The 55,238-nt window shown below is 41.9% G+C and overlaps 2 protein-coding genes across 7 annotated transcripts; one reads left to right on the forward strand and one right to left on the reverse strand.

Moving 5' to 3' along the window:
- Positions 1 to 6,853: 6,853 nt before the first annotated feature.
- Positions 6,854 to 30,095, forward strand: PHC1 (polyhomeotic homolog 1). 5 transcript variants are annotated; one of them, XM_033116657.1, is made up of 16 exons: positions 6,933 to 7,167; positions 8,426 to 8,434; positions 9,958 to 10,115; positions 11,559 to 11,669; positions 12,453 to 12,533; positions 13,058 to 13,207; positions 13,807 to 13,962; positions 20,755 to 21,250; positions 22,683 to 23,461; positions 23,980 to 24,127; positions 24,390 to 24,601; positions 25,169 to 25,283; positions 25,952 to 26,060; positions 26,283 to 26,433; positions 26,865 to 27,096; positions 27,931 to 29,022. In XM_033116657.1, the coding sequence occupies exons 2-16, from the start codon at positions 8,431 to 8,433 to the stop codon at positions 28,083 to 28,085; spliced, it is 3,057 nt and encodes a 1,018-aa protein (XP_032972548.1). In that variant the 5' UTR covers positions 6,933 to 7,167; positions 8,426 to 8,430; the 3' UTR covers positions 28,086 to 29,022. The 5 variants fall into 5 exon arrangements, with proteins under 5 accessions (XP_032972550.1, XP_032972548.1, XP_032972547.1 ...); XM_033116659.1 differs by lacking the exon at positions 8,426 to 8,434 and having other exon boundaries at positions 6,854 to 7,167; positions 27,931 to 30,095; XM_033116656.1 differs by lacking the exons at positions 6,933 to 7,167; positions 8,426 to 8,434 and having other exon boundaries at positions 13,831 to 13,962.
- Positions 29,082 to 39,001, reverse strand: M6PR (mannose-6-phosphate receptor, cation dependent). Of its 2 annotated transcripts, none has more exons than XM_033116661.1 (7): positions 38,814 to 39,001; positions 34,335 to 34,514; positions 33,406 to 33,572; positions 32,100 to 32,209; positions 31,684 to 31,814; positions 31,035 to 31,161; positions 29,082 to 30,566 (listed from the first exon to the last, which is right to left on the reverse strand). In XM_033116661.1, exons 2-7 carry the CDS (start codon positions 34,511 to 34,513, stop codon positions 30,444 to 30,446), a joined length of 837 nt encoding a protein of 278 aa, XP_032972552.1. In that variant the 5' UTR covers position 34,514; positions 38,814 to 39,001; the 3' UTR covers positions 29,082 to 30,443. The 2 variants fall into 2 exon arrangements, with proteins under 2 accessions (XP_032972552.1, XP_032972553.1); XM_033116662.1 differs by having other exon boundaries at positions 38,864 to 38,999.
- Between the last annotated feature and the right edge of the window lie 16,237 nt (positions 39,002 to 55,238).

The following is a 55,238-nucleotide window of genomic DNA, read 5'->3' on the forward strand; positions in this document are numbered from 1 at the left end:
TAGGTGCTGCTTTTTGATATACCGATTAGTTTATATGTTAGTTTTCTTATTGCTGCTATAGTAATTTTTCACAAACTTAGTGCTTTAAAACAACACAAATTTATGGCCTTACAGTTCTATAGATCAGAAGTCTGACATGGATCTCATTGGGTGAAAATCAAGCTGTCATTAGGGCTGTGCTCTTTTCTGGAGGCTCTAGGGGAGAATCCATTTCCTTTTATCCCCCTGCCTCCCCCCGCCCCCAGCTTCTAGAGACTTCCTGCAATGCTCAGCTCATGGCCCCCTTCCGTCTTCAAAGCCAGCAATGGCAGGGTGAGTCCTCACATTGCATGACTCGACCTGTCTCTTCTCCCCGACTTATACCTTTAAGGACCTTTGTGATTACACTGGGCTCATCCATATAATCTAATATAATCTCCCTATTTTCAGGTCAGCTGTTTGGAACCTTAATTCCATCTGCAACTTTAATTTCTCTTTGGCTTAGCATAGCACAGTCATAGGTTTCATGGATGAGGACGTCTTTGGGGCTATTATCTGCTTACCTTAGTTTATAACCAGACAAAGGAAAAAACAGAATTTAGGGAAATAATATATACATCTCTCTTCTTTATTTTTTGCTGAGACATCTCCCCCGTATCTTTGTGGTCTGATAACCAGAGTTATTTCCCGTGTTAACAAAGGCAGAGTGGGCCTTCCATTGCATGTATTTACAATGGCAAATGCCAAGCATCTTTGTGCAAACATTTATGTGTGTGCTAAGCATTTTAAATAGGTCTGCATTACTCTATTTTCACACTGTGGAAGATGTGATGTAGTTAGAGCTTTGGAGTCAGACAGACCTGAATTTAAAATTGACCCTATTACTTACTACTCCCACGAACTTTGAACAATTTACCTAACTTTCCTGAGCTTTAATTTCCTCACCTGTAAATTAAGAATTAATAATAGCAAATAGAAAATGTTATTGAGAGGGTTGAACATAATAACGTATATGAAGCCACCAACAGAGGCTCTAAGTATATTTTGAATCTTTTCTTCCCTTTAGACTTCTTCCCAGGGACTTAGCTCTCTTGGCAAAGAGCATATAACCCCAGAGGATATACATTTAGTGCTTCCTCTCAACATGGATTTGTACCCAAATCCTGGAAAAGTAGACCAGAAGACACACTTGAATGCCAAAAGATGTAAAGTTTGTACATAGGAAGTGGAATACTCTTTTCATATAAAATTATAGTAATGAAGGGGATCAGAATATGCCGCCCCCCCCAGAGGTCATGAAAAGACATTTTTTAAAAGAGGACATACAAATGGCAAACAGACATGAAAAAATGCTCAACTTCACTAATCATTAGAGAAATGCAAATAAAAACCACAGTGAGATACCACCTCACCCCAGTCAAAATGGCTATCATCAATAAATCAACAAACAACAAGTGCTGGCGAGGATGTGGAGAAAAGGGAACGCTTGTGCACTGTTGGTGGGATTGCAGACTGGTGCAGCCGCTATGGAAAACAGTATGGAGGTATCTCAAAAATCTGAAAATGGAACTACCTTGTGACCCAGCAATTCCACTCCTAGGTATCTATCCGGAGAAATCCAAAACTCTTATTCAAAAAAATTTATGCACTCCTATGTTTATTGCAGCACTGTGCACAATAGCTAAGACATGGAAACAACCGAAATGCCCATCGGTAGACGACTGGATTAAGAAACTGTGGTACATTTATACAATGGAGTATTATGCAGCCATAAAGAAGAATGAAATCTTACCATTTGCAACAACATGGATGGACCTAGAGAACATTATGTTAAGTGAAATAAGTCAGAGAGAAAGACAAATACCATATGTGGTATCTCACTTATATGTGGAATCTAAAGAAAAATAAATGAATGAACTAATCAGAAACAGTCTCAGAGACATAGAGGAAAAACTGAGGGTTGCTAAATGGGAGGGGAGATGGGGATAAGGGGGAAGGTGAGGGGATTAGAAAGCACAATCAGTAACCACAAGATTGCCACGGGGATACGAACGTCAATTTGGGGAATGTAATCAATAATGTAAAGATTTTGTAGGTTATCCGATGGACACTTGTCTCATTAGGGAGACCATCTCAGGGATGATGTAGATGACTGATCACTGCAGTGTACACCTGAAGCTGAAGCTGAATAATAATGTCAACTAAAATTACATGTGTATATATATATATATATATATATATATATACACACACACATATATACACACACACACACACACACACACACACATACATACATATATATATGGTTACAAGAAGCAGAGTACAGCATTAGGAATAAAGACAGTGGAATTGTAATAGCTGTGTGCGATGTCAGAGGGGTAGTGGATAGGGGGAGGGGGGTTGTCACTGTGTGAGGGGTATAAATTATAAATGTCTAACTATTACATTGTTTTGTGCACCTGAAACTAATAAAAAAAATGTTAAAAAAATAAAAATAAAAGAATATGCCGCCCCCAAATATACTACTTTGGCATAAGTATTATTTTGTGCTAAAGGCAATTGAGAATTAACAGATGCAGGAAGAATTCTTTGCTTAATAAATTTCCCTTTGAGGAAGGTCCCCTCCAGCCCTCCAACCCGTACCTAGGAAGAAAAGAGAACACTGTTCTCCTATAGTTTAGCAATTTATGTCCCTGGAAGCCCAAACCCTCTTTCATTTGTTAAGAAGCGTATATAAACTCCTGAGTTTAACCACTTCTTTGAGTTTTAATTCTTTTCTGTGAACTCCCATACAAATAAGTATTAATAAAAATTGTCTTTTGTTTAATTTATATGCCCCCATTAATTGAATCTAAGTGAATAGAGGAAAAGTTTTTCTTCCTCAACAATAAATTCATTAACTCATCAACTCATTAACTAAATTGTGAGTTAAAAAAGTTGTGACATCGGCTAAGTAAAAAATCGAGAGTGGTTTAGATACATTTGGTGATGACAAAAATATATTGGGTTACCAAAGGAAGCTAATAGCTTGTACTATGTGTCAGATACTGTATGAAATACTTTATAAACATCTCAGTTATTTCCAACAACTACTAGGTGTTATTCCCATTTTACAGAACTGAGAGGTCACATGGTAACTGTCTAAAATGGCGGTGCCTTTGTTATTGTGGAGCATTTACAGGGACATGAACGTTATCTTAAGTTTCAGTTGGCTGATGGGGCACCCCAGGCATGAGTGGCTCCTTCTTGGGCCTAGAAATTTATTTCAACAAAATTTATTTAGGTTTTATGTGACGTGGGAGCCTTCATAAGGAAGTGAAGAGCCAAAGAAATAGTTAGACTGGTATATTTTTATGCTAGGTTTGTTAAGCGTAGACGGTCGTGGAGGAATATCATAGAAATGTGAGGTATGTGTAGTTAACTGGGGGAAACTGAGCAAGGCCTGTTTGTTAGGACTCTTCTTGGTTTCCTTTTGTCTTCTGGGATAAGGATGCTCCTTTCTTCCTGGGGCACTTCTCACAGGAGGGTTTTATGACCTATTTTGGAAAAGAAGAAAGAGGAGAGGAAATCAGAGCAGTTTTTCTGTTTCTGCCATTTTCTCACATTTCTTCAGCTTAAAACGGTCAATATGCCAAGGTGCTATATTTTGGGTGAGTGTGTCCTGAACTCCATTACGGGTACTAATGGTGAGGAGTGAGAAGTATCTTTATATCTTTGAATTTCATTGTCTTTTGTATTTTTTCCCCCCAGTTCAGAGAAGGGCAAGTATCTAGGCAATTAATTTAATCACCAAATATTTTTTGGACATCTTCTGTTTGTCAGGTATTATGAAATGCTTCTCTTCTACAGTCATCTTTTAGCCTTCAATTTTCACCAGTTAAAATTGAGGGTGTTGGATAATTTTAAAGTTCTTTTTTGTCTTAAAAATCTAACTATAAATCCTTTTAATCTTCATTTCATTTTGTTCCAACTAGATCTTAAGTGGCATAAAGAATTGTGGTGGGATGGGGGTGGGATATGCATCCGATTTCACATCCGAAATTGCTGGTGGTTAAAGGTTTCGATTTCTTCTCCCCCTACTTCATCCTACCCATATTTGCATAAAAATGTGATCACACATGCTTACTTGCTTAGTTACTTGTAAAAAGACACATTCCAACGACACTAACACCTGTATGTGTAAGGACCAATCTCTTCCTTCACAATTCATTGCACAATGCTGGGCTTGGAAGAGAAGTTTGAAGAATGCTTATTCAATGCCAGTTGATGTGCAAAATTATATTAGCCTACTTTCTATTTTATTTGCTTTTGTTGCTTCCAAACAGTGGATTTCCTTTCAAATCCTAATCTTTCCTTATTAAGATAAGTTTGCAGTGGGAGGGCTTCGATTTCTACTTACCAGATGGAATGCATTTCCTTTTCACCTATTTAGGCTAATGACTTGCAGTGTTATGCAGAGTAAAGAAATTATTTAGCCTCCATTCACAAGAACTATTTTGTTTGAAAAAGAAAAGACTAATTCCAGCGGAATCATTAAATGAAAATGAGAAAGTTTAGCAAAAAAAAGTCAGTTGTGGATTTTCTAGGAAGCATAATTGTTTTGCTCTGTTTAGATTGAGTTAAGCTCTTCAGTACCAGTTATCAAGATGATTTCATCTATGGTGATTGTTTTATGAATGGAGGTTTTCTAATACTTCACTTTACTGTTGATATAGTTCATTTTTATCCTGAAATTTTCTTTGAAAAATTCCTTAGACCTATGACCCTGGAAGACTGGTGTGTCATGGAGAGAAGTGAACTTGAAAAGAATTAACTGTGAAACATGGGGTACAAGCTTCTATGAAAGAAGTTTAAACTACTGGCCCATATTCAATAAGGCATGCTCTATGAGAGACTATTCCTAAGCTAGATTTAAATCAGACATTCAACAAAATTATATACACCATCACTTTCTTAGCCCCTACCATCATCTAAACGTGTAACTTTTAGTAGATGTAGGGACTGGTGATCCAGGAAATATAAAAAATCTTTAGAGATGTGATGTAACTATATGCATTGGTAGTGATTCTACTTCACTTCTATTGAGGCTGAAATGGCCAGGTACCCAAAAGGTATGCAAGTTCCATAGGCTTGCAAAAGCAACTATGGCATTTGATTGCTTATCCTTGGACTATATTGCAGGTCTTCTTTAGACACTTAACAGTGATAATTCTCCCATGGGACCTATGGAAGCACATGAGTAATGTTTCTTGACCTGAATATCGTATAATCTGAAAATTATCTATCTACCAATTTCTCATTGGTGCTAGGATATTTATCTTAGCCTCAATACATCCATTCTAAGTCTCCGAACAAAAGCTTTAAACTTAGACATGCCACAAATCTAGGTTTGAATTAGATGACTAATGCTTTACCTAGTTTTTACCACTAGTTCTCTGCCAGAATTTTTTCAATTCATCTTCAGCCAAAGCCTGTCATCCATCCTGGCAACATACCCTTTCACCTCCTCCCACCTCGTGTCTTTGTTTTTCCAGTCCTTTGGCTGCCCTCCGGTTTCTTCCCTCACATACTTGTCCGACTGGTTCCTAGAAGCCTGGCAGATTTTTCTGATATAAATCTGGCTACTGATAATTAAAAGTCCGGAGTCCAAACACTCCTCTCTCAATGCAAATCTAAATGGATCTAATTATAAACAAAGAGAACAGTTCTATTTTTTTTCCCTGTAAAAACAAACCGGTTATGCCTTGGCTTTTAAAGTAGAGAATAAAGAGCCGGTTGACAAATAACTGGATAGAACAGAGGTTAGGAAAAGACGTAAGGTAAAAGTAGTTACTGGGCTATAACAACAGAAAAAGGATCAACTCTAGTTATTAATCCACAAGGCGTTCCCTAGCCCATTCTGTAAAGGTTAATGAGGGCAGTTATCTTTGTTCTGTGCACTGATGTGTAATCCAAGCTTCCAAAATAGTGAGCGGCACATAGTAGGTACTCTATAAATACTTGCTAAATGTTCAAAATCTAAGAGAATTAAAAACTGATAAATGACAAAGGCCACTGCCTTATCAAATGTTTAGTATTCCCAAAGACAGCCCCATTGTTCTACTCTCTTTATACCTCCGCCTTCTCCCTTGTTTTTGTCGTTCTAATTCTCGCTTTTACATACACATTTAAATCCAAGAAGACACAGCACACGAAATCCCTGAAATTACAGACTTAAACATGTTATTCAAAGCAAGTTATATCAGGTTGCTGCTTTTAGATGAATGTCAACTCCTAAGGGTTCACTGTTTCTGTGCAGCTTTCTTTCCCGCCTTCTTGGAGTTGAGGTGAGAGATTAAACAATCTACATACTCCTTTTTCTCAATCTTTTTTTCCTCTGTTCTCTCCTTTCTTCGGCTTTATTTCCTTTCCCAGTTGATTCTTTCTCTGGGGTCGTAGCTTTGCTTTCTCCCTCTCTTCCTGTTGGTCCCTTTGATCCTTTTTTTCTATCCCTTATTCCCAAAAGCTCCAGAAAATACCTTCTTTTCCCCCCTTTTCACGTCACTTCCCTCCCTTCTCCCATATCCCTCTCCTCTATGAGAGGTGACTTCCCCACTAGAGGCCAGCACTTTCTCAGTTTCGTCGCTCCAACCGGCGAGCAGAACTCGGAGGAAAGAAGGGAAAAAAAGAGGAGAAAGAGGGAGAGAGGGGAAAAAACCCCGGGGCCCAGAACGCAGAGGCCCGGGAGCGGCGTCGTCATGGCAACGGGCGCCGGCAGGAAACGAGGGACGCGCGGAGGGAGGGGGAGGAGGGCGCCAAGGGGAGGGGGAGGGCCGGGGGAGGGGTCCGGCTGCCCCGGAAGCACCTCCCCGCTAGCCCCCTCCTCCAGCCCGGCCCGCAGCCCCCAGCCTGCAGCCCCCACCCTCTCGGCCCGGCAGGAAGTGACAGGCCTGGAGCGAGCCCCGGAGGCCTGGCAGAGCCGCGGCCGGGTCCGCACCCGGAGCGGCGGGAGGGGCGGGGTGCCGCGGCCGCGCCGGGTCCCTCCCACCCCGCCCTCAGCGCCCCCGCCCCTCCAGGAAGGGGAGGAGGCGAGGGGAACCCGCCGCGGAGGCCGATTGAGCCCCCCGCCCAGCCCGGCGACCGGGGACCCCCGCACATGAGGTGGACGCCCCTCGGGATCACTTGGGTGCAGAGCCAGGCGCGAAGGTAACCCGGAGACCGCGGGCTGGGGAGGGCAGGACCTCTAGGGGCTTGGCTGCGCGGGGAGGTTGCTCCAGCCACCTCGGTGTGTGGAACGCCCCAGGTACCTCCCCCAGTTTCTTTCCCTGCCTACCTCTAGCGCTGAGCTTTGCGGTCCTTCGGCTCTGCCTGTCCGAGACTTCTTGCTATTCGTGTCTCTGTGTTTAATGCTGTGTGTCCGTTACCCTAGTTGCTTCTGACTGCTCATTTTCTCATTCATTTTCCCTCTCTGACTTTGGTTCTCCCATGGAAGCATGCTGTCTAGTTATCTCCCTGCTTTCATGGTCCGCTGAGTTCCTCAGCCTCCAATTACGCGACTTCTGTCTGTCTTCTGCCTGTCTTACCGCTATCAGTAAGCACATTTCCCTGCTCACTTGGGTTACTTCACTCCTGGTACCCCACTCTGTCTGCCCCCTTCCCCCGGTGTATTTGACTCCCTTTGGAATCTCATTTTCATAAAGGTTCTATATACAACAAGGACTCCTGGGCGTCTACTCTCTATACTCCAGATTACTTCCATTTCTTTGGCACAGCCTTCCCCGAACCACCCCCTTCTCCCGCCTCCCGTCCCCATGCCCCATCCTTTCTACAACACAGAGTTTTATGCTTGGGGAAATTGATTTCCTCCAACTCTTGGCTCAATAGGCCCAGTCCCAGTTCCACTTCAATATCCTTTCCTAGCTCCCTTCCAGGGGTCTGTGCTCCTAACCACGCAACCCATACACACCAAATACTACCTTTCAGGATGAGCGTGGTTTAGCTACTTAAAGGGGACCTGCATGGATCAGCTTCTCTTTCTTCCCATTTAATTCTGAAAACTTAAATTCACTGTGCCTCCTAAACTTTTTGTTGTCTTCATTTTCTGTACTTAATTTTACAATTTCAAACCTGATCCCAAACAAATATATTTATGTGCCTGGGACCTACGAATCCTGGTTTTGATGACAATTTCCCTTGATTTTTTTTTTTTTTAACCTTGTCCCTTTTCATTTCTATATCCATTTCACAATCTGAAAAAAATATTAAGGCTTGCATTTTGGGGGCGATGAGGGGTCATGTAACTTATTATCATTTTCACCTATGAATGTAGGAATTAATGTCCGCTCTAGCTAGTAAAGGGGGTCTCATGTCTCTGAGTCCAGTGAACTAAGTCCAGTGATCTATACAACTATGCGTGCTGCCTCTAATCCTTACCCACTTTTTTTCTTCACATGCTGATAATGAGGATTCATGGGTCTGTATCTGTTTAGTGCTTTGATATTTTGGCAAAAGATGTGGGGCCAAGATAGACTAGAGTTGAAGCTGATATGATTTCTCCTGTGTACTTCTTGGGTTATATCCATGTTTGCAGTGACATTTGCTATTCTTAAGTGAAACTGAAGAGATGGGCAGTTTTTGGGGGATAATGATGCGATCAGATGATACTGGGAATGGAATAACAAGAAGTGTCCCCAACTCTATTTCTAACACCAAGTGGTTTGATTTGATTTACTTTGCTTGTTTTGGATGCAATCATTAAGATAAATCTACCATAATAAAACTGTTGACAGCCTCCAGCAGAAATTCTGGTTTGATGTTTGCATTCCTAAATAGTGTTTTGCTGACCTAAGATTTCTAGTGGCCCCATGCCTCAAAAGTGCAAAATATAGTGTCTAGGTTTAACAAAAGAGAAAAAAAAAAGAATGAACAGAAAAAAAAACGCTTATTGTTATTTAGTGCTGGTTTAGAGGTACCCGTCTTCTTCCTCCTTCTCTCCTATTTCATTGCTTGGTTCTTACCAATGTTTTCATATGTCTTTTTGCAAATGTCTTTTTGCAAATTTTCGCAAATTTTAGACTCCAGAGGGTAAATTGTGACCACTTTACTGGACTAAAAAAATTGAATCTTACTTTCTTGAAGATTTTCATTGCTGTATATTTAATGTCTAATACCTGGGAGTCATTTGTTAAAATACATTCAGTGGTGAAGCGTTTTTTGCAGATGGGGAAATTGAGATATAAGAAGGGAAATTGACATGCCTGATGTGTTATTATTAATAGCCTGAGCTGGAACCAGGCAGCTATTTGGGCTATGTGGGCTGTCGGCCAGCTCTTCTACCTCCTCGTTTTGTGACTTGCCATGGTGCATTTTACATATGTGTATTTTAGGATAGTGAGTACTCAAACTGAGCCACACTGCCTCAATCACAGATTTTTTTTCTGTTTTGAAGAAGCATGTGCTAGTGTAAAGACTTGATACTTACTAGGACAGCTTCTTTAACCTCAGAAAACCTAATAATGGAGATAATATTATTTATCTTAAAGCACTGTGAGAGATAATGGAGGTGAAGAGCTTAACTCAGTGAGAGGAGGCATCTAGTGGCTTCTTAGTAAATAGTACCGGTGGTTAAGACGACGATACTGATAAGGAGGTTGCAGATGCAGATATAAACGAGGTAGCAATAAATTTTAAACAGGAAGATTTAAAACTGTTAAAAAGTGTTATGGGAATGTAAGGTGGTCTTAGTATTATGAGGTACTGTCTTACATTCTCACCATTTTATATTTAATGACAGCTGTGAGGGAATATGGAAAAGTTGTGTAAGACACTGCATAGCTTCAGAAGATGGTATGGGGAAAAGTATATTGCAGATTTGGTAGTTATAAAACCTGAGAAATTGTGATTTATGGAAGAAGATTCTTAGATAACTTGAATAGTGACATGAAATAACATTTTGAGATCAGGTGTAAATTTTAATCCTGTGCTCTTTCCCTCTAGGTCTTGAGTCAGAGCACCAACATTGGGGACCCTGGACCACTATCATGGAGACTGAGAGTGAGCAGAACTCCAACTCCACCAATGGGAGTTCCAGCTCTGGGGGCAGCTCTCGGCCCCAGATAGCTCAAATGTCACTGTATGAACGACAAGCAGTGCAGGTGAGGCTCAGCTCTGAGGGGCTGTGATCTGTGAGTACTGGCTAGGGGTAGGCAAGGATGCTGGAGGATAATCACCCTTAGTTCCTTTCCAGAAAACTGGGGGAGTTGGATTAGGTGATGGGTAAGGTCCCTTCTAGCTCTGAGAATCTTAGGAGTTTACAACAGTTTGAGCAAGCAAACAGAATGAGATTCAGCCTTTAAATGAAGGTTTTTTTTTTTTTTTTATACCATTCAGTTCATGTAGCTAAATTCTAATTAACCATTTCTCTTCAGGGCTTGTCAGGTTTTTAATCGTTGTTGTTGTTGTTGTTTTTCTTTTTTAATCACCCTGAGTAATGGAAGTATAAAACTCTAAATTTAGAGTTTTAGTTTTAGACAAATATAACTTCCATGTTTTTAATAAATATGCTTGAGAATGGGGTCTTAAAGTATTTTGGCTACTAGAATAACTGCACATCATAAGAATAATATGAATCATTAAAGAATAAGAATATAGTAATATCCTAAAGTTAACACTTGAAACTGACTTACCAGTATCATTATAAATATCCATTAGGATTATACTATAGATGCTTGAAAATTCCAGTTATTTGAAAATTTTACCTGATAGAATCTTTCATAAGCCACTGTTTACTTGAGTTTTTCATTATTTTCAACCCCTTAGAGCTTAATCACCTCTGTTGTATCCCTAGAATATGGTCTTTTATTTTCTTCTTCTCTTCACATTAATGGACATCTCATTTATTTTCAACCTTTCTAGTCCCAATTCTTTTCCTTGCAGATTCCATTTTGGGAAATAAGCATTTATGTTATTTACACTGTTTTGCTTTATATACCCTCTTTCCCCAAAAATAAGACCTAGCCGGACAGTCAGCTCTAATGTATCTTTTGCAGCAAAAATTAATATAAGACCCTCTCTTATGTTATATTATATAAGACCCGGTCTTATTTTACTATAAGTAAAATTTTACTTATAGTAAAATAAGACCGGGTCTTATATTAATTTTTGTTCCAAAAGATGCATTAGAGCTGATTGTCTGGCTAGGTCTTATGTTCGGGGAAACACGGTATAAGAATAGAGCATAGCTAAGCTCTATTCTTATACCGTGTTTCCTCGAAAATTAATAAAAGACCATTATTCTAGGGATACAACATTATCCCTAGAATAATGGTCTTTCATTATCCCTAGAATAATGGTCTTTTATTTTCCTCTTCTCTCCACTTCAATTCATTGCCTCTCTACTTTTTGAGGACTATGTGAACTTACTGGTTCTCATATAAACAAACTGGACAAATCAGAAGTTGATGATTTAGCCAGATTCCCATCTTCCTTTGTTTCTCTCCTTGCCATGTGTCCCTTTCACAGGATCACAGTGATTTACATAGTATAGAAGTTAGGAGTGATTCATTCCAAGTGGGTTGATCCTCTCCTTTTCCTCTCAGGCTCTGCAGGCACTGCAGCGTCAGCCTAACGCGGCTCAGTATTTCCACCAGTTCATGCTCCAGCAACAGCTCAGCAATGCCCAGTTGCATAGCCTGGCTGCAGTCCAGCAGGTGAGAGGTCAGCAGCCAGCTGGCCCAAGAGGGAAGGGATAGGTGCTACAGGTGGGTGGGGGCATACTGCATTGTCCACTAAGCCAGGCTGGACACATTCTCCTCTGCCTCCTGTCCTCCTGTAGGATCTTAGCTTCTGGGATTGCAGTAAGAACTGTGGGAGAACTTCCTTTTAGAGGTCAGGTCCTGCACTGTGCAACATGGTATCCATTAGCCACATGGAGCTATTGAGTGCTTAAAATGTGGCCATTCTAAGTTGAGGTGTGCAGTAAGATTTTAGATTTCAAAGACTTAGTAAGAAAAAAAAAAAGGAAAATATCTCAGTAGTTTGTTTACATTAGTTATATGTTGAAATGAGGGATACATTTGCTTAAATAAAATAAATTATTAAAGTGTACTTCTGTATTTTTCCCTTTTAAAAAATGTACATATTCGAAAATTATACATGTGGCTCCCATTATATTTGTATTGGACAGCTCTGGGTTAGACTTATCAGTGATGTGACCTGAGCAAAGGTTCTTTCACTTCAAAGAAAGTGGGAGGAGGAGGACAAGTTGCCTGCCTGCCTGGCCCGGGAGGGTTATGTGGGAGGTACTGGGTTAGCATATGTGGTAAGGTGAGATTATTGCGTAATGAATATACTTTTCCTTGCTCCATAATAGAGTTGCTCGGTTCTTACTGGGAGTCTTTATTACGTTTTGCACCTCTGATTTATTGCCGGAAGATTCAGATCTTTTGCCTTCATCGTCTCCGCTCTTTCTTACTTCCTTTCTTCTCTGACAGGCCACAATTGCTGCCAGTCGGCAGGCTAGCTCCCCAAACAGCAGCACAGCGCAGCAGCAGACTGCCACCACTCAGGCCTCAGTGAGTACTGCTTCGCCCTGCTGAGAGGCTTCTCTCTCTGCGTCTTTGTCTCTGTGCTCAACGTTGTGCAGCTGATCTCAGTGTTTATTGAGCCGCCATCAACGGTATTAACTGCTCTTGCACAGAGAATGTTAGGAAAAGGAAAGGTAACCAGCTTGGATCTATAGAGGAGTCTTAATGAGGAGGTCTAAGAAAGGAGGAAGAAAATCTTGGGAAGAAGAGGAGATAATAAAGAAAAGGGACTAATCTCTGGACCTTTCAGTGAGAAGTAAAATCTGTTCCATTTCGTTCCTTTGCCTTCTCAGCTGTTACACTAGTGGTTAGGGACTGGTTTTTTTACTTTGGTGATACCCCCCAGTAGCCAGGATGACAGTTATGGATAGAAAGATATTACTCATTTCCCCCGGACTCTGTGAAAAGTGAGATATTCTGTTCTGACCGTGTGACTCTGAATATGTCAGTCATTTACATTTCCTTTTACGTCTCCCAAAGCCTTAGCCCTGGTTCCTTTCTATACCACACAGATCAATCTGGCCACCACGTCGGCCGCCCAGCTCATCAGCCGATCCCAGAGTGTGAGCTCTCCCAGTGCTACCACTTTGACCCAATCTGTGCTACTGGGGAATACCACCTCCCCACCCCTCAACCAGTCCCAGGCCCAGATGTATCTACGGGTAAGCCACAGACACAACGGCCATTGTCCCAGAGGCGTAATTGTTCTGACTCCTGGCTAGGACTTGAGTGAAAACTGTTTTATTTAAACCACAGTTACCCAGCTGTTTTAAGAAACGCTGGTCTACTTCCTGTACCTTACGTACCTCTACAAGTACCACTCAGTATTCACAGGTAGCTTGCAAGTTGCATTGAGATACTAAGTTAGAAGATGTTCACCTTAACATTTGACTAAATTAGCATCAGATAGTCTAATCTTTAAACCTGTGGCTCAAGTACACAAATTCTAAGTGTTATCTCTTAGCCTGTCTATACTTACTGTGCATAAATACTTGTCCTAAAATCCTCACTGTCTCAGCTTCTTTGATGTTTGACTCTTTGTTATCAGTCTATAGTTTTATACAGATTCTAGGTTTTCTTCTGGATGATTCATCACTTATGGAGAATAAGGGTCTCCTGGGTTGGTGTGGAAAGGGGCAGGGCTTAGCTGTTTCGTATCTTCTGTTTATTTTGTCTTGTGGTCCTTCCCTTCCATTTCTTCTGTCTTCTTTTCCTCTTGTTCTCTTTCCTTTGCTTTTCCTCTTCCTCCTCTCCTTGCCAGCCACAGCTGGGAAACCTATTGCAGGTAAACCGGACCCTGGGCCGGAATGTGCCTCTAGCCTCCCAACTGATCCTGATGCCTAACGGCGCAGTGGCTGCAGTCCAGCAGGAGGTGCCATCTGCTCAGTCTCCCGGAGTTCATACAGATGCCGATCAGGTCAGTGGCAACCATTGACCTGCGGATGGGCACTGGGGAGGATGAAGGGAACGACCGTAGAGTAAGGCCGCCCTTCTACTCCATTCCCTCTTTTCAGAATGCTTAGTTTTTAAAATTTTTTATTTTTTTTGCCCCTTTCTTAATTTCTATAGAACTTGAATCCCTTACAACTTTTGAGTTGAATTAGGAAGGGAAGTAGATTTGACTGAAAACAGCCCTCTGCGTTTGGGAAGCCTTATTGTTAACAAGGGCAGATTTCCTTACCATTTTTTTAGCCCTCCATGGCTCAGTTTATTCAGGAAGTCTTAATTCTCCTTGTAGTACTGTCTCTGGAAGATGGGGGATGGTTGAGGGAATTCTTCTGTTATATAGATGGAGCTGAGCTGGCTACGTTGCTAGAAGAATGTTTGATTCCTTCTCTTTATGAGTTCCTGTAGCTCTCAACTTTGAGCAGTCTGTTTCTGTTCACTGTATTTCTAGTGAAACCTTCACAATTGCTTCCCACGCCTTGTCCTCATAATATATATAAAAGTGTTAGTATATATACACACACATATATATGTATATATATATGTATCTCCTGAATTTTTTATCTTCTTATGAATGGGATATAAACTGGGATCTCATAATACTTATTTTATTCTTTTTTTTTTTTTAAAGATTTTATTGGGAAGGGGAACAGGACTTTATTGGGGAACACTGTGTACTTCTAGGACTTTTTTCCAAGTCAAGTTGTTGTCCTTTCAGTCTTAGTTGTGGAGGGCCCAGCTCAGCTCCAGGTCCAGTTGCTGTTGCTAGTTGCAGGGGGCAGAGCCCACCATCCCTTGTGGGAGTCGAGGAATCGAACCGGCAATCTTGTGGTTGAGAGGACGTGCTCCAACCAACTGAGCCATCCGGGAGCTCAGCGGCAGCTCAGCTCAAGGTGCCGTGTTCAATTTTAGTTGCAGGGGGCGCAGCCCACCATCCCTTGCGGGACTTGAGGAATTGAACTGGCAACCTTGTGGTTGAGAGCCCACTGGCCCATGTGGGAATCGAACTGGCAGCCTTCGGTGTTAGGAGCATGGAGCTCTAACCGCCTGAGCCACCGGGTTCAGCTTATCAGTTAGCAAATAAATATTGAGCTTTCTATTGATGTGCTCAGATGTGTACTAGAAACTTTGGGGGATTGAAAATAAATATGAGTCAAGTCTTCATAAAAAAGAGCATAGAGAACAAAAAAGTACAAAAGTAAATGGCACTAACTTTGACACTATTTTAGGCAAGGATTGGCTGCACTAATTCTCAATGATTTTTTTGGGATACTTGAGCAAATTCTTGGAGGATGGGTATGATTTGATTTGGAGTAAGAAGAAAACTGGAGAGAGAATACTCTGTGTAAAGGCATAATTTATATGTGACTGTGAGTCGGGGGTGAGTGGATGAAGTGGAGACAGCAGGCCTGATGGTGGAAAAGGTCATTGTTTGGGAAAAATCTGAAAGCCAAGTAACTTCATAGGCAGCAGGGGTCTGCTGGCTACTAAGCAGCAGAGTAACAGGATAAGGCGAGTACTTTAGAAGGAATCACCTAGGAACATTGTCGGGAGACGAAAGAGAAATTAGGGAACTTACTAAGAAACTCTTGGGGTCATTTTAGTTTCAAGGTGAGACCTTTGCTTTCGACTGTGGTAATAGTGGTAGGATCAGAGGATGAGGTTGAGACTGCTTTCATATCCAGTTCTTTCATTCATCTGTCTGTTTGTTGAGCGTGAACATGTGGAGGGACAGAGTAGTGGTTGAAAATATGAATCTGATATTTGGAACAGATACCAACTCTACAACTTACTGTGTGATCGAGGCAAATGATCTAATATCTTTCTGCCACAGTTTCTTCATATACAAAATACCTTTTATAAAATACCTACCTCAGGGTGTGTTGCGAGGACTAAATGAGTTGATGTGTATGAGTGCTTGAATAGTAGCTGGACAAAATGAGTGTTTAAGAGTGTTAACTATCATTATGATATACCAGACATCCCTTAACTTTGAATGCCCAAGAAAGTTATAATCACTAGACTCATGGACATTACAAATCATTGAAGTATCAGACATTAAACAAATAATCACCTGAATGTTTTAATAATTGCTTCATTAGAAAGTATAGAGTGCTGTGAAAACATAGAAAGGGACTCAGTTCAGCCTTGGGATGGGGGTAGAAGGCCTCCCTGCGGAGGTGACAGTTGAACTTGGGCCTGTAGAAATTAGTCAGGTGAAGACGTGGAAGGAGAGTAGTGATGGTAGGGGAACTTTACGTCCAGAGATCCGAGGAGGGAAGGAACTATATATTTGAGGAATTGAAAGAAGACCTGTGTTCCTGGAGTTTAGCAAAGGAAGATAGAGATGGTGCTGGAGAGGTAGGTGAAACCCCATCTTGCAGGATCTTGGGTGCTGTGTTCAGCATTTGGGCTTTATGTGAATGGTGATGGGAAGCTATGGAAGGATTTCAAATATGGAATTGACATGGAGAGATTTGAGGGTTTTTTTTCCCCTTCTTAATTTTAAAGACTGTTGGCTCCTCTGTGGAGAATAAATGGAAATGGTGTGAGTGTGAACACAGGGAGAACAACACCATCATAACATTTTAGGGGAAAGACGGTGTTTGGATTAGGTGGTAGCAATGGAGATCGGTAGAAATGAATAGATTTGAGAAAAACTTAGAAGGTCAGTGAAGAAGGAGAACGGAGTCAATAGATGGGGAATTGAGGGAGATGCCAGAGAGGAGATCTGATACAGCAGTGAGCTGGCTGGTGGTGATAATTATTAGATAAAGAATGTTGGAGAATTGGATTTAGGGTGAAGTTCACTTTTGGATATGCCAACCGTGCAGGAGGAGATATTAGATCAGCAGTTTTATGTGGTGCTCAAGCTCAGAGGAGAGCTCTCTGAGTTGGATATAAACATTCAAGAGTAGTAGGCATGTAGATAATTGAAGTCAAGGGAATGTTTGAAATTCCTTAGAGAGATGGTGGGGATTGAAAAGAGGAAAGCCTTTCAGATGGAGCCGTGAGGATTGGATGAACACTTAGAAAATATAGCAGTTCAAGGTCAAGTAGGGGGTGATGGGCTGATGAAGGTGAGTAGGAAAGAGTGACAGAGAGGCAAGAGGACAGAATAGAACAAGAATTGGCAAGTGTCCCCCGTTAAACGGTCCTCCATCAAACGCACTAAAGAGGGCAAGAAAGATGGAGTTACTGATATGGATGGAAAACTGTTCAGTGGAATCATGGGGGTGAAGAATGATTGGATAGTGGGAACAGATGCAGTGAATGGAAACAGTTATTAAGGGTTTAGCAGTAACAGGAAAGGAGGATGAAACTGGGGGAGGGGAAGTGAGGTTCAGGGACGGTTTTCGGGAGGGAGGGAGCCAGTAGAGGAGACGTTGAAGAGACAGGAGAGAGTTGATAACATAAGCTTCTTGAGAAGGAGGAAGGAGAGAAGGGACATAAGGGAGAAGTAAGTGATGGGTACTTATGCAGGTGAATGTATGATCTGGTGGTGGAAGTGATGGAGTATCACGCTCATAATGGTTTCGTTGTCTGCAGGGATGAGTGACGGGAAAGAGGACATGGTTCTGAGGTACAGGGAGACTAGGAAGTTTTAAGTAGCCATTATGGAAAGGAAGCTGAGTAGAAAAAAACTGTATAATTGCCAGATAATATTAAATGCCCCAACCCCTAATCCTAATGGTTCTTGTAAATCTTTTTCAAAAGCTTTCACCTCTTCTTTACTGCTGTTGCTTGAATTCAGGTTCTTTTTATTTTCAACTTGAATTACTGTACTAGTTTTCTCACTGGTCTCTTGAACCTTATCTGCTTCTAATCCTATTCCACATTACTGTCAGAATAAGTGTTTCTTAATATGAAAATGTATGTTGTTACTAACACTTTTAATTGTATCTCTGCTATACAGAATTTGCTAAATCACAATCCTTGGCTCATGATACTCTCTCATCAATGGTCCATTTATAGCCCACTTTTATTCATTTACTCAGTAAGTTTTAATAATATAATAAGCAGTCCCAGGTCCATCTACTGCCTGCCCCTACTCATGGTAAGAACATTCTGATTCCTTCCTTGATAATCAGAGAGGGTACCTTGATATCATTTTTTTATAGAGTTTTATTGCATTTACATATAATAAAGTACTTTTTATTATGGAAAAATTTAAACATATAAAAAAGAAAATGAATCTCTGTGCACTTACTATCTAGCTTCAGTATTTATCAACACATGGCCAGTCTATCCAGGCCCCTTCCCTCCACTTGTGGATTATTTAGAAGCAAATTCCAGACACCACATCATTATTTGTATATGTGTGTGTGTAAAATATATATTATATATATATATATATATATATATATATTATGTAATATGCGGTGTGATCAAATCATATGGTGAATATTTAAATAAAAATATTTGTTATAGTAAAAGACACATTGCCATTAATTCCCCTCAAAATACTCCCCCTTGCTTCTAACACTCTTATCCCATTGTTCTTGCCACTTTCTGAAGCAGTTTTGGAAGTCCTCTTTCGTGAGTGTCTTTAGTTGCGCTTTTGTGGCTGCCTCAATGTCCTGAATCATTTTGACTTTGGGGAAGAAGCAGTGTGTGACACGGAGGATTATGATGGAGGACGATTTACGGCACACTTTAAAACACACCTCTCAATCGTAGCTCACACCCAACTGACTGCATCAAACAAGTTGAAACTTGTCACACACTGTTACCAAGGTTTAACGTGCAGTTCCTGTATTGAAAATCCCTGCCTTTCCATTGGATTGCACTCAGCAGCAGCATTCACTGTATTTTTCAATCACAATGGAAAGGTTCTGTGTCACACATTGCTTCTGTTATATGACAATTTCTGTCAAATACAAACATTACGGTGTGTCCTCATCCACCTTATTCACCGAATCTGGTACCGTGTGACTTCTGGCTCTTCCCCAAAGTCAAAATGACCGTGAAAGGTAAACGTTTTGAATCAGTTTAGGACATCGAGGCAGCCACAACAGCACAACTAAAGAAACTCACGAAAGAGGACATCCAAAACTTCAGAAAGTGGCAAGAATGATGGGATAAGTGTGTTTGAAACAAGGGGGAGTATTCAGAGGTGGATTAATGGCAATGTGTCTTTTACTGTAATACGTTTTTTTATTTAAACATTCACTGTATTTTTGATCACATCTTATATAATATATAAAAATATATATTTTGTTTTTATATTTATAAGGTACTTGTGCTGTATGTAATCTGGAAATGCTTTCTTAATAGCGTATTGTCAAGATCCATCTATATTGTTGCATGTCATTGTACTTTACTTTTGATTTCTGTGTAATATTCCGTTTTATGAATCTACTATAGTTCATTCATCTTGTCTTCTGATAATGGCCATTTGGGTTGTTCCCAGGCTTTTGTTACTATGAATAGCTCTGCTGTGAACATTCCTATACATGCCTCCAGTTATACATAAAAGAGGTTCTTTTGTGGAATTCCTGAATTAGAGGGTGTGCGAATGTCCAATTTAGGATATGATGCCAAAATGGTTATTACATTTCCATCAGCAGTGTTTAAAAGAATAGTTTCAACTGTAGATTCGATCATGTTTATTCTGATTAATATTTTTAATATTCAATTACGTGCTCATTCTTTCTCTCTGTTCAGATTTTGGAGTACTTACTATGTGTCAGGTACTGTGCTAGGTGCTGGGAATTTAACAATGAAGAAGACAGATAGATACACTCTCTGTTTCCAAACTGAAGTTCAGACTCTCCTTATTTTGAAACACCAGGTCCTTCATGATCTGGCACCTGTCTACCTCCCTAGCTTCAGCCTACCTTCCTAGTTTCATTTCTTACCACTCCCTCTAACTCACCGCAAACATAATGAAATATTTATAATTTCCAAAAATGCTATTTTTTTATTGACTCAGTGGTCTTGCAAATGTTACCTGTGTCTTCAAACTCTTACCTTCACTATTATCTACTGGGCCTCAGGCCAAACATCACCTGTTTTAGGAAATCTTCCCTAATCTCTTTAGTCTGAGGTAATCATCTTCCTCTGTGCTCCAGTGGCACTTTGTGCGTATCTGTGTGTACTATAATACAGTTATTGGTGATTTTCTTGTCTTTCTTCCCTAGTAGGACGTACTCATCAAGGGTGGGAATGTCTTTCATCCCTGCATTCCCAGTATCCAATGTAGTACCTGAGACTTAGTAGTTATTTGGTAGATGTTGAATGAATGAATGGAGAGTAAAGGGAAAATCTGAGACATTTTGAAGGAATAAATGACCAAATTTAATGATAGATTTGATAGTGAATGAAGGAGACTGAAAAATAAAATTTGATTTAAGAGTTCTTCCCTGGAAGGTGTTTAATGTACCGGGGGTGCCAAAAAAATGTATACAAGTGGACACTTTGGTCAGTGTTGCTTAAGCTGTAATCAGAAGTGCCTGGACGCTGATGGTAACCACTTTGAGCACCTCTTGTAATTGCAGAAGTCAAACGTGACTTGTATTCATCTTTTGTTAGTGGCATATATTGAGTATTAAAATTTTAGTAGTTTTTTTCCTTTCTTAAAATGTGTATCCATTTTTTGGGTACCCTCTGTATATAATTGTAAAGGTGGTGCCATGACTTGAGGTGGGTTGTGGAATATCTGTAGCTATCTTCACTGCTTCTGAATTGGTCACAGAAATCTTTGACCGTACTGCCTCTTATTCCCCTCTTCTCAATCTGCCTTTTTCTTCTCATCTTTCAGGTGCAGAACTTGGCTGTGAGGAACCAACAGGCCTCAGCCCAAGGACCTCAGATGCAAGGCTCTACTCAGAAGGCCATTCCTCCTGGAGCCTCCCCTGTCTCTAGCCTCTCCCAGGCCTCTAGCCAGGCCCTCGCTGTGGCTCAGGCTTCCTCTGGGGCTTCAGGCCAGTCCCTCAACCTTAGTCAAGCTGGTGGAGGCAGTGGGAATAGCATCCCAGGGTCCATGGGTCCAGGTGGAAGTGGCCAGGCACCTGGGGGTTTGGGTCAGTTGCCTTCCTCAGGAATGGGTGGTGGTGGGAGCTGTCCCAGGAAGGGCACAGGAGTGGTGCAGCCCTTGCCTGCAGCCCAAACAGTGACTGTGAGTCAGGGCAGCCAGACAGAAGCAGAAAGTGCGGCAGCCAAGAAGGCAGAAGCAGATGGGACTGGTCAGCAGAACGTGGGCATGAACCTGACACGGACAGCTACACCTGCTCCCAGCCAGACCCTTATTAGCTCAGGTAAGCGGTCACTTCTCATAATGTCATTATTCTTTCAGAACTTGTTTGAAATCTTCAGAGTATATTTCTTTGCCTTTTCTCCTTTTCTCTTTGTGCTGAAGTACTGGAAGGAAAGAGTCACATCAGCCTTGATCCCATTAGTGCAGGGAGACAGGAGGACAGCTAACAGATCTTGTCTCTTTCCACCAGGCAGCAGTCATTGTACAAGTTGCCTTGTTGTCTTTCTTCGGTCCTGAGATCTTCAGTTTACTCACGCTACCCATTCAGTTACCCAGTTCTTATTGGATTGCCCATGGTGTTCTAGGAGGTGGTAGGGATACGTCTTTGCAAACAGATTCCCTGTCCTCATGGAGCTTACAGTCTAGCCTGAAGGATGAATTCTGTCCTCACTGTGTGTTTAGTGGTGGCTAGGTGGCACAGAGTAGAGCAGAGATGGTTTAAGTGCCTTAGAGCACTAAGACTAGCAAATAGAGCCATGGTTTAATACAGTCAACTTGTGTCAGCCTGTGTCAGTAAGGATAAAAAAGAATAAGTACTATCATAACCCCAAATAGTTTATACTTGCTTTCAGTCCTTGGTTAGATACAATTGGATGTGTGTACCTTACTTGGCAATGTTTATTTTTGCCTTCCTTGTTTCTAACACGTTAGTTGTTGTTGCCTTTGGATAATGCACTCACGAAAAGGAAGAGTGAATTATCAGTTATATTGCTCATAACTTAGTATTTACTTACGATAGCACTTCTGTTTCCGAAGTGCTTTCATATCACCTATGTGCTCTGGCCAGTATGGAGGGGGTGATGGTCAGCTCTAGTTTACAGCAGAGAAAACTGGGTAAAGTCAGAGACTGCAGCTGCGGACTCCTGAGACTTCTTGGTGGTGGGGACCTAAACTGACGGATCTTAAAAACCATGACATTCGTGGGAAGATGTCGGTATTTGTACCTTTGTGGACATTTATTCTTTCAGTGAATGACTGTTAGTGTTTCTATTGTGCTGGGCTGGGTTCTAGGGATGTAAACATGAATAAAACGTGGACTCAGCCTTGAGGAACTCAGAGTCCAATCATAGAGAGGATTGGCCAGCTCACTTTGCTGAGTACAAAGTAACAGGATTTAAGTATAGCGAGGAAAAAAAAAGTTAGATAAATGTAAGAAATTACTGGGGATTGTTAAGTGATTGAGTGAGGGAGTTCTTTCCTTGAGATCTTTAAGACGAGAGACAGTTGGTAGTATCTCGTAGAGGAGAGTACAAGTGTGGTGATCTCTCAGGTCCTTCCAGGTTAGATTTCCATTCACTGTGTGATTCCAAAACTAGATACACCTTGGCAAGCTGATTTTACCTTTAATTGATAATGATGATGATTTTCTGCTCTTCTTCCTCTCTGTTCTGTCTGGACTGGTCTCTCTGTTCTGTCTGGACTGATTCCTGCAGCCACCTACACACAGATCCAGCCCCACTCCCTGATCCAGCAGCAGCAGCAGATCCACCTCCAGCAGAAGCAGGTGGTCATCCAGCAGCAGATTGCCATCCACCACCAGCAGCAGTTCCAGCACCGTCAGTCTCAGCTGCTCCACACAGCCACACACCTCCAGCTGGCCCAGCAGCAGCAGCAGCAGCAGCAGCAGCAGCAGCAGCAGCAGGCCACAGCTCTCTCTGCCCCTCAGCCACCACCAGTCCCACCTACTCAGCAGGTCCCACCTTCCCAGTCCCAGCAGCAAGCGCAAACCCTGGTTGTTCAGCCCATGCTTCAGTCTTCACCCTTGTCCCTCCCACCCGACCCCACTCCCAAGCCACCCATCCCCATCCAGTCCAAACCACCTTTAGCACCGATCAAGCCTCCGCAGTTAGGGGCTGCTAAGATGTCAGCTACCCAGCAACCACCACCCCATATCCCTGTGCAAGTTGTGGGTACCCGACAGCCAGGCACAGCCCAGGCACAGGCTTTGGGGTTGGCACAGCTGGCAGCTGCTGTGCCTACTTCCCGGGGGATGCCAGGTACAATGCAGCCTGGTCAGGCCCATTTGGCCTCCTCGCCACCTTCATCCCAGGCTCCTGGTACGCTGCAGGAGTGCTCTCCCACATTGGCCTCTGGGATGACCCTTGCTCCGGTGCAGGGGACGGCACATGTGGTAAAGGGTGGGGCTACCACCTCCTCACCTGTTGTAGCCCAGGTCCCTGCTGCCTTCTACATGCAATCTGTGCACCTGCCGGTGAGTGATGTCTGATGGTTTTGAGGGCACTGTCACTCTTGAGGGTGAACCTGGGGCTGAGTAGAAATAGAGCTTAACTTAGTAGGGGATTGAAGAGTTGAGAAAGTATTTATTTGCTCCTTTTGTAAGAGAGAGATGTTAATGTGTATAACTGCTGAACTTCATACTCCTAAATCTGCTCCTGAAGTCATTCTGGATTTTTCGATCTGTACTAAGTTAGATCAAGGTTGTTTTAACTACCTTTGCAATCATTAAAATAACAACAGTTCTTGGTTGGGCCATAATGAATCCAGGGTCTCAAGGTCTAGGTCAGGACTAAGTAATGTTGCAGTTTTCTTTTGTCCTGATGTGGAAGTTACGCTTCTTGGGAATGTCTAGGAGTTTTAATGTACTGTGGGAAGTACACAAATTGGAGAATCTGGAACTAAGAAAATTTTCTCTGAAATATGGGGGTATTTTGGTTCTTTATTATCCTTCACTCACAAATCTTGATTTCTTTCCTATTCTTCACTTTATAGGGCAAAGCCCAGACATTGGGCGTCAAACGCAAGGCTGAGTGTGAGGAGGAGAGAGATGACATCTCCACAGTGGGTTCAGTGCTTCCTGCCAAGGCTTCTCCAGTAGCAGAGAGCCCAAAGGCCGTGGAGGAGAAGAGCAGTCTTGGAGGTGAGAGACTGACTTCTGCAGTACTGTTGGAGTGCAGAGATTAGAGAAATGTTCTCAGTGAGTGAGCTAAAAGATAAATCTGCTTCAGTAGAATATAGGTCTGAACTTGGTGGACAAATGAGTAGATTCTAAAAAGAGGGAATCCAGGGTGAGTGATCAAAGGTGGATATGTATTATTGTGGAAGATCAGGCTGGCTTGGCTAATAGATGGGTCAGTTATCCCGTGTCTGTTACTGTTCCTGAATTTGTGTTTGTTTTCCAGAGAAAGCTGATCCAGTGACCAATGTGAATGCTAATACCCCAAGCAGTGAACTGGTATCCTTGGCTCCTGCCCCATCAGCACCACCTCCTACGCTAGCCATGGTGTCCAGACAGATGGGCGATTCAAAACCCCCACAGGCCATTGTGAAGCCCCAGATTCTCACCCACATCATTGAAGGCTTCGTTATCCAGGAAGGAGCAGAACCTTTCCCGGTGAGGGCAGGGCCAGAAGGTGGGATTTTCAAGTGGGGACTTGGTCTGACTGTTGTCTCCACTAAAATCAAAACGCTCAGAACTATTTAATTATTAGAGAATGGTTCAATTCTGCTGTTTATTTGGTGAGTTGTAAAGAAAGAAGGAAAGAGAAAAGGACTAGAAAATGAAAAGGTTGGGGAAGAGGAGAAAAGAAAGTGACTTGAAGCTGTAATGTTTAATTAGACAAACTGGGTTTTATAATGAAGAAAATTGTGGTAGAGCAGTTAATGGACTTTTCTAGGTACCATGAGTTGCAGCTATCTTGACTCCTAGTGTGTTCCCTCAACTTAGGAAGAAAAAGGACAAAACAGGGAGCCAGGGTAGGAAGCTGTTCTCCAATGGCTTATCTGAAAAAAGCCAGTTAGAGACTCTTGACTGCCATATCAACAATGATTCTCTCTGAACCAAGCTTGGCCATTAACTCAGAGATCCAGGCAAAGACATGATGGTGAGAAATGCTGGGGAAAGCTGCAGAGAAGCAGACAGGAATTAGGCTAACTTAACTGTAAACTTTTTCTGGGACAGGTGGGTTGTTCTCAGTTACTAAAAGACTCCGAGAAGCCACTGCAGACTGGCCTCCCAACAGGGCTGAGTGAGAATCAGTCAGGTGGCCACTTGGGAGGGGACAGCCCATCTGGTGGTAAGTATTTATTTGGAGACCCACCTGGGGAAGGAGGCTCATGGAGTTGTGTTTGAGAACTCTGTAGAATAGTAATTTTCTATTTAAAGTAGGAATTATATGATGTCCATCCAGAGATAAAAACCATATCATGTATCAGAATACATACTCAAACAGAAGGAATTCCATAGGATTGGAGGGAATTTTATCAAGCTAAAGTAACCTGTATAATTATTTACTATGAGGATATATTTTTCAAATGATGATCTAAAATAGGATTTTTTAAAAAAAATTTCCAGTTCTCCTTATTCTAGATTTTATAATCTATATTAAAGACTTACTTATATTTCCCCCTCCTCCTTTCAGAAACCTTGTGGGAGAGGGATATCTTTGTAAGCATTAGTATTAGTTCTGCTCTCCTGTTCAGAAATACAGTCTTGTCTGAAATCTGAGAGTATGAATTAGGCTAAAATTGGTCATCAAAATGGAAATAGTCTGGTTTAAGATGAGGAAAACTATGATGTTCTTGAGGGACATGCCTTTATGGTTTTGGAATTTGAATTCTCTATTACGCGGTGTAGGTCTTTGGGGACAATCCCTGAGAGTAATTGAGTGCAGCTTGTGGCCTAATGATGGCTTGAGTGGCAGCAGAACTGATGGTGGCTGTCATGTGATGCCGTGTTTTTCAGAGCTAGACAAGAAGGCAAACCTCCTGAAGTGCGAGTACTGTGGGAAGTATGCCCCTGCAGAGCAGTTCCGTGGCTCCAAGAGGTTCTGCTCGATGACTTGTGCTAAGAGGTACCGCAGGCACTCCCTCCATACCATCAGCGTCAGCAGCGATTCCTCCATCTGGTGTCACATCCTTTCCCTAGGATCATCTCACAGCTGATATTTCACATCTCCTTTTGCTCTCATTGTCTTCTCCAAATCAGCACTTAAAATACCAATTCACCTTTAGCACAGGGTAGCAAGGTAGTCTTCTGTAGCACCTTTGACATCCTGTATGTGTCCGACCTATAGGTATAATGTGAGCTGTAGCCACCAGTTCCGGTTGAAGAGAAAAAAAATGAAAGAGTTCCAAGAAGCCAGCTATGCTCGTGTTCGTCGGCGTGGGCCCCGTCGCAGCTCCTCTGATATCGCCCGCGCCAAGATCCAGGGCAAGCGCCATCGGGTGAGCTGGCGTCGCAGCACCACTTACCTTTAAAATGGGCCTACAGAGTATGAGGCCAGAACTCTGGTTTCATATGGATTGCATTACTCTAAATTCCAAGATCCTGACCTGTTTTGTCTCCTCTCACCTGATTACTGGTTCATGTATCCATTAATCCTTCTACTATATTTGAGTAGAGAGCATCTAGGGCAATCATTGGTAGAAGGGGAAAATCAAGAAAGATACTTTATACTTGAAAGGCACTTGAGAGTAGACCGGTGACTTCGGGCATTTGCAAATGGAATACAAGTAATTCAGGCATTTGCAAAGGAAGTACAAATTCTTTTACCTGTGGTTAAGGTCAGTTTTTCCTCTATGCCAATATTTAACGCAAACTCAGGGTGATTGGGGAGGGGAGAGGAAACTTACCTGTTTTTTGGTTTTCTTTATAGGGTCAAGAGGACTCTAGCCGGGGTTCAGATAATTCCAGTTATGATGAAGCACTCTCTCCAACATCTCCTGGGCCTTTATCAGTGAGAGCTGGGCATGGAGAACGAGACCTGGGGAACTCCAATACAGCTCCGCCCACACCCGAATTACATGGCATCAACCCTGTGTTCCTGTCCAGTAATCCTAGCCGTTGGAGTGTAGAGGAGGTGTATGAGTTTATCGCCTCCCTACAAGGTATTGAGGATCTGTCCAACAAACCCAGGTCACCTACGTGCTTAGTTTTCCTTAGGTTATCCCACACGGGCCTTGGTAACAGCACATGACTGACTTTTAAGCAAGTAGGGGCTTGAGTATGGTACGATGAATGCTCTACTCTTGGTATTTATTCAAGTTACTTGCCTACAGCCTGGTTTTCTAATTTCCTTTAGGGTTGACTGTCCGCTGCTATGTCACCAATTTCAGTGTTTGATTTTCATCTCATGATTCAACGATATTTCTTACCAATAATTTTTAGATGAAGTATATTTTTTATGTGTGATTGTGATACCCACTATGGATCAAATATTTTTCAATGGAGAAGGGGATTAGAAAGTCAGGGGCCATTGTTGTCCTATGCTCTTCAAAGCAGGATTATTTATAAACAATTTTAAAGGGATGGTTTTCTCCAGAAAAGAAAATCACCACACACTTGGCTATTTGTCTGAATTCTGTGCCCTTAAACAAATGTCACGATGAGTTGTAACTCTTCTTGCAAGTGTAAAAGAAAATGTATATATCTTTGCTCTCACCCTTTTTCCCAAGCTATTCAAATGAGTTATTTCTGTGGTTATTTCTGTGGTTGAACAACTTAGTTGTTCTTCCTTTATCTTGGCGCGCGCTTTTAAAACAGCCAGTTGCTCTGATTTCCTTTTGCTTCCCAAACTTGCCATCTCAGACCTTTATATTACTGAATCTGGGAAGTGGACTCTGGGATTAAGTATTGCTAGGTCTGTTTTTTCATCTTTAGCTTTCCCTTCTTTCCTCTGGTGCTATCATGTACTTGCTCATATTCCTTCCATTTCCTTCTAGGCTGCCAAGAGATTGCGGAGGAGTTCCGTTCCCAGGAGATTGATGGACAGGCCCTTTTGTTACTTAAAGAGGAACATCTTATGAGTGCCATGAACATCAAGCTGGGCCCTGCCCTCAAGATCTGCGCCAAGATAAATGTCCTCAAGGAGACCTAAGGTGGCCCTCTTGCACAAAGCAGCCTAAGGCAGACATTCCCCATTGTCCAGGTTGTAACCTGGTACCAGCAGACTTTACAGGGAATAAAGAACTGTTCCAATTATGTAAATCTGTGGAGGGCATTACTGAGACAGGGAAGGAAGGTGTGTGAATCGGTTGCTGGTGCTACATGGCAGAGCTTTGACATTTTCTCTGGGTTCTACTTTATTTTTTAAAATCTTTACAGTTCTCACCTCCCCAGTCCAACCTTTATAAAAGAGGATGTCTAGAGAACTAGGAATGCTAGCCTTATCCTGGAGTGGAGTGGAGCCAGGGTCTCAGTTCTCTAAGAGGAGAAATATGCATTATAAGGCAAGGAAATGGGTGAAATGTAGTTGTGCCTCCCCAGTGGGAGAGGTAGGGTTCTTCTAGCTTGTGTGACACAAGTAGCAAAATCTGGTACTTCCTCTGGATTATCTGACTGTAGCTATGGACCAGTTTTTTGTTGTCAGTCACTCCCATACCATTGAGCATTTTCTCCTGCATCCATGGCAGGTTCACCAGCCAGTGTAGAGACTTGGTTGGCATCATTCTGACTTGCTGCAGGGACTAAAAGTGTTTGGCACACACGTGGCTATTGTCATTCTTTCTGCATCCCCTGCTCCCTTCCAATCCATCTGTTGTCTTCTATTCTTCCTTTTCAATTCCAACTTTGCTCTGTCCTATAGCTTTATAAACCAGGAGTGCATGGGGCTGAGGTCAGGAGTATAAATAACCTGCCTTAGGTGCTATTCCTTATACAACAAAAATATTAAATATTTTTTTCCTCCTCAGTAAAAGGATAAAAATTGGTCTCGGTTGTCGCTTACTCCAATCCAGTGTCTTTCACACAAATGACTAGGCCAACGTGGTTTTTTTTTTTTTTTTTTTTTTTTTAATCTTTCAAGTGTTTTTGTACAAAAAATGGTGGGTTTTTTTTTTTTTTTTTGCATTTTTAAAACAGGTGTGGGGGAGGGATGCAAACAAGTAACAAAAAAGATGCTTTTATAACATTATTTTCCCTGTTTAGAAAGCAAAAAAAATCATCCCAATAGTATTTAAAAGTCCAAGGATGAAATAATTTCATTTTCTTCTCTAAGGCTATAAAAGGTCCCTGCCTATTGATTCATTCCATCCTCTTGTGTCCAGCGGAGCCATGTTACTCTTCAATGGCACAGGTTCACTATTAAAGATCAGGCCAGGTTTCTGGGCACACGGCCTAAATATAAAGGTGGAAACCTCAGAGGATTAAAAACCTCTCCACAGAAATGTGGGCAAGAAGATACTTCCCTGAGTCAGAAGGGACAGGTGCAGCGGCATCCCACACCCAGAGCAGAGGATGACAGAGCCCTAGAGGTCCCACTTCTGCCTCCATTCCCTTTCCAGAAGATTGAAAATAAAAAAGTCAAAACGACATGCCTGTGAAGAAAGTACAACATGTTTAGAAACACTGGTGGAGGGAAATATCTCAGGAGTAAGAAAAGCTTTGCCGGTTTTTACTCCGAGTGGGAGGAAAAAGCCATCAAGGAGATCCCAATACAAGGTAAACTTCCTTTTCTGGAACTCCTGTAGCATAGAGGGGACACTCGACTTCTAACGGACAGGACTTCTGGATTAGGCATTTTGGCCACATACAGACTAATAACCAAAGACCCCACAATCCAGGGCCCAATTCCAACTATAAAGTCACTCCAATGCCAACGAATGATGTGATGGTACCTTATCATCCTCTAATTGGGAATTTTCACATATTTCCCATCCTAACCCCAGAGGCGGGAGAAGCAGGTCTTCATCTCCAGGCTCAGACGAAATGGTAGTACTTGGACTGCAACCAAGTAATCACTGCAAAGTAGTTCCAAGCAGCAAGAAATTACATCCAGATTCTCATGGAGACTACTGTAGGGTATAGAGTAAGAGCATGAAAGCAATCAAACTTTGTATAAATAATAGTTCTTTGCTTTTTTAATTAAAGAAATCCAGTGTCTCAAAAACTTGTGAAAATGTGTTTAAAAAGAAAGGGCCAGCAAGCCTGCCACGTTTTGCTCATTAAAACTATCGTACTTGTACCTTCCTGTACTTCCTATACTAAGAGCGCAACAGTCTCTTGTCACTGGCCCTATTACCTTTGGCCTACAACTCCACCTCCAGAGGGAAAACTGAAAATAGGGAAAAAGGGAAGTGTCTCTAGTGAGAAGAGGATGCAAACCAAACGCAAACTGGAAAGCAAGAGCAACATTAAGGGTGAGATGAGCGACTGAAGTAGAGACTGCCTTAAGAAATCTAGCTGAGTAAGCTTTGGCTTGGGGGACTGAAGAAGAAGCTGGGCATTTAAAGTGCAGTCACATTGGTAATAAATGATCATCCCTTTCTTCTGACTCCTCCCCCAGCTGGTCATCCCCCACACCACGATATGCAGCAGGCACGTTTCGGGGTTTAGAACGGCACACAAAATCACAACCATCCTGTAGGGAGAAAAGCAAAGGAAGGAAATGATAATTTGGAATAACCAACTTGAAGGTAAAACAAAGTATATTTATGGTCTAAAAATGGCAAGAACGAGTTTTCTCCAGGGATAATGAAGAGAAAACATCAAGTTCCAAGGATCACCCTTAACTGAATTTGAAGTCAACAGGAGAAAAATTCTAACGAGGCCTCACCTACTTTCCACCTAGGCCCCTGAACAGCTAGATCAGATTCCCAACTCTAAGCAACAGCATTGCTCTTCCACCCAAGTCTTAGCAAGGCCAGAAGCTAACATGCTAAGTTCCTTAGTTCTTGGGGCCATCAACTGTCTTGTTTGCTGGGCCTTTTGTGGCTTTAGCATCCAAGTCCTGTGTCTCAGGGAACCTCTTAGTCTGCGCAAATCAGGATGCTTGGTCACTCAACCCTATATGCAGGCTACAGACTCAGCCAGCTGCCCTCTTACTTACTGCTACCAGGTTGCCAAGATCCTGCCAGAAGGCTAAGTGGGGAAACTGCTCCATTCCCTTGGCTCCCACCACCAGTCGCTGGTATAGGAACCCCCCGATGATATAGACAGCAACCAGTGATGCAAACCTATCGAGAAAAAAAGACCTATACTTAAAAACCAAGAAATAGTAAAACTCAGATACTAAGGATAATCTTTATAGTCATCGTTAGCTGTGTTCTGTAAAGTGGGAAACAAGCATAGTGATGTTAAATGAAAAAGGGCTGGCAGCTTCCTAAGACAACCAATTAGAGCACTGTCAGTCTGAGCAAACATGCTCAGAAAAAAATAAGACTGACTTCTGCCAAGAATAGTCATCATTAGATACATGATTCTGTTCAAATATTCTAATCTAATGGGATAATATTAACAACTGTCCAGCTCTCCAGTAGGGGGAAAAAAAGCACCTCCAATGTGAATATTTACTGGGGACAAAACATTAAATCTCATTTTTTAAAACTTGTATAGTCAGAGTTTAAAGAGGATTGTCACACAAAGTTCTCCCCACTAAAATTACAACACATAAACTTATACAATTTGTGCCTATATACAACCAAGAAATTAAGAGTTAAAAAGGAAAGGCTTGAACCAGTAAGAGAAAAAATACTCACGTGACAAGTAAGATAGAACCCACACTGAGGTGGGAGATCTCTGGAGAACAGGCCAGGCTACTATCCATCTCAAAGAGGTAGAAACAATCTTGGACTTTGCCTCGCTCCTCAAACACAGGGTTAAAATTGTCCTGATGAAAAGACAGAACACAACATTTATGTACTAAAGTGTTTTCTTTTGACTCCATTTAAAACAAGGAAAAAAACCCCACAAAACCCAAGAAACATTTGCTTTTTCTTAGTTCAATAACCTATTTTCATGTATGTTGAGAGATGGGTGTCTACAACAGAGGGAAAAATTGAACTTCTGTTTTTTTCTTGTCCATCCCAATGTATCTTGTCCCCTCTGGAGAGTCTCTCCGACCTCAGGTTAGTCCTTCCATCTCTCTAGGCTCATATGTCCCAGGGTGCCTCACCGCTAGGGTGTGTCGATTGCAGGAAATCATCACCACTGCCCGACGCTGCTCCTTGCCACAGTGACGCTCATATTCATCACCCCCTTTATAGATCAGCATGATCCAATTACCTGAGGAGGGACAAGAAAAATGGAGCTTTGGGGTGGGAGAACAGCAGAGGCAGACCTGACTACTATGGGAAAGGAATTGGGGAGTTCAGTGAAATTGGTTTTAATGAAAATAACCATCATCAGTATGGGCTCTGTATACCAGAAATAACAAACTAAAATGTGCTTCTTTACAACGGCTTTTTGTTCCCTTGATAAGACAATTAAGATTCAGATAGTCATATAAGAATCTTAATTTTCTACATTAAAGGTGGGCAACTGATAGTGCAAGAGCAATTATGTCCCATACCTTAACAATGACTCACATTTGCTGAACACCTGCTAACATCGAAAGAAGAGGTTCCATACAACTACTGGGTGGCAGGGGAAAGCCTAAGATTGAAATTAGCCACAGATAAATTAAAAGTCAATTTTTTAAGATTGGGGGGCATTTCTTTTTCCTTTAATATTTACTGTGCTCAATTTTTTTTTTTTGTTTGTTTGCAAAATACTTGATTCAACAGCCATGTGAGGTGAATAAGGTAAGGATTCTGCTTCCAATTTTGCATATATGGAAACAAAGTCAAAAAGGTGAAATGATTTTTCAAAGTCACAGGACAAGTAAATGATGATCTGGGTCAAAAATCCAATCTTCTGACCCACAGCCCCAAAACCTTCATGTTACTTTTTCTTATACTATTTGTAGGAGCAAATATCTGCACTGGGGTGATATTTTAGTTACTTATCTGCTTAAGGGAAGGAATTAGACTCTAGGTGCTCAGTCCTTTTTAGCAGTTAAAATTGTGACTTTTGAGAAATATTGTCACCGTCTTTATTAAAAGTTGGTAGGGAAGTTTTTGTAGACTGACTGGTTAGCAAAACCTGATCTCTTGCAAAGTTTGATTAATTAATTGGTGGCGATTGATATTTTGAAGTGTAGTATGAAAAACTCATTAAGTATTAAAGGGACTCCAGGCTATACAATTCCAGCTAGATTCTTCTTTTTTGCACAAGCTTTTCATGAACTTTAAAACAAACACATAAATGTCCTGAGCCTTGACTCCAGAGGAGCTGTGGAACTAGGTATCCTGTGGTTTATGGTCTCAAGTGTGCTACACCACACATACCCTGTGCTATCCTGAAGAGACTGGGAAACACAGACAGGATTGTCAGAGGGACTGACTTGGGATCAATTAATCAGTCAAAAGGGAGAGTCTTACTTCCATTGAAGATGTGAGTCTCGTTGAGTCTCCCCACCACCGTCTCCTTCCCATTATTTTTGTTGATCTGCACCAGGCCTGCCCCAGAGGAGAGGTTGCCAGCTTCCCCGCACACCCTGAATACGTACAGATACGTTTCTGGGCCCTGGCCCTCAGTGCTCTCGAAGCTGTAAGGAGAAGTGAGGAGTAAGAAGGGAGAGGAGAGTTACTGGCTGTCAGCCTTAGGAAGACCAGCCTCTCTTCCTTTCACTCCCCTGCCCGCCCCGCCCCCCCCCCCCAAAGGTGTATTCAATTTATTTATCTGATATCACAGCTAAAAATAGTGAAAAATATTTGTTGACTCATGAGATACCCATGACCCTAACAGCCCATCCTAACTGTTGATGAAGACTGATTAAAATACACCACCCAGACAGATAGATAGTCTAGATATTCTTAGAGTACCTGCTCTAGACTATGCTAAAGTGTTAGCTACCATTTCCCTGTGAATGAGGGTCTCTGTTCATGGGCTACTCCTTGTTCCTTAAGGAACATCAGCGGATCTATATACCTGAAGAATCCTGACACTTCTGATAACATGTATAGGTCTACGTATGCTCATCTGATACTTCTAAAGTCCTATTTATATGGAGGCATCAAATGATGCTTTTTAAAAAAACTCCTACAAGCTGGCCTCTTGGATCCAGTCTTGGAAACAGCTACTGTTCTACATAAGAGACCTGCACATTGCTACTAAAAACTGGGCTGAGAATTTGCTCTGTATCATAAAAGAAAGCAAGATAGCACCAGCTATCCCAGATAAAGAGGAGGTTATTATACATGTATTACCTCCATGTTTAATAGTAATATCAAAATAAAATCAGTAAGAGGAGGGAAAGATTCTTTAATGAAGTGATTTTCTCAAGCCCTTTAAGGTTCTTCTCATTTACCTTTTGCCAAAGAGTGGTTTCAACCTCTTCAGTAGAGCCAACTCTTTCTCTGACTCTCTACCCGGTTCTCCTACCAGGTCACAGGTTTTTTCTTCCGCCTGCCAGGATTCTTTTACTGTCACAGCCAGGAGTAGCAACAGTAGTAATCCAGTCCTCCAGCAGCTGTAGGAGGGGAGCATCCTTTTGGGAGAGAGTGGGTGTGTTGGGAAAGGGGAAGGGGGGAGGAACAGGAGAGAAAGGAAAGAGTAAAGCATAAGAGTGTGTAAGAAATGAAAGGTATTTTTAAAAATCTTTTTATTTTCCACCCATCACCTCCTATTTTACACTAACCAGTTTTCTTCTTTATTATGAAATTGGGTTTTATTTTCTTGTGTCGGTCCATTTCAAGCTTTCAGTTCTTACCCAAGTTATTTTTTCCTGTCCTTTAATATTCAGAATTGGATTCTTAAGTCTCTAGGTTTCTCTTTTTCTTTTTAAAACTTATTTTGACAGCCTCTTCCTAGCTGGTTCCATGGCCTGACACCATCACTCATCTCCTGTCCTTCCTGTGCTGCTTCAGGACAGAGGCACAATGTGCATTCAACAAAGAGGATGGCACTGGCCTTGGTGAAGAGTTAGTGTCTATAGCTGTTGACGATTTTTGCAAAGTGTGCATAAAACAAGAACAGCTTAACTTCCAAGGCAGTTTACCAACTCCTCAGCTCTACGAGGAGAAAGACTCATTTTTTGTTCTAGAAACTGTCAGAAGGACCAACCAATGGCCTAGGGAATACTTAGGTGCCACCAATGAATGGTATTTTGATTATGCAGAAAGTATAAGATTCTTTGGCATATACAGCAAATAGTACACTTTAACATCTCTGTGCCAAGAGCACGTGTATCAGGAAGCTTATATACATATAACCTTCAGTCTAATTCATAGGTGAGTCCTTCAGAACACATTATGGAGACGAGAAGAGGGAAAGAACAAAAAAGAATTACTTAATTATGACAGCCTGAGTGGAGACACCCTTGCCTCTTTATTGTTTGATGAAAAGTTAGATTGCGATTATCTCATTATTTAAAGTTTAATACTTTAACCTTTGTGCAGTTTCACTGTACCAGCCGTGCGTACTTAGACATGCATGGCTTAATCTTTGAGACAAGCATATGCTACTGGCAGGATCAACCAGATTTTGTTCGTCTGCTTGTCTGTCTTCCTTACTTTGCAGGCCACGTATCTAAAGGGAAGAAGCTGAGGCCAGAGGGATGGGAGCTCTGCCTGAAAATTGCCATAAACAGGAAGTGAACAGCTGAGAAGTTTGTGCAGGGGCCTGAGTTCATAAATACTGCTTAGACCAGTGGACCTTCCTAAGATAAGACACAAATTACAACTTAAGACGTAACTGGGTCTATTTGCAAGTTATTAAGAAAATGTAAAAATAGAGAAAGAGACTTGAATACCGCGGGCCCTGACCTCTCAAAACAATATACAGGAGCACCCAAAAGTCTTCGTTCACATTCACCATAAGAATGATGAACAGAGATGAACGCAGCCACCACACCTAAAACTTGACATTATCTACTTTAATGTTTCATCTCTGAAAAATAATTCTATCATTTATGTTACAGGAAGAAGAAAATTTACTAGGTCAAGATGAGTCGTTTGAAGAAGGATTCCAAAACTCGCCTCAGGCTCTACAAGCCACAAATCTTAAGAGCTCCTAGATTTCCAGTTAAGTATAGTTGTCTTTCTACACTCCAAATTGCTGACAACCCTTGGCACTCACCAAGTCACTTTACAATTTAGTAATTTCAGCTGACCTGCTGCTTGTACTGCTCTAGGAATGGAAACACATGGCTCTGTTTCCCAAACTCATTTCCTTTTCTCTAATCCATCCTCCTACTCAGGACACACTGAATACCCTTGCAAAAGGTTTCACTCTGGTATCATTAATGACCCTCAGGCCACGGCTACTTGTTAATTTCATACCACTATCACTAATTTTTTTGACACAAAGATTTATTTTTCCAAACTTTTCTCCTTGTAATAAAATGCTTCCATACTACAAGTCTGGACTTTGGTTCCAATTCTCTTTAAAGTCCTCTAATTCTTTCCCACGCGTGTCCACTGACTCCATTGCATTTTTAGAATGTAAAACTTGAAACAGGCAGAATTTAATGGGTACCCGTAAGTTTAAAGATAGGAAAATGGAAGCTCTGAGCCCGAATGAATTTCCTCCACTCCCCTGCAGAATCTTAAAGTTGACCTTCTGTATTCCACACTCCACTAGGACAACAAATGCTTGGGAAGTTGTCTGCCTGACTTTGTGAACTCCAAACATCAATTCACTATAGTATTAGGTTGGTACAAAAGTAACTGTGGTTTAAAAGGTTAAAAACAATTGCAAAAACTGCAATTACTTTTGCACCAACCTAATAGTATTAATACGGTGTTTCCACAGAATACTTGCAGCCAGCCAGAAAGTCTGAGGCCCCCATAAACACATTTAAGGCACCAACAGGAAACACTTTGCTTACCTTCTGTCAGGTAGTTTGAAGCACTTTATATACGTTAACTAATTAATCCTTACAACAACCCATGCAGTAAATACAATTATTGTCCCTATTTTAAGACGAGAAAACTGAGACAGAGCTAATAGAGTGAACCAGATAATCTGGCTTCAGAGCCCATGGTCTATACTTCACTCCATGTACATCTGTCTCCTTTCACATCAATTTTTTGGTGGAATCAGAGTATGCAGCCAAAGCTCTGCTTTCCTTTTGACGGAACAAGAAGGGGAAGTGCCTCACACAGTTCACTGAATAGGAGTTGGAATGAAGAAATCAGACCTCAAACTCCTACCTTCCCTAAATTAACTCACTGCTCAACGCACAACTTCACCAGATTAGTTACAAAAAAGAAATGAGACTCCTTCTATTAGATTGATTTAGCATGCCATTTTCCTTATATTCTCTTTGGATCTAATTTAAAATTTCAACATTCTGGGCTTTCAAGTTTTTTTTTCTTTTCTTTCCCAAGGCCAGTTTTTCTGGACGGATGCTCACACAGAAGGCTGTGTTTTTTGATCCCAAAGTTATTCCTTATGTGTTAACAGTTGATGATTCCCCCCCCCCCCCCCCAAATTAGATAAAAGAATATCACAGAATTGGGAAAGGATGAAGGGTTAAATGCCCTGCAGTCTGCATTGTTGAATTGAGCTAGTTTTCATTTGCTTATTGGTTCAAAAAGTTAGGATGAGAATCAATTTATATTCTTCTCTTTCCCGATTAAAGTCTGCCTATATGCTCAAGCTGCTTCTCTGCGATTCAGTGGCATGTGCTCTGAGTGCTTTATCTAGATTATGTTCCTTAATCTACACAACCCAGAAAAGTAGGTATTTCTCCCATTTTATAGATGAGGAAACTGATGCTTACAGAGGTTAAGTTACTTGTCCTAGATTATACAAGTATTAAACATGTATGAAGGTAGTGGGGCAACCTGGACAATTCATGGCATAAAGATATTTGCTGAAAATTTTCTGACAAATACAGGGGTGCAAAAATGTATTAGGAAGAGTATGAAGTCCAAGGGTTGGGTGGTCCCTTTTAATGTGCTACAGTGAGACTCTCAAGAGGCAAGAGTTTGTCTAGATACTTTGGAAACAAGGGGCAGGACCATAAGATTTTGAGCCGCTCCCCCTTCAATTTTTTTGTTCTATGATAGACCTATTTGGTAAAGCTAAAAAATTCTCATTCAGTGGGATGACCAATGACTAAACCTGGAATTGGGAAGCAGTTTGTATCACTGGGTCTCTGTACCACTCACTTCCCCATCCTTCAAGAACAGCCACGAGCATTTTCCATTTTTCAATGACATTTCCACTCTCATCTCTGTGACTCATTTCTGATGTAGCAGCCCTTCTCTCTTATCTTTGGCAACCTACACATTTAGAAGAGCAGTCCTGATTAGCTAAGAGGCCCAGTGCTGAAAAACCTCAGAGAAGTAGTTCTGTGTCCCAAGGGCAGAAGCTCCCTACAGAGGAACACAGCAGTAATCCTTCTATTGGCTGGCTATTCTCCACACCATACACTCATCCCCCTTAAACTTCTTCCAGGGTTCTAGAAATTCTAGTCTCCTAACTTTCCAACTGCTCAGGACGATACCCTCTCCAAATAATGCTACTTTACCTCTCTCCACGATGCAGTCCAAAATTCCTTCTAAGGTAGCCAGTGACACCTCAAACGCACTCCATACCTAGGGACCTTCCTTTCCCTGCTTTCCAAATACACATAAATTCCCCCTCTAGTCTTGGAGGTCCTTTCTCCTGCACTACCGTTGGGACTCTGGGACTCCTCGCCCTTACGCCTTCGCCCCTATTCTGCTTTAAGGATCCTCAGCTGGATTTTTGGCTAGAATCCCGGACAAGGGAGACTTAACGATCTCGGTCCGTGTCACAGACGCCAAGGTTTGAGCGCTCACCAGCCCCTTATACTCACGTGTCACGGGCAAAGGGAGCAGCTAAAGCTCAGACTCCCCGGGTGAGTACCTGTCTGGGGTTGGGAGACAGGGCCAGCAAAGGGCTAGCCGCAGACCCCGGTCCCAGAGCTCGTGTCACAGCCAGCGTTCCCCCCGTCACCTCGCGGTGCTCCACTCCGGGAACCGGAAACAGGAAGCGCCAGGCGGCCGCTGGGCAACTGCTCCTCCCACTAAACCCCGCGGCATGTGACCACAGAACCATCTCGCCCCTTTCCCCTTCCCGGTTCCCAGATCATCCCGGACACTGATTGGCCACTATCGCGGGCGTTAGGCTCCGCCCTTGTTCTATCAACTCCAATCATTGTCGAGATTTTCAAGTTCAGGTCCACCTTTTCGGTTTTCCTTTCTACCAATGGGTACCAGAGTACGGCCTCGGGGGGCCTCTCGGCTTGGGGGCGCCCGTCACGAGGGGTCACGCGCGGTCACGCGCCAGGCCCGCTCCCGGGTGGGTCCGATTGAAGAGGGCATGGTGGGGAAGGCGGCGGAAGCGGAAACACGGAAAGGCGCCTGTGCTCCCGGCCTTAGTAGGAGTTGTAGTTCTCACGCCAGGTCTTGTACTCCCGGTACTTCTCCAGATGGTTCGCCGCCTGCGAGAGGCGCTGTTTCGCCGTCTGCCGCCCCGAGTCTGGCTGTCTCCAATGTTGGCGCCTAGAGGACAGTAGAGAGCGATTGGGTCTGGGTCGACTTGGCTTTCTTAACGACACCTTTGCACTTTCCTTTTCTGCGGTTGAGTCAGTTGGGGGGTGTTGTTATTGTCACTATTATTATCTTTATCATTCTCCTCCCGGCTCGTGGCATTCTGCGTGATAAACACTGCAACCACTTTTGTTCGCCAGGTTTCTTCACCCCCTGCTCACTCCATCTTGTCAGCATTACTGGTGTCCTGGAGAACGAGCAACTCAATTTTAGACTTTGTGCCTTTGCTAAGATCCTTTGTGGTTTCCCGCATGTCTTCCCACTCATTCTTAGAACTCAGTTCAAATGCTGTCCCTCCTGTAACTTCCCGGATTCACTGTCTTCAGAATTAATCATTTCTGAATGCCCGCTTGTTGCTTGTGAGTGACTCTAGCCTGATTTCATTCGGCTTTGACTAGGATGTTGCTTTTTCTCTCTTCGAGAATAGGGGATGGATTTTGGTTCGTCATTCTCACCAGAGCTAGTACAGTGTTTTAAATCTGGTAATAGAAACTAACACTTGCATAGCTCTATGGTGACTTGCCACTGTTGTAAAAGCTTTTGAAGAGAATTTACTTAATCTTCACACTAGCATTAATGAAGAAGTATCGGATTATCCCAATTTTACAGATGAGTAAATTAAAGCCGATAGAGTAACTTACCCTGGGTCCCACGGCTATTAAGTTACAAAGTCAGTATTTAGGCTCCATAATTTAGGCGTTAGTTATATAGACATGTGTGGGGACAGAGCCCCAGAAAGCAGTTTCCAGGCTCTCGGCCTCACATAGAAAGGTGCTGGCTCAGGTAGTAAATGGCCATCGACTGTGATCAAATGGCCATCAGCTGTGGCTAGTTGGCCGTCAGCTGTAACCAGTGAGCCATTAGCCATGAATATAACTGCCATGGCTAGGCTAGTAGAAGAAGAGAAGAAAGGGGGGCTAGCAAGAAGGTGGTGGCTGAGTCTGCAAGCGGCACAGTGAGGGTTGAGAATTGTGTGGCTCCTATTTCCTGTTTCTCCAACCCAGCCGCCAGTGAGAGTATAGTGGTGTGACTCCCGTACCTATGGCTCCGTGGGTGTTCCTTTTTGGCCTCACCATGTCCTGCGTTCTTGTGTGGGGGGCGGGACCGGAGACCCCGCCGGACGCCCCGCACAACACTTGGCGAAGTCGGCAGGGTCCCCTGCACGACACATGGCGCAGCGAGCAGGGTACGGTGCCGGCCAAAGCTCCCCGAAGGGCAGTGGAGCAGTTTGTGCCTATGAACACTCAGTTGCAGGAAGACCAGGAGGAGCAGCTGCCTGAGAGCTGGAACCCTGTGGAGGGGTGGGAAGACGTGGACGGTTCCCCAACCAGCAGAGGCCGGAGAAAGCGAAGGTTGTTGCGGCCCTGTGGGCTGGGAAGCGCTTGCTGAGGCAGCCCGGATGCAGGACTTGTAGTCCCAGGAGGAAAGGCTTGCTGAGTCCTCCGTGGGAGCTGAGGGTGAGGTCAAGGTCGTCCCTCACCCCCAGGACAGCCCTGGAGAATGACTATGGACTGTGGGGAATTGCCTTCCATCCCTAATTTAATGGACAGCTTGACTGTTTGGGAACATACCACCATGTAGTGGAACTGGGGGATGTTTGCTTTTGTGTCTTGATCGGCCACAATTGAGAATGTGTAGGCATCTTGACTGTGAGTCGCTATTGTTCCAGCACGGTACCCTGAGAGGCCCTGGCTGTGTCCAGGAAGCCGGGCTGTGCCCAGAGAGAGTGGCGGTGCCCTGAGAGGCCCTGGCTGTGCCCAGGAAGCCGGGCTGTGCCCAGAGAGAGTGGCAGTGCCCTGAGAGCCCTGGCTGAGTCCAGGAAGTCTGGCTGTGCCCAGAGAGAGTGGCGATGCCCTGAGAGGCCCTGGCTGTGTCCAGGAAGCCGGGCTGTGCCCAGAGAGAGTGGCGGTGCCCTGAGAGGCCCTGGCTGTGTCCAGGAAGTCGGGCTGTGCCCAGAGAGAGTGGCGGTGCCCTGAGAGGCCCTGGCTGTGTCCAGGAACCCTGGCTGTGCCCGGGGAGACTAGTGGTACCCTAAGAAGTCCAGGAAGTCTGGCTGTGCCCAGGAGTACTGGTGGTGCCCTGAGAAACCCTGGCTGTGCCCGGGGAGACTAGTGGTACCCTAAGAAGTCCAGGAAGTCTGGCTGTGGCCAGGAGTACTGGTCGTGCCCTGAGAAACCCTGGCTGTGCCCGGGGAGACTAGTGGTACCCTAAGAAGTCCAGGAAGTCTGGCTGTGCCCAGGAGTACTGGTGGTGCCCTGAGAAACCCTGGCTGTGACCAGAGAGCATGGCTGTGTCCAGGAAATAGCATTCACCTCCAGGTTCCTCGCACAGGGCCCCTCGCGGAAGACGCTTGTCGCGTAGATTGTGAGGCGAGAGCCTGTAGGGGTGGAGTGTGGGGACAGAGCCCCAGAAAGCAGTTTCCAGGCTCTCGGCCTCACATAGAAAGGTGCTGGCTCAGGTAGTAAATGGCCATCGACTGATCAAATGGCCATCAGCTGTAACCAGTGAGCCATTAGCCATGAATATAACTGCCATGGCTAGGCTAGTAGAAGAAGAGAAGAAAGGGGGGCTAGCAAGAAGGTGGTGGCTGAGTCTGCAAGCGGCACAGTGAGGGTTGAGAATTGTGTGGCTCCTATTTCCTGTTTCTCCAACCCAGCCGCCAGTGAGAGTACAGTGGTATGACTCCCGTACCTATGGCTCCGTGGGTGTTCCTTTTTGGCCTCACCATGTCCTGCGTTCTTGTGTGGGGGGCGGGACCGGAGACCCCGCCGGACGCCCCGCACGACAACATGTAGTCTCCAGAGTCCATGCTCTCAAGCACTATATTACAGTGACTGTATAGGATCCCGCATTTATTTATTAATTGGTACATGCAATTCAGGCTAGGTGGTAATCATATCTGGGTTGGATTTGGATGTATACTCAAGAAAAAAATAAGAAAATTAAAAGATGAGTTTCTAATAATAAAAGTCATTTTAGTAATAATAAAAGTAATCACAAAACACAAAGAACAACAAAACAAAAATCCATAAACCCACCAAGAAGTTGTATATATCCTTCATGAACATGTTATTCCCTCCTTTAAAAAAATTAATATCAAATATTATCTCCATTTCAATAACTTTACGAATAAATGTTTTAATGGTTGCATAACATTTAGCTGTATGGATTACTACGTAAGCAATTCCATCAGTGTTGGGCATTTAAGTTATTTCTATTGTCTTTCTTTTATTATTCATTTAACAAATGTTTACTGTGCAATTACATCGTTATTAGGATACCAGCAGAAAAAAAAGACAACCCTTTTGCAATGAGCTTTCATCCTAGAATTGATGTTTATTTGAGTTGAATTAGTATTGATTTCAGAAATCTTGCATATTTGTCATTGCGTAGAATATGGAGGGCGGGAAGTGTGCATATTGTAAGTGGGGAAAGGTCCAGAAATTGAATAGGTTGAATAACCTGTCTTCTGTGGGAGTGGGAGCTTCTCTTTCCATTCTGGTGCAAATAACGTTGGTCACCTCGCTGCTCCGCAGGTATCAGTCCCCATTCTGGGAGCTATCTGTATTGGAACTGATCTCAAGCTTCTTGCCGGTGGCAAAAGTTGAAATTAGCGGTTCTTTTTTGGCTATCTGCTTTGCCTCTCTCTGGCCTCGTCATTAACAAGGACACCCGCACCCTATACCTACATTCACACCCTATTCCCCCACACACCATAAATTGTTCACTTTGTTTAGAAAGTAGTGCTAGGAATTTTGTCCTAAAATCAAATGCTGAGGATGCCTCCTACTTACTATAAACAGAAGAGGGGAAGGTACTTGAAAGATCTTGGTATTCTGAGTTCTTTCTTCACTTCATTGCTTTGATAATTGTCCCAGACATGTTTTTGGTTGACTCTGAGATGGAAACTTTATTGGGAATGGCTGTTTTAACCTCTCAACAGCTTTCTTTTGCATGAGTTTTGTTACAGGTTTTGCTCTTGTCTCATGTCAAATACATCCTGTTTGCTCACAATTTCTGATCTGCTCAGGGATCTCTTGAAATTTATTTGGTGGTGAAGGGGAGCAGAATGTGTCATCCCAAAATATGCCACTTTGACATGTGGATTATTTTGAGCTGAAGGCAATCAAGACCCAGCAGATTCAAAAAAAACTTACTTCTCCCTTAACTGGCTAAAAGAATTTAGATAGGGGGCCTGGCCCAGAAAGAGGTATTACCAGAGAAAACTTTATCTGGAAGATTTACCTACATGGCAGGGCAAACATCTGGTGACCAAACATCTGTTTTTATCTTCCTGTGAATTGGCCTTCTCCCCTTTGAAGCTTCAGGACCCTATTCCTGTTCCTTAGTTCAGGATGGCATATAAGCCTCAGTTGCCTGACTGCCTTTGCATCTCATCTTTTTATCAGGCCTCCTCCATGTACAAAATTAAATTTGTCTTTCTCTCCTATATAATTTTATTAACTAAGTCACCCCAATAAATTTAATAAAATTAAAAAACAGAAAAAAGAAATGAATAATCTAAGACTTATTTCTGGGTTCCTGCTTTAGGATGCCATTAACAGTCTTGTTAGTACACAGTTATTTAACTTTTAATATCGAAAGGGATGTAAATCTACAAAGACTTATGCAAATCATATTTTTAAACATTTGAATAAAATGGAATATTATACTGAAGAATAAAAATATTGTTTTTCTCCTGTTAATCTGTCTTATGTCAATTTAATTATCAGACCAGTCAAAGAACCTAGAAGGGTTGAAGGAAAATTTGATTCTCTCCTACAGTAGTTTTTTCAGTTTTGTTATGTATTCAATTTGACATCTTGAAGCAGATTTCAATTTTGAACTTTTATTTGTACCTTCCTTTTAAAATGATTATGTTGGGGCCGGCCCGGTGGCTCAGGCAGTTAGAGCTCCATGCTCCTAACTCCGAAGGCTGCCGGTTCGATTCCCACATGGGCCAGTGGGCTCTCAACCACAAGGTTGCCAGTTCAATTCCTCGAGTCCCACAAGGGATGGTGGGGCTCTGCCCCCTGCAACTAAGATTGAGCACGGCACCTTGAGCTGAGCTGCCTCCCGGATGGCTCAGTTAGTTGGAGCATGTCCTCTCAATCACAAGGTTGCCGGTTCGACTCCCGTAAGGGATGGTGGGCTGCGCCCCCTGGAACAAGCACCTTCCACAACTAAGATTGAAAGGACAACAACTTGACTTGGAAAAAAGTCCTGGAAGTACACACTGTTCTCCAATAAAGTCCTGTTCCCCTTCCCCAATAAAATCTTTAAAAAAAAACAACGATTGTGTTAAAATAAGCTGATCATGTTTAACATACGAGGTCTGACGATTAAGTTCATGAATTCATCCTAGAAGAAGTGCTACTGTGTTTCCCCGAAAATAAGACCTTGCCGGACAATCAGCTCTAATGCATGTTTTGGAGCAAAAATTAATATAAAACCCAGTATTATTTTACTATAAAACCGGGTATAGTATAGTATAATATAATATGATATAATACCAGGTCTTACATTAATTTTTGCTCCCAAAGATGCATTAGAGCTGATTGTCTGGCTAGCTCTTATTTTCAAGGAAACACAGTACACTCCTGTCATGAAGGGCGGCATGCGGGGTCTCTAGTCCCACTCCTCACATAAGAATGCAGGATATGGTGAGGCCAAAAAAGAACACCCACGGAGCCATAGATAGGGGAGTCACTATATTCTCACTGGTGGCTGGGTTGGAGATACAGGAAGCAGGAGCCACACTATCCACAACCTGCCGTCCACTTCTCTCTGCCAACCCACCTCACTTACTAGCTGCAATCCGCCATGCTAAGTGCAATCCACTCTTGATAACTCAGCCACCATCTTCTTGGTAGCCCTCATCTTCTGCTAGCATAGCCACGGCAGTTATATTAGTGGCCAATGGCTCACTGGTTACAGCTGATGGCCAACTAGCCACAGCTGATGGCCATTCGATCACAGTTGATGGCCATTTACTACCTGAGCCAGTACCTTTCCACGTGAGGCTGAGAGCCTGGAAACTGTACTCCTCACTCTGTCCCCACGATAACTCATTGCTAAATATCACTATGGTCACGAAGTACTCCCCTTGGGTAGCTATGCACTGACGCCAGCGCCTGGTCCACCCTTCAAAGTAATTTTGGAGCTCTTTTTCTGGAATGGCCATTAGAGCTGTCATCGTATTACCCTTGATGTCCTGAATGTCATCAAAATGTCTTCCTTTCAATATTTCCTTTGTCTTTAGCAAGAAACATATGATCTGCAGTTGTTTGCTGCCTGTGCTAGCCCTGGAGGCGTGTGGGAGAGGACATGCTGTGAACTGAGGATGGCCTGGGGTAGCTCCACAAAAGGCAGGACACTCCGAGGCCTGGTGCCACCTGCTGGCTTCCTTAAGTTTTAATCCCTGATAAAGCCTTGTGCAGTACATGAGTTGGGTGAGGCAGGGTCTTAGGGAGTTACTAGAGTATCAAGAGCTGTGGTCAACAGGTTAATGTAGACTCTGCTTTGATGCCAGTGCTGAGCCTGGAGCTACCCAGCAAAAGTCTCAGAGCACACCGAGGTCAGCTGCTGCCCACCTGGGTCCTGTGGACTGCAATAGTTTTTCAAGAAAGAGTGTAACATGGGCAGGACCGGCTGCTCTCGGAGAAAGTGCCTCTGGTATTGGGTGAATTGGTTGGGGTGGGGTCTCAGTGAGTAGGCAGGGTGGAGCAGTCCTATCAGATTTAGATTTGACCTGCGGGGGAGAGCTCAACACAGGAAAGATGGTGCCTGCCTGCAGGTTGCATGGGAGGAAAGAAAATGGCGATTGTCCTCCAGCCCTTGCTTCGAAGCTGCATACATCAGTTTGTCCCCTGTATGCCTCCTATGCCCCCCGAGTTATTATCCCTCTGCTGGAGCCCAAGGTCAGTGCCTACAAGCGAGAGAATCTGTATGTAGGCTGTTTAAGAGGACGTCTGGGTTTCCCTGCAGTCCTTGGTTTTACCTGGATAGTAGGAATCCCCATTGTTTTTCACAGCCAGATGTTGTGGGGGCTCCTCTTCCTGGCACTAGTACTCTGTGCTGGGGAGGCTGGTGCAGGGCTGGGGTCTCTGGCTCCTCTGGGAGTTAACTTTTGTGGCCGATATATCCCTCCTGGGTCTCAACTGCCACATGGAGGTTTGCAGCCAGACCATTTCTCATCTCTACCCCTCTACCAGTCTCAATGTGGCTTCTTCTTTATCTCCTTAGTTATAAAACTTCTGTTCAACCAGACTTCAGATGGTTTTCCAGGTTGATTGTTCTATAATTTAGTTGTAATTTTAAAGTGTTCAGGGAAGGAAGCAAGCACAGTGTTTATCTACTCTGCCATCTTGAATTTACTCTCCCAGTAAATAATTTTTATAATTTTTTCCCATTTCCCCAACCACAGAAGCTAAGCCAGAGTCACACATTGCAATTTGTTGTCATTTTTATTTTTCTTATTTGACGTTGAAATTTTGAAAATTGCAGGTCACTTATTTTGTAGAATGTCTTTTATTTGGGGTTTGTCTGATGTTTCATCATGATTATATTTAGGTATGCATTTTTTTTAAATTAAAGTTTATTGGGGTTACAATTGTTAGTAAAGTTACATAGATTTCAGGTGTACAATTCTGTATTACATCATCTATAAATCACATTGTGTGTTCACCACCCAAAGTCAGTTCTCCATCCGTCACCATATATTTGATCCCCTTTACCCTCATCTACACCCGCCTCCCCCTTACCCTCTGGTAACCACTAAACTATTGTCTGTGTCTATGAGTTTTTGTTTCTCATTTGTTTGTCTTGTTCTTTTGTTGTTTTTGGTTTATATAACACATATCAGTGAAATCTTATGGTTCTCTGCTTCTTTCTGTCTGACTTATTTCGCTTAGCGTTATAATCTCAAGATCCATCCATATTGTCACAAATGGTCCTATTTCATTTCTTACCACCGAATAGTATTCCACTGTGTATATATAGGTATGCATTTTTTGATAGGACAAAGAGAAAAGTGATGCATCCTGTATCAGTCAGAACCCAATCAGAAAATAGATACTACACCAGTGATTTTAAGGAAAAATTTTACATAAAGAATTGTGTTCTAGTAAAAAATCAATTACTGAAAGGGGTTAAAAGAGGACTCTAAGTCCTACAGAAGTTATATAGAAGTAGCAACCACAAAACGCAGGTAGTACCACTAGAATTGAAGAAGCTTAACAAGAAAATAACTTAAAAATTTACTTTTTCAACCACAAAGTAGAGATTCAAACCTCTGAAGAAAGGGTGTGGTTCCTGCTACAGGAACCTGCAGCCCACTGATGAAGTAACAGAAAAATTGCTGGAGGGTGTGGGTCACTGTTGAACTTCCAGTGGTGGCTCCTTTGTCCTTTTAGACATGTCCCCATCATTTTTTTTTGTTTTGTTGATGAATTCTTTACTTTTGGGAACATAGATGTTTCATGTTTATCTTACTTTTCTTATCCTAGAATTAGTCATTTCTCCAACGGGGTCTGGTTCCTTCTAGTGGAGAATGGTATTGAGAAACCAAGATCTGATTACAAGTTGTGTTTATTGCTACTTCTGTGTCATTGCTTTAGTCCCTATCTGCAGAGTCAGGAAATCTACATATCTAAGAGTGAGAAACCAAGCTCTCATTATACTCAATATATTTATACATTTGCAGACACATAAGAAAACACAGAAAATAGTTTTATAATTGATAAACTGTATCATTATGTAAAGCAAGCCTACTAATTAGAGTTTAATATTTGTTTAAAGTTTCATTTTTTTATTGAGGTAAAATTTATAAATCATGAAATGCACAACTCTTCCGTATTCAATTCAATTAATCTTGACAAATGCCTAATAACTGTAACTACCCTACAATCAAGATTTAGTAGATTTTATCACCCAAGAAAATTTCCTCATGGCTCTTTCCAGTCATTTCTCCTAGTCCTAGAGGCAACTATTGCTCTGAAAAATTTCACCATAAATTAGTTTTGCCTATTCTGGAATTTTATATAAAATTGAATCATATACTATGCTTGGTTTCTTTCACTCAATGTAAGGTCTGAGATTCTGTTGCATATATCAGTAGCAGGTTTCTTTTGGCTGAATAGTATTATATCATTTGAATAGTTTACAATTTGTTTAGCTGTGCATCTTTTGATGGGCGTTTAAATTGTATCTCTGCTTTCTTCTAGAAGATTTCTAGTTTCAGCTTTTGTGTTTATATCTGTAGTCAATTTTGAATTGATTTTTGTATATGATTGAGGTATGATAGAGGTCATTTTTTCCCCCCACATGGATATGTAGTTCTCCCCATAACACTTTTTGACTTCTTTCTCCTTTAAATTGTTTGGAGCTTTGTTGACAATTAATTGACTGTATAAATGTGGTTCTATTTCTGGACTTCATTCTGTTCATTGATCTCTCTGTTAATTGTTATGCCAACAACACACTGTCTTGATTCCTCTAGTTTTATAGTAAGTCTTGATCTAAGGTATTGTAAGTCTTTCTTGTCTTTTTCAAGATTGTTTTGGCTATTCTAGGTCTTTTGCATTTCCATATATATTTTAGAATCAACCTGTCAATTTCTATAAAAAAATCTTGCTGCAATTATAATTGGGATTATTGTGAATCTAAAGATAAATTTGGGAAAAATTGACATTTTTAACAATGCTGATTTCTATAGTCCATGGATTGAATATAACTCTCTATTTAGATCTTATCTAATTTATTTCAGCAATGTTTATAGTTTTCAGTGTAGAGGTCTTACATATTATTTGTTGCATTTATTCACAAGTACCTATATTTTTTTATGCTTTTATAAATGAAATTATTGTGAAAAATGTATTTTACAAATGACCCAGAAATAACAAAGATGAGAAAATTCACAGAAAGGATGTTAAAACAGCTATTATACACTTCATATGTTCAGAAGATAGAGGGAAATTGAACATGATGAAGAGAGAAATGCACGTTTTTAAAATATAACTGAAATCCTGCTTCTAGATATGAGAAATACAATATCTGAAATAATACAGTGAAAATATACTGGATGGAATTACAGTAGATGAGAAACTAAACTACATTAGTTAACTTGAAGACATATCATTAGAAAATATCCAAAATTAACACATGGAGAAAGAAAACCCTCTTTGTCCCCCTTAAAACTCCAGAGCACCAAGCAATCTAACATATTTATCATTAAAGTTTCAGAAAGAGGACAGGAAATATAAGCCAAAATTTTAAAAAATTTGATAAAATATAAATCACAGATCAAAGACAATGAATTTTTTTTTTTTAAAGATTTTATTGGGGAAGGGGAACAGGACTTTATTGGGGAACAGTGTGTACTTCCAGGACTGTTTTTTCCCAAGTCAAGTTGTTGTCCTTTCAATCTTAGTTGTGGATGGTGCCGTTCAGCTTCAAGTTGCTATCCTTTCAGTCTTAGCTTTGGAGGGCGCAGCTCAGCTCCAGGTCCAGTTGCCTTTGCTAGTTGCAGGGGGTGCATCTGGCTGTGAAAAACAATGGGGATTCCTACTATCCAGGTAAAAACAAGGGCTGTGGGGAAACCCAGACGTCCTCTTAAACAGCCTACACACAGAATCTCTCGCTTGTAGACACTGACCTTGGGCTCCGGCAGAGGGACAATAACTCGGGGGGCATCGGAGGCATACAGGGGACAAACTGATGTATGCGGCTTTGAAGCAAGGGCTGGAGGACAATCGCCATTTTCTTTCCTCCCATGCAACCTGCAGGCAGGCACCATCTTTCCTGTGTTGAGCTCTCCCCCGCAGGTCAAATCTAAATCTGATAGGACTGCTCCACTCTGCCTACTCACTGAGACCCCACCCCAACCAATTCACCCAATACCAGAGGCACTTTCTCCGAGAGCAGCCGGTCCTGCCCATGTTACACTCTTTCTTGAAAAACTATTGCAGTCCACAGGACCCAGGTGGGCAGCAGCTGGCCTCGGTGTGCTCTGAGACTTTTGCTGGGTAGCTCCAGGCTCAGTACTGGCATCAAACCAGAGTCTACATTAACCTGTTGACCACAGCTCTTCCTACTCTAGCAATCTATCCTCACATTCACCTCACTTTTCTTCTTTCTGCTCCAATTTGCTGTTAATTCCATTCAGTTATTTTTTAAACATTATGCATATTGTTCATTTCTGTTTGAGAATAGTCAGGGTTTTTTTTTTCAAAGTTTTTGTTTTTCTGCTGAAATTCTTCACTTTTTCTTTCATTGTGATCATATTTTCCTCTATGTCTTCGGACATATTTATATAGCTATTAAAGTCCTTGTTTCCTAATTCCGACATCTATGTCATCTTAAGTTTCTTTTTTAGTTACTGATTTTTCTCTGGAGTATGGTCCACATTTTCTTACTTCTTAGCATTGTAATAATTTTTAATTTTATGCTGGACATTAAATGTGTTACATTATAGGGAGTCTGCATTATGTTGTCTCTCTTTTTTAAATAAAATTTTTATTTTGGAATAATTTTAGATTTACAGAAAAGTTTTAAAGATAGGTTAGAGCATTCCTTTATAAACTTTGCCCCGTTTCCCCTATATTAACATCTTAAATAATCATGATACATTAGTCAGAACTAAGAAATAAACACTGCTACATTATTATTAACTAACTCCAGGTTTTCTCTGATTTCATCAGTTTTCCACTAATGTCTTTTTTCTGTTCCAGGATCTAATCCAGGATACCACTTTGCGTTTTAGTTTTCATATTAGTCTTCTCTGGTCTATAATGATTTCTCAGTGTTTCCTTATTTTTCATGACCTTGATGTATTTGAAAGATACTGGTCAGATGTTAGTAGAATACTTCTCAATTTGAAGTTATCTGATTTTATTTTTTTCACGTTTAGACTGAGGGTTTGGCAAAATATACCATAGTGGTCAGTTGCCTTGCTCATGGCATAATATTGGAGGTACATGATGTCAGCAAGACTTATCACTGGTGGTTTCACATGGTTAACCCTGTTTATGTGGTTGAGGTTGTGTTTGCCGGGTTTTTCTGCTGTGAAGTTACTGTTTTTCTTATCCATACATTATTCTTTGAAAGTGAGTTGTTAAGTTTTGCTGGCATTCAAGGGGAAGAGATTTAATTTGCACACTATGAGTGGTGAGTATCTGAATATATTATTTGGAGTCTCTGTAAGGAAGATTTATAACTTCGCTCTCATTTATTTAATCATTTATTTAAATCAGAATGGATTCAGAGGAGTGATATCACCATGTTGGCGGAGTAAGAGACTGAAGCCTCTGTTCCCCCACAAAGAACAATGATTAGACAGCTATCCACTAATGAAAATAGCTCTGGGAGGTCTCTCAGCAGTCCACTTAAGAAGCATCAGCAACACAGTGGAACAAAAAACTTGAGACTAACAACATAAGGGCAGGAAGAACAGTTTCATTTTTGCTGGCACCATCCCACTTCCCATGTATGTACAGTCAACGAATTTCTGACAGAGGCATTAAGAATATACAATAGAGAAAGGATAATCTCTTAAATAAATGATATTGAGAAAACAATGTATCCACATGCAAAAGAATGAAATTGCACCCTTTTCATGAACCATGCACAAAAATAGCTCAAAATAAATTAAAGACTTAAAAGTAAGACCTAAAAGCATAAAAGTCCTAGTAGAAAATATGGCAGGAAAACTTGACATTGGTTTTGGCAATCAGTTTTTGGAATGTACACCAAAAGCATGGGCAACCAAAGCAAAAATAAAAATGTGGGACTACAATAAATTGTTTCTGCGCAGCGAAGGAAACAATAAAATGAATGTCAATGTAAATTGCTGCAGCCACTATAGAAAACAGTAAGGATGTTCCTCAAAATATTAAAAATAGAGCTACCATATGAACCAACAATCTCATTTGTGTGTATATAACCAAAGGAAATAAAATCACTATTTTAAGGAGATAGCTGCACTGCCATGTTCTTTGCAGCTTTATTCATAGTAACCATGACATGGAAATAAACTTAATATCTGTTGGCAGATGAATGGTTCAAGAAAATGTCATATATATGTACATATATAGAGAAGAGAAAATTATTCAGCCTTAAAAAAGGGAAATCCTGCCATTTGCAACAACATAGATGAACCTGGAGGACATTATCTAAGTGAAATAAGCCAAACACAAGAACAAATTTTGCTTTGTCTTACCATGTGAAATGTAAAAAAACCCATAAAACAAAAACATAGAAAGGTTGTTACCAGAGGCTAAGGGTTGGGGAAAAGGGAAAATAGTGATCAAAGGGTATAAACTTTCAGTTATGAAATGAATAAGTTCTGGAGACCTAATGTACAGTATGGTGTCTATAGTTAATAATAATGTATTGTATACTTGAAATTTGCTAAAAGTAGATTTCAACTGTTCTCACCACACCACACACAAACAAAAGTAGTAACTACTGGAGGTAATGGATATGATAATAGTCTGAATGTGGTAATCATTTTGCAATGTACGAAGTTCTGACAACTAAGTTCACGAACTCGTCCCAGAAAAAGTGCTACATACTTCATTGCTGAATATCATTATGGTCACCTTCGAAGTACTCCCCTTGGGAAGCTATGCACTGATGCCAGTGCCTAGTCCATCGTTCAAAGCAATTTTGGAGCTCTTTTTCTGGAATGGCCATCAGAGCTGTCGTTGTATTATCCTTGATGTCCTGAATGTCATCAAAATGTCTTCCTTTCAATATTTCCTTTATCTTTGGGTAAAGAAAGAAGTCATTGGGGGCCAGATCAGGTGAATAGGGAGGGTGTTCCAATACAGTTGTTTGTTTACTGGCTAAAAACTCCCTCACAGACAGTGCCATGTGAGCTGGTGCATTGTCGTGATGCAAAAGCCATGAATTGGCGAAAAGTTCAGGTCTTTTTCACGCAGCCTTTTTAGCACTTCCAAATAGTAAACTTGGTTAACTGTTTGTCCAGTTGGTACAAATTCATAGTAAACAATCCCTCTGATATCAAAAGAAGTTTAGCAAACATCATTGCAACAAGTTCAAGAACTTAATTGCCAGACCTTGTATATTGCTTTTGCACCATTGTAAAGTTGAACAATTGTAAGTCGAACCATCATAAGTTAGGGACCATCTGTACAGTTTTTATTCCTCAAAAATAAATAAATATAAGTCAGTATGGAATCAGATATTTTTATTCCTGGTTTATAATCCAATACTGTTATTTATTTTGTTTCTCTAATTGTTTCATATTTGGCCATTGAGAGCTTTTTCAGTTAGTTCCACGTCCTTCTGACATGCCCTCATCTTTTTTTTTTTTTTTTTTTGCTTTTGAGTACTTCTTTATTTTGTAGCTTTAAAAGACTAAAAGATGTTCTGGGCTCATTTTGTATTTTTCCTCCTGGGGCTAGACTTAGTCATTTCTTCAAGGAGCTCTGGTTCCTGTGTTGCCTTCCTTTTAAAAACATCTTAACCGTTTTTAAGTGTAGGTTCAGTAGTGTTAAGTATTGCTATGGAATGAATAGTTGTGTCCCCTTCGACCGCCAAATTTGTATGTTGAAGCCCTAACCTTCAGTGTGGCTGTGTTTAGAGACGGGGCCTCTAAGGATGTAATTCAGTGAGCTCATCATGATGGATCCTGGTCTGATAGGATTGGTGTCCTTATAAAAGGAGACACCAGAGAGCTCCCTCTCTCTCTTCCTGTACACAGGCACTGAGGAAAAGCCATGTAAGACCACAGTGAGAAGGTGGCTGCTGCAGGAGGGAGTTCTCACCAGACACCAGAAGGTGGCTGCTGCAGGAACCTTAATCTTGAACTTCCAGGCCCAGACTGTGAGAAAATAAATATTGTTTAAGCCATCCAGGCTATGGTGTTTTGTTATGGCAGCCGAAGCAGACTAATACAAGTATATTCACATTGTTGTACAACGTATTTCCAGAAGTTTTTCCATCTTGCAAAACTGAAACTCTGTAACCATTAAACAACTCCCCATTTCTCCTCTCCAGCCCCTGGCAACCACCATTCTATTTTCTGTTTTTATGAGTTTGACTGCTTTAGATACCTCATATAGGTGGAATCAGAGAACATTTGCTTTTTTGTGATTGGCATATTTCATTTAACATATCTTCAAGGTTCATCCATTTTTGTAGGATGTGACAGGATTTCCTTCCTTTTTAAGGCTGAATAATAAATATTCCATTGTACGCATAACCACATTTTGTTTATGTTGTCTTCCTTTTAAGGGCATCAAAATTTGTTCTCACGGACAGCTAAATTACTGGTAGATCTTTTGGATTCTGTCAGGCTTTGTTTTGCTCATGCTGGTTAACACTGTACCACTTCTGGTCTCACTTATTCAGCTGTTGGGCTTGCAGGAGGCCATCTCAGCTAGGACTTGCAGAATCACGTCCTTTGTCTGTGCAGTCTAGCTCTTAGCCAAGGGCCTACGGTGAATTCCCATGCAGTCTTCTGGACATCTCTCTCCGTGCAGCTCCATGTTGTCAGTTACTCTGCCCTTCAAATTCCAGCCACATAAACAGCTCAAAACTTGGATCTCTGTCTCCAGCTTAGTGAGACTGCTGTTTTGTTTAGCACTCATTTTCCTGCTTTGTGCCAGAAAGTGGCCTTGGTAGAATGCCAGGGTGATCATAGTGCTCACCTTTGTGTGTTCTGT

This window comes from Rhinolophus ferrumequinum, chromosome 10 (genome assembly GCF_004115265.2).
Source record: "Rhinolophus ferrumequinum isolate MPI-CBG mRhiFer1 chromosome 10, mRhiFer1_v1.p, whole genome shotgun sequence".
Taxonomy (NCBI): domain Eukaryota; kingdom Metazoa; phylum Chordata; class Mammalia; order Chiroptera; family Rhinolophidae; genus Rhinolophus; species Rhinolophus ferrumequinum.

Coding starts and splice junctions, on each gene's coding strand:
- M6PR (XM_033116661.1), bottom strand. CDS start 34,513: ATGCTCCCCTCCTACAGCTGCTGGAGGACTGGATTACTACTGTTGCTA. Junction 32,210..33,405: donor GACTCACATCTTCAATGGAA/GTAAGACTCTCC, acceptor GTCCCTCCTCAG/GTAATTGGATCATGCTGATC. Junction 30,567..31,034: donor ATCTTGGCAACCTGGTAGCA/GTAAGTAAGAGG, acceptor TTCTCCCTACAG/GATGGTTGTGATTTTGTGTG.
- PHC1 (XM_033116657.1), top strand. Junction 26,061..26,282: donor TCGATGACTTGTGCTAAGAG/GTACCGCAGGCA, acceptor TCCGACCTATAG/GTATAATGTGAGCTGTAGCC. Junction 26,434..26,864: donor TCCAGGGCAAGCGCCATCGG/GTGAGCTGGCGT, acceptor TTTTCTTTATAG/GGTCAAGAGGACTCTAGCCG.